At 34.2% G+C, this 71,325-nt stretch overlaps 7 protein-coding genes and 2 long non-coding RNA genes across 9 annotated transcripts; 7 read left to right on the forward strand and 2 right to left on the reverse strand.

The window, feature by feature from the left end:
- The first annotated feature begins 1,493 nt into the window (after nt 1–1,493).
- Nucleotides 1,494–2,588, forward strand: LOC145069546 (uncharacterized). Its single transcript, XR_013689552.1, has 2 exons — nt 1,494–1,655; nt 2,402–2,588. It is a non-coding gene; the product is annotated as an uncharacterized LOC145069546 (long non-coding RNA).
- Nucleotides 2,589–3,391: 803 nt separating this feature from the next.
- LOC145070509 (uncharacterized) lies at nt 3,392–5,258 on the reverse strand. The gene is made up of 5 exons (XM_079017447.1): nt 5,028–5,258; nt 4,396–4,634; nt 4,168–4,280; nt 3,959–4,099; nt 3,392–3,721 (listed from the first exon to the last, which is right to left on the reverse strand). The coding sequence occupies exons 1-5, from the start codon at nt 5,179–5,181 to the stop codon at nt 3,457–3,459; spliced, it is 912 nt and encodes a 303-aa protein (XP_078873573.1). The 5' UTR covers nt 5,182–5,258; the 3' UTR covers nt 3,392–3,456.
- Nucleotides 5,259–5,892: 634 nt separating this feature from the next.
- LOC145070910 (uncharacterized) lies at nt 5,893–7,993 on the reverse strand. Its single transcript, XM_079017862.1, has 5 exons — nt 7,705–7,993; nt 7,141–7,379; nt 6,777–6,889; nt 6,547–6,687; nt 5,893–6,315 (listed from the first exon to the last, which is right to left on the reverse strand). The coding sequence occupies exons 1-5, from the start codon at nt 7,862–7,864 to the stop codon at nt 6,039–6,041; spliced, it is 930 nt and encodes a 309-aa protein (XP_078873988.1). The 5' UTR covers nt 7,865–7,993; the 3' UTR covers nt 5,893–6,038.
- Nucleotides 7,994–13,542: 5,549 nt separating this feature from the next.
- On the forward strand, nt 13,543–15,648 carry LOC145069930 (uncharacterized). The gene is made up of 3 exons (XR_013689737.1): nt 13,543–13,981; nt 14,112–14,295; nt 14,786–15,648. It is a non-coding gene; the product is annotated as an uncharacterized LOC145069930 (long non-coding RNA).
- Nucleotides 15,649–40,764: 25,116 nt separating this feature from the next.
- SPY (Tetratricopeptide repeat (TPR)-like superfamily protein) lies at nt 40,765–46,865 on the forward strand. Its single transcript, XM_079012704.1, has 17 exons — nt 40,765–41,045; nt 41,314–41,792; nt 41,874–42,035; nt 42,134–42,309; nt 42,403–42,478; nt 42,556–42,684; nt 42,782–42,901; nt 43,000–43,068; nt 43,152–43,328; nt 43,396–43,460; nt 43,538–43,736; nt 43,816–44,010; nt 44,154–44,248; nt 44,891–45,026; nt 45,144–45,361; nt 45,446–45,573; nt 46,158–46,865. Exons 2-17 carry the CDS (start codon nt 41,385–41,387, stop codon nt 46,523–46,525), a joined length of 2,721 nt encoding a protein of 906 aa, XP_078868830.1. The 5' UTR covers nt 40,765–41,045; nt 41,314–41,384; the 3' UTR covers nt 46,526–46,865.
- A 4,194-nt stretch (nt 46,866–51,059) lies between these two features.
- Nucleotides 51,060–52,242, forward strand: G1 (transmembrane protein G1P-related 1). Its single transcript, XM_079017213.1, has one exon. The coding sequence runs from the start codon at nt 51,187–51,189 to the stop codon at nt 51,991–51,993; it is 807 nt and encodes a 268-aa protein (XP_078873339.1). The 5' UTR covers nt 51,060–51,186; the 3' UTR covers nt 51,994–52,242.
- Nucleotides 52,243–58,848: 6,606 nt separating this feature from the next.
- LOC145070297 (transcription termination factor MTERF15, mitochondrial-like) lies at nt 58,849–60,441 on the forward strand. The gene has a single exon (XM_079017234.1). It carries the CDS (start codon nt 59,025–59,027, stop codon nt 60,150–60,152), a length of 1,128 nt encoding a protein of 375 aa, XP_078873360.1. The 5' UTR covers nt 58,849–59,024; the 3' UTR covers nt 60,153–60,441.
- A 3,570-nt stretch (nt 60,442–64,011) lies between these two features.
- On the forward strand, nt 64,012–65,511 carry LOC145070717 (transcription termination factor MTERF15, mitochondrial-like). The gene has a single exon (XM_079017673.1). The coding sequence runs from the start codon at nt 64,177–64,179 to the stop codon at nt 65,302–65,304; it is 1,128 nt and encodes a 375-aa protein (XP_078873799.1). The 5' UTR covers nt 64,012–64,176; the 3' UTR covers nt 65,305–65,511.
- Nucleotides 65,512–69,123: 3,612 nt separating this feature from the next.
- LOC145071037 (transcription termination factor MTERF8, chloroplastic-like) lies at nt 69,124–70,628 on the forward strand. The gene has a single exon (XM_079017979.1). The coding sequence runs from the start codon at nt 69,233–69,235 to the stop codon at nt 70,367–70,369; it is 1,137 nt and encodes a 378-aa protein (XP_078874105.1). The 5' UTR covers nt 69,124–69,232; the 3' UTR covers nt 70,370–70,628.
- Nucleotides 70,629–71,325: the final 697 nt, after the last annotated feature.

Here is a 71,325-nt window from a genome sequence, read left to right on the forward strand (position 1 = left end):
TTATATGAGATTTTAATATAGTTGTTTATATGTATTTTCAATCTGTTGCATTTTCGTAAATTAAATCATACCTTCGATCACATATATATGACAAAAGGTATGTTAAGTTGTTCTAATCTCATATATGACAATCCATATTTATTTCAGTAGGAGTTGTAATTATCAACATTTGTAATACTTTTTTTTTACATTTGTTAAATGCCCTTTTCTGCCAGAAACCTCCTTATCGACAAATGACAATTACTCCATTCTAGATAGTTATTTTTTGTTATTACAACAAACAAAATTGACACATGAATCCGATTTTACAAAGAAGTTTAAATAAAGAAATCCAAAGTAATGATGAACTATATGTATGAACATGTATTAAGCGAGAAAGAAAAAATATGAAGTTTTCAATATGTAGCATCTTCTATTATTTAAACTTTTCCTATAAATGTGATTAAAGAACAAATAAATAATATTAAAATTAGTGTAACTAGTTTTTGACAAACTATAATTTAATAGTATAATTTAGGGTTACTCTTGATTTCTTAATTGATTTTTTAAGAGAAATCACATAAATAATCCAAACCTATTTTTATAATTAGATATTTCATATACAAAAAAGATTTTATATAGAAAAAATAAGATTTTTATGTGAAAATATGTTTTTTTTTGTATAAATATGAGTTTTAAAGAAAAAACATATTAGAACAAACTTTTGAGAAAAAAAGTTGTAAAGAAAACTAAAGTTAGGATGAATTCATAATAAAATTCTAAAATTTGGGCAAAAAGGGTAAATTTTGGACCAAATTTGTAAAAAATTTAAAATCTGGGCTAAAAGTGTAAATTTTGGACCAAATTTGTAATAAATTTTGAAATTTGAGCCGAAAATGTAATTTTTGAAAGTTTGATGACCTGTTGACCGAGTCAAAGGGTTAAATTGAATACGATTACCGGTATTTGGAACTTAATTGAATAAAAAAAATATATAAGGGCTAAATTGATTATGAGGTCAATATATAGAGACTTTATTGTAGTTTTCTCGCATAAATATATTATCTTAATACATAAACATTTGGGTTAACACATAATTATGATATAAAAACAACAAATAAAGAATAAATAAATAAACAAATAATTACATAAAAGAGCAGGACAAAAGTATAAAAAAGGAAAAATGACTAACAATTACCTAAAAAAATATTTTATTTTATAAAAGTTGAATATACGATTATGGAAGAGGTAAGACAAGGCTAAAAATGTTAGAATGCAAGACATAGGTACATATCTACGTCAAGAAGATGACGCGTATATCTTTTTATATACGTGGTCTTCTAAAAACAAACAGTTTGCGAGACCAAATGTTAACGACTTGGCTACACGGCGCAAGAGGTCAAGAAGATTTTTTTTTTTTTTTTTTTTTTTTTTGGTAAAAAAAGAACTTTTTAGAAAAAAAGAAAAGAAAAGAAAACAAAATAAAGTGAATTAGACTTTGGATGTAACGGAATGAAACTTGCCGTGTTGCCCCTTTCACTTCATACGCTCAAATTTCAGGCAACGAAAACTTCCATCGTTGCCCCCCACTCACACCGTCGTCTCCACCTCCCTCTTCCACCGTCGTCGTCCCTCCCTTCTCCACCGTCGTCGCCGGATCCCTTCGCATTTGAACGGTATGTTGACTGCTTCTGTTTCTATATTTTTCTGTTGTAATCGAGTATACTAAAATCAAAATTATATGGTGTTGTTTATGTGAAGTGCTTCTGAGATTCGAACATATGGTTGCGGCATTGCTCGTTTACCCGCTACTAAATATTTCTTGATTAATATTAAGTCATTGAGTTGTGTATCCATGTTGAAATCGATTTCATCCATCTTAAATCATTTTTCTAGTTTTGTTTATGGTGAAAATTGAAGCTTTTTTGTTTAATGTTAGGTATGTGATGTGTTTCAAATACCTTCTTCATGTTTATGGTTTGGATTCCCATCATGATCCTCATTCCTTTATCCCGAATCACTATGATTTTGTTGTATAGTCGTTAAATACTTATGTCCTTCCATTTGATTTGAGATTTGGATCAAATTATGTGCTACTTTCTCCTTTCGTTTGCCTTCTTCACCTTTTTTTTTAATCTTTTCCATTTTCTAATGTTATTGTTGAAATGATGCTGATTTTCTAGCGTTCTTGCTGAAATGTTGTTGATTTTCTGGTGTTCTTGTTGAAATTCCGTTGATTGATTGTCTCAAAATGTTTTATCTTTTACTAGCACATGAATTATTTGAGGAAATGCTTGAATGAAAAGCCTGGTGATCATTTTCTTTGATGCTTGTAGTAGCGGTGTTTTCAATATCACTTGTGAACCTGTTGCTAGTTACAGTGATGTACTAAAATATATCTTTTGCATTATCACTTGTACAGATGAATATTTAAAGACCAAAAGGGCTATGGATGTTATTGGAATCAGTCATGAATAGCATATTTTTTGCATTAATAGAAGCCTATATATTCATTGTTGTATACTTGTTCTGCTTTTAGATGTTTTTAGTAACATAATTATAGATGTTTTCTTTATATATAATAGTTTCTTATATTCTTTAAGAAGCTATATTTTGTCTACATATTGAATAGATTATAAAGATTATATTTTCATTATAAACTATGTTTTTAATTAAAACAAATATATAGTGTAATAGAGTTTGGTTGGTAGTGTAATGGGTGTGTAATGACATATTGATCCCAAGAAATGACTATGCTATTTTGCTGATTTTATGATGATTTGGTATGCTTGAATTTATCCTGAAAAATAGTTTAGAAGGGTAAATGGTCATTTGTATGGTGTGTATATTTTTTATAATTATTTAAGAAGTTTGTCCGGTTATTTTATAAAACCAAAATATTAAATTCAACCAAAAGTAATACTTAAGGGTAAAATAGTCATTTTTATATTCAACATAATAATTCAGAGGTTCTAACCAAACAACATGTTAAAAATTCAGGCACTCTTAAAAATTCAGACCTCTTAAAAATTCAGATCTTAATAGTTCAGATCCTGCCAAACAACCCCTAAGTATATTGCTATTATAGGTAAAAGTTAAAGTAGAATGTAAATATTAGTAAAATGAGTAAAGTATGTTGTTATTTCTTGTGATTTTTATCTTTTTGGTAATTGATTTTTTTTTTTGAGTTTCCATAAGAAGAAAAAGAGTAAACACGGGCTTTTTTTACTAGTTTATATAAAGAGAAAAATATTGCCAAAAGTTACATATGGATCAAGTCTAAAACTTTCTTCCTTGGGTGTTGCCACGGACCCGAAAGGAGGGGACTCAATTCTTGATCGGTTCAGGAATTATTATTATTTTTAATTGTTTATGCTTAGTATATTTTTCATATTTCATTTGTAATCATATATTTAAACAAAAAATATTACTAGTCAACATACTTGTATTTTTATATGTGTACATATTAAAGAAATTTTACAACTTGAAATGAACCAAAGAGGCTATTTTTGGGGTCATAATCTCCAATAGCCTCTCTGGTTGATCCTTGTAAATCCAATGTCCAGAATCGGAAACAACATAAACCAAGACTTTGCCTCTTGATTCATCACTTTCTCGGCTAGCAAGACTCTCGAGCCTCTCTACCACATCCTGAGTCCACGAGAGTTGGTTTTCAGTACGCACTATAGCTATCTCCATTCCCTTTGGAGTTTCCTCAAGCAATGACCAATAATCACTTTCTCTACAACATACAACCACCCAATCAAATTGTTACGCAAGTCAAAATGTTATATAATTCTACGAAAATTAAGACTTTTTTTTGTAGGCCGCGTATATGGAAAGGACAAGAATGCCCTCATCATCTTTATCAAGGAAGACAGACAATCTCAAAATTTATAGGTTTGGTCCATCATTTCATGATCTAGTCGTTGAGTGCATATTACAATTTACAAGGGTGAGGTGAAAAATTAGGGTTTACACGGCAGATTCGAACAGCTGTATAGCACCATCAATATCGAATGAAAATGTCATGTATTCTCCTGATTTCTTGAGGCTGTTGCTTATCCACTCTGATAAGAACTTTGGAAACCCAAGATCAATCATCTGATTCAACAACCACCTGAAAAAAAAAAAAAAGTAATTAAAATGTGAATCTTTAAAGATAAAAAGGCGAAATGATGTCTCTACTCTTGTGATGGGAAAAGCGACGGAAGTGTATGCAACTTTTGCAACGCATCCACCAGTTCTTGATATTGACTTTTATCTTCGGCTTTTCCAGGCCCAACATCTATTACCCATACCTGTTTGAAATCCGATTTCGGGTCAAAACAATCACATTGGTTTAGACCCAATATGAAAAGTAAAAACACACAACCAAATATCCAATAACTTGATTTTAAAATGTGATTTTTATACCTGTTTAGGCAATTGTGCTGAATCACCATAATCACCATTAGCACAACTTAAAGCATATTGCAAGGCCACCTTACCACCTAAAGAATGGCCGATAACAACATCTGGCCAATCCCAATCAAGAGATTTCACGAGATTTGCCAAATCTCTAGCAGCATTTGCAGTGTCATTAGGTGGTGCTAAACCTTCTCGATCAGTTGAGTTCCCATGACACCTCAAATCCACAAGAACCATCCTCCAATCTGCTTACAAATTCAATACGTCACCAAAGAATCTTAATAGACCATAAAAATAGAAATAACAATCTTTTCACTATGTTTTGGGAACCGATCGTTCCATTGAGTTACAGATGAACTATTTAGTAGTACAACTAAACTCCCAATTCTAAAGTGGTCCATAAAATAAAACCTAGAAATCAAAGTCCATATCCTAATCACAAGTGAAGCAATAAAAAGCATGATGATGGCAGTTAGGAACCGGGTCGGGAACTCACTTACAACTCACATGTGTAAGACATCCGATCCGTATCCTCTCTCAGTTGGATGTTGTGTTGCATTATGTACATGCATAGTGTTTTAGGTATTATGTGTGTGCGTGATATGCATTGGATTTAGAGAGAAGAAATTGGAATTAACCAGTAGAGAGAGAAGTAACGAGGGAGTTGGCGAAATCTGCAAAGTCATCTCCGCAACCCAATAAGCCGTGAATTAGAAAGGCCGTGAAACTGTAGGTTTTTTCACTTCCACCGGATGATGAATTGAAGATCTCTTTGAATGCGATAACCGACATTTTAATTGAACCAACAATTTGGGGGAGGAGAACGTTAATATTTTATCTTTGTGCCATGCTTGTTTTCCTTATCATCCATTTTGTGTGATGAGACACACATGTACATGTGGGTCACCAAAAATCTATCCAATCCCTAACTTAAGAAATATCCCAGTTATTAAATATTTTTTCTTTTACCGAAATGATGAAATAATGTAATATTTTGTCTAAATATAATCCCTTCCTTAGACATCTCATAGATGTTACTTTAATTTTAAATTAAAGAAAACGAATATTATTAGTATTCTATAAATTTGATCACGTATATTATAGGAAACGTTATGAATTATATCATATTATTATAACCAGTTATAACCAATATATATATATATATATATATATATATATATATATATATATATATATATATATATATATATACTTTTTTTGAATGGCAGGTTGATGGTTATATGTTAAAATTCATCAAGTTAGTCAATTCGTTTATACCGATGTTTGAACCGGAGGCCTTCTTTCTAAAAGGCTTCCTCTTCTACCAAATGGGCTAGTCCCATATTGGCATACTATTAAGGCAACCATTTTAAAGAAGTTTGAAAGATTAAAATTAATAATAATTATATATTTTATAAATAAGTAAAACAAATTTGAGATAAATATAATATACATAATAAATTAATAGCAATTTAGTTCAATATAATATCACAAGCAAGTAAGTAACAATTATAACATGTAAAATATTATTATACAAATTCAAACTAAAAGTATATACATTCATAGTTGAAAAACCAATTTGTACAAATGAACTTTAACATCAAGTCTGATGTTAATACAAAATATTCAGGTCGGACTAGCTAAAAAGTCTAGTCTAGCTGGTAACTTACAAGTTGAACCAGAGCGGCAATTTTTGGGGTCATAACCTCCAAGAGCCTCTTTGGTTCATCCTTGTAAATCCAGTGTCCGGAACGAGGAACAACATGAACCGAGACTTTGCCTCTTGATTCATCACTTTCCCGGCTAGCAAGACTCTCAAGCCTCTTGACCACATCCGGGTCCCACGTGACTCGGCTTTCACTACGCACTACACATATCTCTATTCCCTTTGGAGGCTCCTCTAGCAACGACCAATAATCACTAATCCTACAAAATACAACCACCATCAAAAATCAAAACTATCACCAAAACACATCTAAAACCAGGACAAGACAAAACAAAATATACTGTGTTTGGCATGCATTAGCTTTTTGTCCCACACAAAAAGGGTTGAACAAAATGGGGCAGGGGCTTAGTCGTATGTTCAAAAGAAAAGACGTGAATGCCCTTCTCGTCTTATAAGGGTAGAATTAGGTTATTGAAAAGTATAAGATTTACCTGGTGGATTCAAACATCTGTATAACACCATCAATATCGAAAGAAAATGTCATGTGTTCTCCAAATTTCTTGAGACTGCTACTTATCCACTCTGATAAGAACTTTGAGAATCCAAGATTCATCAAATGATCTACCAGCCACCTGAAATGTAATCTTTAACTTTAAGAAGATGAAAAAAAAAAAAGACAATTTTTCAGTTTATGATCAAATAAGGGAAATTAGGTCTCCACTCTTGTGACTGGATGGGAGTCGGAAGTGTCTGTAGTGTATGGAAAGCTTTCTCCATTTCTTCATAATGACTTTTATTCTTGACTTTTCCAGGTACAGAATCCAATGCCCACACCTAATTCAAATCAGCTCAAGGGTTAAAATAACCAGATTCATAAAAGATTGCTGTAAAAAACTGGTTATTGAGATAAATATACAGTTACATAACAAATCTTTAACTTCGAGAACCTGATTGACTAATTATCTTATTCATAATTATGATTATTCAAGTCTCATTAGACATTCATTTGTTGATTTTAAATTGTGATGAAATCGTATTTCATATAATTGACTAATAGTCAAACAGTTCTAATCATACGGTCATACCTGTTTAGGCAGCTGAGCTGAATCACCATAATCACCATTAGCACAACTTGAAGCAAATTGCAAGGCAATTTTGCCGCCAACAGAATGCCCAATGACAACATCTGGCCAAGCCGAATCAAGAGACTTAATGAGATTTGCTAAATCTCTAGCAGCATTTGGTGTGTCGTGAGGTGGGGATAAACCTTCTCGATCAACCGAGCTTCCATGGTTCCTCAAATCCACAACAACCATCCTCCAATCTGCTTATAAATTAGATATGTTACCAAGTAATCCTTAAAGAGTAACTATGATTTATTGCTTTACATATGTGATTGGTTAGTTGCAGGTGAACTATTCAGCAATATAACAAAATTCCCAATTCTGATTCCGTCCATAAGACATGGAAATCATAATCGCAAAGCAACAGAAAGTAGAAAGTGGAGATCACGATTATGCCTGTTTCTCACATCAGAAAACGAATAGCAAACCGAGTATCGTCAATCCTAGTCGATTCCAGATACTTATCCAGCTAGGTGTAATGTGTGTGTACAAAATGCATTAAATTTAGAGAGAAGAGAGTAGAACCAGTAGAGAGAGACGAAACGAGGGATTTAGCAAAATCTACAAAGTCGTCTCGACAACCCAGTAAGCCATGAATTAGCAAGGCAGTGAAAGTGTAGGGTTTTTCAATTTTATTGGATGATGATGAGGAATTGAAGATCTCTTCGAATGCAATAACCGACATTTTGAAGGATAAATTTTGGTTCTGGAGAACGTTAATCTCTGTGTGTTGCTAGTCATGCCTGTTTTCATAATCATCCCCACCACCGACCGTCCACGAGAGAACAACATATACATTTTAGTCTTATATTTTTGGAGGTCCTTCGTTCGTAATTTGCTGAAACTAACGATTAAAATTAGGTCTATCAAAATAAACCTAAGCCCCGTTCTACCCGATCGATTATTTTCGAATTCGGGTAGAACGGATAACGGGTATGAACATTCGGGTAATAAGTTAACCCGATAATAATATAAGTCGGGTTTTAGGTAATAATATTTATTTTTGGGTATACCCGAATTCGTTTTTTTAAATAATATCGAATATACAATGCATTCGCGTACGCACACTTCAAATAAAACAAAACCTTTTGTTTCCTTCTTATGAACGACGGCTCGACAGTCGTCGCAAACTTGCAAAGAGAATACGACGTTGAAGCTGAAGTCCTGAACCGTCATCACAATTCTCAGTTTCTCACTATCGCACGACATGACAATTCTCAGTTTCTCAGTTTACCCTTAACCCTCATCGACTCCTCCATTTGTATAGAATTGGGAGAAGTTGGTATGTCTAATTAGAGCTCAGATTGAATATGGAAATGAATATGGCAACGTGAAGATGCAAAACTTTTTTTGTTATGCTTAGACTTTTATGTTTTGAGCTGGGTTATGGCTTATGAATTTTACTTTTTTTTTGTTATGTTTAGACTTTTATGTTTAGAGTTAGGATACCACTTATGAATTTTACTCTTTTGTTATGTTTAGACTTTTTTTTGTTATGTTTACACTTTAATTATTTAGACTTTTTTTGTCGTGTTTAGACCTATTATTCCATGCTAATCATATTCATGTTTTTTTTATCAAAATTTGGAATTGAATTAAAAAAAAGTACATAAATATTATAATGATTTATATTGTTATTATATATGTACTTGTTAATTGTATAGAGTATTTTCCTACCTAATTTTTTATTAAACCACCCAACATTTAAAAAAAATATATCAATAAGTGTCATTTAAGAAATTTTCGGGTATACCCGATAATTACTCGACACGACCTCAAACCCGAAAACCCGAATTACAATATAGGTCAGGTATCGGGTATTATTTTCTTAAGGAAATACCCGTTCTACCCGAAACCCGATAATTACCCGTTCGACACCCCTAATTAAAACCTAAAAAACCAATAACTTCATTTTAGCCAATTATATCTATTGAGCTATAAAATCAAATTGTTAACTTTTTCAAAATTATAATTTATTTTAATAGATTTCTTCAAAATTTATATATAATGTATAAATGTATTTTTATGTATTTTTTAAGTATTTTAACTTATTTTACATATTTTTGTATTTATGTATTTTTTTAAAAAAATTATATAATTTTTTATGTATTTTAAATATATAAATGTATTTGTTTATGTATTTATATGGATTTTTAAGTACTTTCATGTATTTTGGTATATGTTTTCAAGTATTTATGTATTTTTTTTACATATTTATATGTATTTTTTAAGTACTTTTATGTATTGTGGTATATATTTTTTACGTATTTATGTATTGTAAGTTAACTATTAAACTTTGTACGTTAAGAAAAAAACATTTGAGTCCTTCAAACCCAACATATTTCAAAGACGATAATAACAATCAACGTCATTTTTGTAGGTAATTCTTCGTTTTTTTCTTGAATTCAATTTGTAAATGAACAAAGTTTACAAATATTTTTATTAACATCAAAGATTGTCGTAAACTTTATTCATCTACAAACTGAGTTCAAAAAATAAAATGAAGAACTTATCTACAAAAATGACATTGATTGCTAAAGATCGTCTTTGGAAAATGTTTGTTTTGAAGTACTTTAGTGCTTTTTTTCATTTATAAGGTCTAATAGTTAGTTTACGATGAAATTTAAAATAAAAATTACGTAAAAAAATACACCAAAATACATATACATATATATATATATATATATATATATATATATATATATATATATATATATATATATATATACACACACAGACGTTAAAAAAAATTATACATTTAAAATACATAAAAATATGTAAAAAAAACTATATAAAAAACGTAAAATTACATAAATATGTGAAAAATACATAAAAATACTTAAAATTTTATATAAATACATAAAAAATATGTTTACATATTTAAAATACTTAAAATACTTAAATACATGAAAATATGTTAAAATACTTAAAAAATACAAATAGAGACATAAAATATGTTTATGGGATAATGACTTAGGAGGGTAATAACGTTTTCTGTTTGTCCATTTTAGGTCTCTAACGTATTTTTTATGTGTATTACACCATTAAGGTTATTATAACCATTTACAAATAGTCCTTTTAACAGGAAGAAACCGGTAAAAGAGAATATTTCTAAATGGTTATAACAACCTTAATGGTGTAATACACACAAAAATACGTTAGAGACATAATATGGACAAACGGAAAACGTTATTAGCCTCCTAAGTCATTATCCCCGTATGAAACTATAAACCCCTATAGTAAATTTTTATTTTTTAAATAAGAAACTTGTAGGTCTTGGGGTTGGTAGTTTTGATATTTTTAACCCCGGTCTTCTTTATAAATGGAAGTGGTGGTTTCTTAATGACAATGGAGCTCTATGGGTTAAAATTTTCAAATTTTGTCATGGGGAAGGTGATGGTTTTTCGGACGATTCGAGAATAGGAACTGGAGGGGGTGTTTGGCAAAAGATTGTAGGATCCATTAATCACCTCCATGAGAATTGTTGTATTCCTTCTAATTCCATGTATAGAGTGGTGGGGGATGGGACTCAAATGAGGTTCTAAAAAGATGTTTGGTGCTTGGATATTCCTCTTAGGGAGCGGTTCGGGAGGCTCTTTGCTTTGGCCTTTAATCAAGATGCTCGAGTAAGTGAATAATGGGATTCGGGGGGATGTAATTTTCATTGGCATCGGGAGATTAGATGAGGGGCTGAATCGACCCAATTTGATTATCTTGTGGAGATATTAAATCCTATTCGCATAGGGGAAATGTCGGATAAGTGGTCTTGGGAGCTTGAATCATCAGGTATCTTTACTGTTAAGTCAACACAGAATTCGGTTAATGATATGACGTTTCCTATGGGTAGTATGCCTACTAGGTGGAACCGTTTTTTCCTTAATAAAATTAACATTTTTAATGGTGTGTGGTTTTGGATTGCATTTCGGTAAGAGCTAAACTGGTGGAAAGGGGGTGGTGATAGATTCCTTATTGTGTTCTGTGTGTCATAATTCTCAAGAAAGTGTGAAGCATTTGTTGCTACAGTTTTCGGTTGCTGGTCAGGTTTGGAGTCTGGTTGGGCATTGGCTTCATTCGGACCTTCCTGTGTTTTCATCTATCCGTGATGTGGTGGATTGGGTGAATTCTATACCAACAATTAATATGGAACGCCCGATTGTTGAGTCGATGTTCATGGTGGTCATATGAGTGCTTTGGACGTTTCGTAATTATTTACTTTTTAGTAGCAATAAACCTAGAAAATATAGGCTCTTTGATTTTGTTATGGATCTTTATTTTCGTTGGTTTTCGTTTCATAATTCTAAGGCTCGGGTTAAATGGATTATGTGGTTACAAAATCCAATCCGACCTTAATTTGTTATTCTCTCGAGCTCCTTGCTAGAGGTTGTTTTGCTAGAAGTTAATTGGATGATGTGGTTACAAAATCCAATACAATCCAATCCAAACATTTCTACTTTTTATTCCTTTTAATTTCAACAACTTTATATGAAATACACATATAAAAATAAATATTAAAAATCTTAAAAATATATATATTCGAAATACTAAGTACTAAAAATCTTAATAATGTTTCCTGTTTGTCCATTTTATGTCCCTACGTATTTTTTGTGCGTATTACACCATTAAGGTTATTCTAACCGTTTACAAATAGTCATTTTAACAGGAAGAAACCGGTAAAATGAATTATTTCTAAACGGTTATAATAACCTTAATGGTGCAATACACACAAAAAATACGTTAGGACCTAATACGAACAAACGGGAAACGTTATTACCCTCCTAAGTCATTATCCCTATGTTTATACATTCTATACAAATTTTGAAAAAAAAAATTGTATTAAAAGTCCTTCTTTTGGAAAAAAATAATAATGATTGTAACGACCAAAAACTTGAGCCAATTTAAAACATTTTATTTCATTCAAAAACCATTAAGTTCATACATCTTATTTTTAAAATAGTTTAAACATCAGAGTATCCCTCATAACCATATCACATGAATCATAAAACATGAGGAGCGGTACGATCACGCCTTCATCTTGCCACAATCTCCTGAAGTACCTGAAACAATACATTGAACTGTAAGCCCGAAAGCTTAGTGAGTTACCCCCAAAATACCAACCACATACAACCATAATCTTAACATATTGTATCACAATACAGAACAGCCATGCCTCTCAAGTCTGCAACGTGACTGGTATGCCCTCAACAGGCCTTCGGTTCACCTGGTCTACTCTCTGAGTCTACAGTATGCCTGGACCGCCTGCACCGAGCCTTCAGTCTATCTGGATCTATCCGAGCCTTCGATATGACTGGACCGCCATACGGGCCTACAATCTATTTGGACCGCTCGTAGGGTATGTTGGCCTTCAGCACAAAGTAGGACCGCCTCAACCCAACATCAAGCAAATAACCATGTGTACATATAACAGGAAATCACAAAATAGTCCATAGGAAAACAAATCGATCAATCAGATCGTAAAGCATAACATCATCCTTACCAGGATATTGACCTAACCGGTCACTAACATAGCATCATCCTATATATCAGGATACCGACCTAAATCAGGTCACTAACATAGCATCATCCTATATACCAGGATACCGACCTAAACCAAGTCACTAACATAGCATCATCCTAAATACCAGGATACCGACCTAAACGATGTCATTAACATAGCATCATCCTATATACCAGGATACCGACCTAAACCAGGTCACTAACATAATACTATCCTAATTACAAGGACGCCGATCTAACAGATCAATAAGCACATCAATAGTACAAGTACAGATATCAGGTATAACTATCTCACAGATCATCGATCATAGCAATCTCTCATGACCAAGGCATCGACCTAACCAGGTCACTGACATACCAATCCTAACGGATCACACGAGCATAACAGCATATTTGTAATGCCCTATTTTTCCGTCATATTTAATTATTTATTATCAATACCTTTTTATAAAAATGGGGTTTAGCGAATTATATGGTATTAGAAAACTAAGTGAAACAAATAATAAATGTTAACATACAAACTTAATAGATTTTGATATTTAACAATGATAGTAAATAAAGTAAAACAATAATTAGTAACTACAAGTTAAGCATATAAGTAGAGGGTTTAAATTGTAATTATGAAGAAATTAGTTTTAAGGAGTTATTTCCATCCAGGGTAGATTTTGTCATAAGGCTAAACCCTAGGGACCAATAACTGCCAGATTGTGGTTCTGCGTTTTCTTCCTCCCCTGCTACCCGATAGGATCTGGTACATCCTTCTCTTTTTCTATCGTGCGAAAAGTACGTCTCCTTGAAGGCAATTGGATGTTTAACCAAGAATTCTTATATATATTATTGTAATGAGAACTAGGGTTAGGAAGTGAGCCGCACAAAGAAATCGTATGAGGAAGGGTGAAGTTGCTATTGCCATGTTTCACCGTCGGCCTCATCTCTTGCCGAAAACAACCATAGAGAGAGTGAGAAATAGCAACGAGGGGCTCCATGCGAGGTGTTGATTTCAGGTATAAGGTCATCATTTCTAACCTGTTCGATTGGTTTTATCATCAAGTGTAGAAGGGATGTAATCACTAGTCTATGGCATCGTTCAGAACTCTCACTAGATCGTTACTTGAGAGAAAGTCGTGGGGATAGTTTAGTGAGAACAAGATCATTCTGTCAGCACCAGTTCTACGTGACACCATGAACCTGGTGGGGATGGGGATGCGCCTTCCAATGGATACGTCATCCTCCGACAATTTCATGGGACTCGATGAATCCCGTATGTCCTCCAGACCAGTAAGGGCAGGTAAGGCTCAGTTTATCCTTTGACCTCTTATCCCTCACCGGTGACTTCAATTAGAGAGAGACTAATTGATGAGTTTTGATTCCCTTTTCTTGGCGTAATGCTTTTCCGACGACTGTTTTGGGATATCCAGCAGCAACAGTAAGGAAGAAGACGAGGTACTAGTCTCCAATGGCCAAAATGAAGGCTTGGAAATCGACATCTTTCGGAGCATGGGTTTGTAGAACTCATAATTTGGTTGTGGAGTTGCATTTCCTGGTGAGCGAAGAATCCAACCACCGTCGAAGGATTTCTCTGGTGCGCCGCCTGGAAGCTAGGTACGCTAATTGAACTCATGTTGGGCTTTAATGGGTTGATGAGTATCATGGGCTAATGGGTTGATGCGTATCATGGGCTGGTGGCATGTAATTGACTATGCGAATTGGGCTTATTGAAGAACATAATTAATCTAACTGGGATTATAATCTATGGCTGTGAAATTTATTTGTAATTTAATGGAATGATAATTTGAAATATATGGATTGAATAGATGATTAAATGAAACACATTTATAGATGAGACTTGAATTAAGCTCTAGTAAAAGTATGTGGGCTCATATTATATCTAAATTGGATCGATAAATTATTTAACTATTTATTAGCTAATGGTCATATGAACTAAATGCACACGGGAATATTTGATGGGATTTGGAAGGGTAAATCGATCAAGGCGTTATTTATTAATAATGCAAATAAGTATGATACTAAGTGATATTAAGGAATATTTTTGAAGCATAAGTTAAGTATAAAATATGGATTTGGGTTGTAGGTGTTTAAGGAGCTGGACAGTCCATCTCAATCAGTTCAGTGGTTATTCGGTGATTTCTACTTCAGGTGAGTTACCTTCCAGTAGTAGTGGGTCTACGACCACAATGCCAGCCCACCAGTAGGAGTCGTATGTTAGATGATTGTCTTTGTGATATTCATCTAGGTTTGCTACTACTTAATATGTTTATGTGCTAGTATGCTATGATGTTATGTGATAGTAGTAGTAGTAGGGGTGAAATAGTCCCCGGTTACCGGTCCATAGGACCGAAAGGGTAAGTCTAGTACCCAACCATGCTAGCCAGATTATGATATGATATGATATTATGTGGTAGTAGTAGGGGGTGAAATAGTCCCCGGTTACCGGTCGACAGGACCGAAGAGTAGGCCAGCACCCAGATATGCTAGCCAGTATCCGGTTGAGAGGACCGAAGGGGAGGCCAGCACCCAGATATGCTAGCCAGTATCCGATCGAGAGGACCGAAGGGGTAGGTTAGGCACCCAGATATGCCTGACAATATATGTATGTTATGTGATCATGGTATGTGGTATGATGGGGGAACTCACTAAGCTCCGTGCTTACGATTTTCAGTTTTGGTTTCAGGTACTTCATGTCTAAAGGAAAGGAGTCGGCTTGATCGCAGCGCATCACACTATGGTTTTCCGCAAATGAGATCTTTGGGATTACACTTTGATATTGTTTTATGATAACATGTTTAATTATTTCTACTTTGGTTTTGACATGACATGAAATTACAAATGTTTTATTACACTGTTGGTTTTATAATGACGTATTTAAAAATGAAAATTTTGACCTGTATTTTTGGGATGTTACAAGTTGGTATCAGAGCCTTGGTTTGAGGGATTCGGGCTCGCTCTCGGATGTTCTGAACTCAAACTAAGGACTTGGTATGGAAATTTTCAAAAAGTAAAATCATTTTATAAAAAGAAGTTTGAAAAGAGAACAGAAGTTTGAAAAGAACAAGGTGTGTGATGCGTGCAATCAGTCAAGCTCAAGTAAGTTTTCCCCAAGATACCCATACATGTTATGATATGTTATGCTCTGATATGATTATGAGAACTACATGCTAGATTAGGGCTAAGGATCTAGGAGGATGCCTTATATGCCTATTATATGTGCTTGTAGACTTGCATGCTAGTACTGATCAGTTAGTGATAGGATAGCATGTTTAGGTTATGCCTGATTGTATGAGCCTTTGATTGCATGTACAAATTCCTGATTAGAGGATAGAATGATTTGATTGGAATATGATGGTTAGATTTTCCATTGTCTGAATGTTGCTTGCTTTGTGCTTTGTGGGACTCTTAGTAATGTGAGTTAGCTATTAAGTGAATATGCTAAGTCACATGTGGCACAGGATGGATAATCTCAGAGTGATAGATTTGACCCTATTGCGCAGCTCTCGTTTGAGTCTAACCGTTATAGGGATGAGTGTGTTACTTGAAGGATTATTTGATCTTTGTTGCATGTGGTTGTATTCATGAGGTAGCTAGTTGACATTACTGGGAATCTTTCAGCAGCTGAGGACTGGGTGAATTCGGGAACCTAGGGAAGCCTAGGATATATTTCAGTGAGTTAGTAGTGAGGCTCAGTTAGAATTGGGTGTACCAGTTGAGGAAGTGACTCGGAGGATTCGGGAGGATTGTTGAGGAAAGTATGGATAAGTGTGGAAGGTAGTATTGGGCCCGTACTATTGAAAGCACATGATCCATACTCGAATCAGTGAGAGTCTTGGAGAATCTGAGAAGCTTCATGGAAGACTTTGTGACCCAGTTTGGGGACAGAGGATGTTCCAGTCGCTGCATCTTAGCCAATGGCAAGTGAGTTAGTGAGTGTGGCAGGGTGTCAGACCCCGAGGGGTATGATTTCCATGAAGTTGCAGATGCGAGATCGATTTGGAGCACTTTGAGAAGAGAGGTTTGTGCTAGGTGCGTATAGTAAGGGTCCCGGGAAGAGACCCATGATTTCTGATCATCAGGTGAAAGGCCAGCAGGGCCGGAGTCAGTGCAGCACGTACAGGACAGTGCACAAGGGAGTTTGTCACTCCAAGGGTTTAGGCTACTTCAGGGTAGCAAGGTTGATCATGTCAGCAGAAGGTGATTAGTATTCCTCCAGATGTTGTGGGTATGTCATCTTCCATTGCTACTAGATGGATGTTGGGGATACGTATCACGTTGGAGTTATGAGTGAGTTTGGATAAGATAGATCTCGGGTCGGTTTCCTGCTATTGTTTGAGTTATCAAGAATCATATGTGCCATCCTTCATGCCGAAAGGTCCTTGACGAACCCACAGAGGGATGCATCTTGCGGAGCGGGTTCCGCGTGTACCATTATCATTCCTGATCTTTGTCGAGATCTGTGCAGGAGTATTGTTTAGAAGATCCTCTGTTAGGGTTAGAGTGATAGTTCTACAGTGAAGTCAGCGTTCAGGGGTTCTATCATTATTCAAGTATGGTCAGTAATTGTCTATGGATGAACTTTGGAGTTCAAGGCACTACCGTTTCTAGGACAGAGCTGGTGACATGAAAAGGGTAGTGTCAGTCGTGGGTGTTAGATGCATAAGTGGCTGGTCATCGCATGTTCAGGAGAATTGTATTTCCGCATGGGCTGTGTTCGGTTAGAGTTCAGTGGTATTGCAAGATTGGAAATGAGAACGAGGATTCGTCAACCAGAGTGAAGATTGAGACCTTCAATTGACAACATGATAGATGGATCGAGGTGTCAGACTGGATCAGATGTCAAGAGTACTCATCGAGATTTTCGAGGATGTGAGATCTTAAGGTTTAATCGGTGATTAAACACTATCATTGGCAGGCACAGGTTGTCATCAGTGGGATATTAGAAAGCGAGAAGGATTGAAAATCCTCCAAATTTTGCGTACGGTGAAGACTTAGTCGAATTTAAGTGGGGGATAGACTTTTTATAAAGTTCTCCAAATGTGAGTTCTGGTTGCGCGGGGTGCAATCTCTTGGGCACCTTGTCAACCAGAAGGGATTCTAGTTGATCCGACCAAGATAGAGGTCGTGATGCAGTGGGAGATTCCGAGGTCTCCATCTGAGATTCGGAGTTTCTTGGGTCTAGCAGGTTACTACCGGAGATTTACATGGGTCTTCTCCGAGATTGCGGTTCCTTTGACCCGACTGACCAAGAAGTCGGTGGCTTTTCGTTGAGGGCCTGAATAGCAGGCAGCCTTCAATAATCTCAGACAGCAGTTGTGCGAGGCACTGATTCTCACCCTGCAAGAGGGTGTGGATGATTTCATGGTTTACTGTGACGCTTTGATCACGGGCATGGGTACGGTACTGATACAGTGGGGTCACATGACAGCAGGTTTCGGGAACCATGTCAGAGTTTCGGTTAGGACTCTAGTTCAATGATGTGTTAGGTCGAGTGCGTGCCCGACCTGGTATGGAAAGTGTTGTAAGACTACGGGGGTAGCCGTAGCATTCACTAGTAGTCAGATGGTATGGAAAGTGTTGTAAGACTACGAGGGTAGCCGTAACATTCACTAGTAGTAAGATGGTATGGAAAGTGTTGTAAGACTACGGGGGTAGCCGTAGCATTCAATAGTAGTCAGATAGTATGGAAAGTGTTGTAAGACTGCGGGGGTAGCTGTAGCATTTACTAGCGGTCAGATAATGATAAAGTGTTGTGAGACTGTGAGTGTAGCTGCAGCATTCACTAGGTTAGTAGATAGTGTGAGCGCGCTGTTAGGACGCAGAAGGAACAGTAGTACCCACCAGCTTGGGTGTAGCAGTAAGGATAAGGAAACCCACGGATTGGATTTCGGAATTACCCAGATGGATTATATCTGGTTGGGCCAGTGATAGGACTGTAGGAGCGCCACTACAGTTGTGAGATCAGAGAAGCAACGGACTGCTTCAGGACATGCAAGATAAGGCTACCATTGGTCAGGTAGCAATCACTTTCAGCCTTGGATTTGAAGATGACAGGATTCGACGTATGGACCCGATCGGTTATATCAGAAAGTAGTAGAGTCACAATGTCATTATAACTAGTGGCAACTAGTTCCAGAGAAGGATTTCGTTTAGAAGTCGTGTGAGGCGACTAAGTAGTGAGTCATTTGGCTCCGCAGCCAGGTGTAAACCCAGTATTTCATAGGATTGGCAAGCGAATTGAGACCCAGGAGGTCTCGGTAGCCTTTGGTAAGCAGCTATGTAGCAGCGTATACTGCTTCAAGCAGTTCAGTATTCGGGCAGTTTTAGTGTTTGGGCAGTATTAGTATTTGTGTTTCAGGTTGCAAGTACTCATGGAATAGCTGGTTTATTAGGGAGTGACAAGTCACTCACAACAGGAGTATCTAAGCCTTGGCCAGGTACAAGTGATCTGCAGAGATAATTAGGTCTGTGAACCTGTTTTATAGTGATAACCTAAAGCTATCATAAGTTGAGTAGCATGTTGATGGATGAACGGACTGGATTCAATGATAATGATTTAGTATAAGTGGTATGTCGGGGAATCAGACCATCTCGAGATAGTAGATTCAGATGAAGTAGATGTGAACCTGTTGCGAAGAATTCGTACATATGAGGATATTATGGCTTTACGAAGATTGGTCACAGCTACCCTGGGAAGGCTAGGGTGAGCCCAAGACGGTGATCATGTTACTAGAAGTTGTCTGGCATATAAAAAATAGTAAGGAATGATTCCGAGGATGAAATCTAATTTAAGTGGGGGGAGAATTGTAATGCCCTATTTTACCGTCATATTTAATTATTTATTATCAATACCTTTTTATAAAAATGGGGTTTAGCGAATTATATGGTATTAGAAAGCTAAGTGAAATAAATATTAAATGTTAACATACAAACTTAATAGATTTTGATATTTAACAATGATAGTAAAAAAGTAAAAAAATAATTAGTAAGTACAAGTTAAGCATATAAGTAGAGGGTTTAAATTGTAATTATGAAGAAATTAGTTTTAAGGAGTTATTTCCATCCAGGATAGATTTTGTCATAAGGCTAAACCCTAGGGACCATAACTGCCAGATTGTGGTTCTGCGTTTTCTTCCTCCCCTGCTACCCGACAGGATTTGGTACATCCTTCTCTTTTTCTATCGTGCGAGAAGCACGTCTCCTTGAAGGCAATTGGATGTTTAACCAAAAATTCTTATATATATTATTGTAATGAGAGCTAGGTTTAGGAAGTGAGCCGCACAAAGAAATCGTATGAGGAAGGGTGAAGCTACCATTGCCATGTTTCACCGTCGGTCTCAACTCCTGCCAAAAACAACCATATAGAGAGTGAGAAATAGCAATGAGGGGCTCCATGCGAGGTGTTGATTTTAGGTATAAGGTCATCATTTCTGACCTGTTCGATTGGTTTTATCATCAAATGTAGAAGGGATGTAATCACTAGTCTATGGCATCATTCAGAACTCTCACTGGATCGTTACTTGAGAGAAAGCTGTAGGGATAGTTTAGTGAGAACGAGATCATTCTGTCAGCACCAGTTCTACGCGACACCATGAACCTGGTGGGGATGGGGATGCGCCTTCCAGTGGATACGTCATCCTCTGACAATTTCATGGGACTCGATGAATCCCGTATGTCCTCCAAACCAGTAAGGGCAGGTAAGGCTCAGTTTATCCTTTGACCTCTGATGTGTGTGAAACGAACTAGTTTTAATCCTACTAACTTAAACACAAAGACGAACACACAAAAGGCAGTGTACCTATCAATTAGCAGTTTAGTTCAGGTAAGTAGGGTATCGAACACAGGGAACGGTAAACAATTAAAAGAAATGCTAATATTATCTAAATAAAACAAGTAATAGAAAGGGGGTTTCTCTAGTTTTGCAAGACTAGAAACTTAAACAATTAACTAAAACTTAAACTAAGAAACTAAGAGCTAAGCAAATAAAAATCAACTAAATTCAACAATAAAGAGGACTTATGTTTAGGTTCGACTCATTTGTTCTAATGGATGATTTCAATGTATCAGATTAATTCTTCATTGGCTACCGACTAAGATGATTAGTTTCACGTTCGTTATTACTAATCCTTAGGAAACAAATTAACTCAAGCAGTGGCCAGTTGTCTAAATTAACGGATTTTCTAGTTATTGATTCGGGTTAAATAAGACTTTTAATGGTTAATTAAATTGGCCCTTCAATTAACCTCTTGCTGATGTTCATCAAACAAGCTCACACATGAATTTACCTATTTTTCTTTTTAATTCTAGTTTCATGTTCATTAATCCTAGACATATGATAAAGTGGTCACATAAACATATGAGGTTAACAACTAAGAGATGTTCATGCAGCTCAATTATCTTCCTACTAACAGAAAAATAGTTATCATTCACACATAAGGTTCTTTAACAAGCTAGAATCAACAAAATCACCAATATTAAATCAATCCTACCATAAATCAAACCATAATCACAAAATCATCTATTCTAAACAGAAGTTATGAGTTTTTAGCTCATATCTACAACAAATAACAAACTAAAAACATAATCTAATGATTGAAACATGGTTTATGCAAAAGATTAAGATAAAAGTAGTGTGTTATTGTCTTTGATCTTCTTCCAAGTTGATATCTAGGTTGAAATCTTGAAAACCACAGCTTCTAAGAACCCTTCTGGCCTCCAAAAATCGTCCTAAACTTCCCTCATTCGTTAGGGTTCGAATTAGAAGCGTTTCTATATATATTATGAAAACAGGGGATACTCGGCGAGTCCAGTGACCTACTCGCCGAGTCCATCACTTAAAATCCCGTGTACGGCAAGGCAAAGTCAAGAATCGCAAAACTTCTGACCAACTCGGCGAGGTGATGGCCTACTCGCCGAGTCCATTTGGAATCAGCATTTTCTCAAAACATGAAAGTCGTCCGAAATTGTGTCTAGTTTTCAGAATATTTTGAATCTCATCAATCGGAGTTACGTTTCATGAGATATGACCAAAACACTGACGAGGGGTCAAGCTGTCCAGCAACATCCTTCTTTCTTCAAAATCCAAGATCCAAGCTTCCAATCGCTAGTTCCGCTTCCTTTTCCATCCGAGCATGTCATTGTTGCTGCAAAATGAAATTATAAACTAATTAAGCACCTTTTGTTCATTAAATGAGATAAAATCAACATAAAGTATTAAGATAATGCATGAATTTTATAACTAAATAAACCCATATCAAAATACCCCACACTTGACTTTTGCTTGCCCCCAAGCAAAACTGAATTTTAACACATTAGAATCACATAAGACAACTCCAATCGAACCCAGCCATTATGCCAAGACCGCAACGCATGCATTTGTGTCTAAAATTTTCCTAATAACCTCCCATACTCCAAATACTCACAATCCTCATAAACATTCGCCCACTTTTTTCGAACAATGCTCATTTTATGCATCCCTCCGAATCCATCCTCAGAAAACCTCTTAACCTCAAGGTATTTTTGGTTGAGCAACCCAAGCATACATAATCTAGACAATTACAATTTATGATACCACATTGGAGCTTTTTTTTGAATTCTTCATTTCCTTGATAATTTGATCTTTGATTTCTTAGAATTCACCACCTTATTGTTTGATTTTTGGTATCTTCAATTTTTGAATTTCTTCAGAATTTTCGATCTTCTAATTTCATACTTAACTTTGATGCTCCAAAAATTCTTCAAAATTTTCTTGTAATTCTCTTTTTTTTACATGTACCTCACTTTTTTTTCACTCAAAACCCTACATGTTTAAGCAGGGGCGCTCAACTTCAACCTTTATTGGTTAACGATAATAATTTTCCTGGATACATTTCTGGTACACGATGCTAAACATACTGCATCCCTCAAACTAAGCGAGGTCGTGCTTTTATCCCGTGATTTCACTAGAATAAGGAAGCCACAAATGCACTAGAACGTATATATGCTCAACTAAACATTTGGGTTTTCATAGAAACATCAAATATAATACTAGCATGATCCCTAATTGCTTTACCAAAATTTTCTAAATTAGCTCTAGCAATTTTAATGCAAAAGTTTCAAAATTAACTAAAATTTCAAGATTTTCGAAATTTAACTAAAATTTTAAATAATTTAACCAACCCCCTACCCCACACTTAATTTATGCAATGTCCCCATTGCATATTATGCATGATAAAGAACAATAAAATAAAGAGAGAATTGGAACAAACTCCCCTGGGATAGTAGTGCGAAGTTGATATTTCGTCTTTAAGCTCCATCTTCAATTGACTTTAGACATGGGAACAGCTTATCCATGTCTTGGGTGTCAAAATCTCGTGTGGTACAGTCTTTATAAAAGCTCCAAATATAAGGGAAAAACTCTTGGAAATGCTCGGAAAATGATCTTCAAAGAATAGAACCAATGCCCATATCAAATGTCATCAAATCTTCAGCTGAAAAGTAAGAAGAATGAGCGACTCGTTGAGTAAGTATGTAGACTCGCCGAGTTGAAGCTTAAATGGCAGAAGAATCGTGAATTTTCACATGGACTCGGCGAGTATACCGCTGTGTGACAAAAAAAAATTATTTTGCCCAAGTTCGTCTCTGATGTATGGGGGTTATATAAACCAATAATTTCCCTCATTTTTCTTCAGGGAATAAACACTCTATAATCCTTCTATCAGTTGGACTCATAACTTGACTCAAAACTTCATTTCCTCTCTCGCCTAGACTCGATTTCTCACTTCGTTAGCCTTGACTCTAGACCCTCACATGCAATCCTAAGCTTCAAACTGAAAAGATCAAAACAACACACAAGTAATAGAAATAGGAAAATAAACATCAAAATTAAATTCCTAAATTACCCTAATAAACTAGAAGTTTAAAAAGAAAAAGAAAAGCAAACTCTAATGACGGGTTGCCTCCCGCAAGCGCTTCTTTTTGTGCGAGTCTTTAGCTGGACTCTCAACTTAATAAACTTCCAATAAAATCAATGCTAATCCATCCGTTGCATTAAATATTTTCTTTGGACCAAATTGTAAAATCTGGCTCTTTGATTCAAAAATTGGCCAAACAAGCTTGAATTCATGAAACCCAACAATCTTGACAAGGGTTGGAACTGGTTGGATACTAATCAGAAATGGACTGCGCTTCAGAACTTTCTCCAAAGTTGGAATCGTCACCCCATGCTTCGAAACACAAATTGAAAATACAGGGGGCCATGTCGTGGTAATGGTCAAACTACAGCTTGGTTCCTGCAATTCAGCTTGTTCTTGTTCTTCGTCTGACCTCTCTGCTAGCAATCTTTCCAACTCCTCCAAGTCTCTTTCTGGATTAAATTCTTCATCTTGTAACTCAGATGTCCCTTCTGTGTTGGGCAAGATATTATCTAACCATCTTCCAAATTTCTTCAAATCTTCATCTAAGTCATACTCCTCATCCTCTTGCTCAATTTCCTGTACTACATCCTCAAGAAAAGCATCAAAAGCAACAAGATTTGGAAAATACATAATAAATAAAAATTAAACTATAAAAAAAATTAATCAATAAAATAAAAACGATAACAATTAGCAAATAAAATTAAATATTTGAACCGTCCCTAGCAACGGCGCCAAAAACTTGATGTGTGTGAAACGAACTAGTTTTAATCCTACTAACTTAAACACAAAGACGAACACACGAAAGGCAGTGTACCTATCAATTAGCAGTTTAGTTCAGGTAAGTAGGGTATCGAACACAGGGAACGGTAAACAATTAAAAGAAATGCTAATATTATCTAAATAAAACTAGTAATAGAAAGGGGGTTTCTCTAGTTTTGCAAGACTAGAAACTTAAACAATTAACTAAAACTTAAACTAAGAAACTAAGAGCTAAGCAAATAAAAATCAACTAAATTCAATAATAAAGAGGACTTCTGTTTATGTTCGACTCATTTGTTCCCATGGATGATTTCAATGTATCAGATTAATTCTTCATTGGCTACCGACTAAGATGATTAGTTTCACGTTCGTTATTACTAATCCTTAGGAAACAAATTAACTCAAGCAGTGGCCAGTTGTCTAAATTAACGGATTTTATAGTTATTGATTCGGGTTAAATAAGACTTGTAATGGTTAATTAAATTGGCCCTTCAATTAACCTCTTGCTGATGTTCATCAAACAAGCTCACACATGAATTTACCTATTTTTCTTATTAATTCTAGTTTCATGTTCATTAATCCTAGACATATGATAAAGTGGTCATATAAACATATGAGGTTAACAACTAAGAGATGTTCATGCAGCTCAATTATCTTCCTACTAACAGAAAAATAGTTATCATTCACACATAAGGTTCTTTAACAAGCTAGAATCAACAAAATCACCAATATTAAATCAATCCTACCATAAATCAAACCATAATCACAAAATCATCTATTCTAAACAGAAGTTATGAGTTTTTAGCTCATATCTACAACAAATAAGAAACTAAAAACATAATCTAATGATTGAAACATGGTTTATGCAAAAGATTAAGATAAAAGTAGTGTGTTATTGCCTTTGATCTTCTTCCAAGTTGATATCTAGGTTGAAATCTTGAAAACCACAACTTCTAAGAACCCTTCTGGCCTCCAAAAATCATCCTAAACTTCCCTCATTCGTTAGGGTTCGAATTAGAAGCGTTTCTATATATATATATATATATATATATATATATATATATATATATATATATATATATATTATGAAAACAGGGGCTACTCGGCGAGTCTAGTGACCTACTCGCCGATTCCATCACTTAAAATCCTGTGTACAGCAAGGCAAAGTCAAGAATCGCGAAACTTCTGACCAACTCGGCGAGTTGATGGCCTACTCGCCGAGTCCATCACTTAAAATCCCGTGTACAACAAGGCAAAGTCAAGAATCGCGAAACTTCTGACCAACTCGGCGAGTTGATGGCCTACTCGCCGAGTCCATTTGGAATCAGCATTTTCTCAAAACATGAAAGTCGTCCGAAATTGTGTCTAGTTTTCAGAACATTTTGAATCTCATAAATTGGAGTTACGGTTCATGAGATATGTCCAAAACATTGACGAGGGGTCAAGCTGTCCAGCAACATCCTTCTTTCTTCAAAATCCAAGATCCAAGCTTCCAATCGCTAGTTCCGCTTCCTTTTCCATCCGAGCATGTCATTGTTGCTGAAAAAATGAAATTATAAACTAATTAAGCACCTCTTGTTCATTAAATGAGATAAAATCAACATAAAGTATTAAGATAATGCATGAATTTTATAACTAAATAAGCCCATATCAACCTCTTATCCCTCACCGGTGACTTCAATTAGAGAGAGACTAATTGATGATTTTGATTCCCTTTTCTTGGCGTAATGCTTTTCCGGTGACTGTTTTTGGACATCCAACAACAACAGTAAGGAAGAAGACGAGGTACTAGTCTCCAATGGCCAGAATGAAGGCCTGGAAATCGGCATCTGTCGGAGCATGGGTTTGTAGAACTCATAATTTGGTTGTGGAGTTGCTTTTCCCGGTGAGCGAAAAATCCAACCACCATCGAAGGATTTCTCTGGTGCGCCACCTGGAAGCTAGGTACGCTAATTGAACTCATGTTGGGCTTTAATGGGTTGATGAGTTTCATGGGCTAATGGGTTGATGCGTATCATGGGCTGGTGGCATGTAATTGACTATGCGAATTGGGCATATTGAAGAACATAATTAATCTAACTGGGATTATAATCTATGGCTGTGAAATTTATTTGTAATTTAATGGAATGATAATTTGAAATATATAGATTGAATAAATGATTAAATGAAACACGTTTATAGATGAGACTTGAATTAAGCTCTTGCAAAAGTATGTGGGCTCATATTATATCTAAACTGGATCGATAAATTATTTAACTATTTATTAGCTAATGGTCATATGAATTAAATGCACACGAGAATATTTGATGGGATTTGGAAGGGTAAATCGATCAAGGCGTTATTTATTAATAATGCAAATAAGTATGATACTAAGTAATATTAAGGAATATTTTTAAAGCATAAGCTAAGTATAAAATATGGATTTGGGTTGTAGGTGTTTAAGGAGCTGGACAGTCCATCTCAATTAGTTCAGTGGTTATTCGGTGATTTCTACTTCAGGTGAGTTACCTTCCAGTAGTGGTGGGTCTACGGCCACAATGCCATCCCACCAGTAGGAGTCGTATGTTAGATGATTGTTTTTATGATATTCATCTAGGTTTGCTACTACTTAATATGTTTATGTGCTAGTATGCTATGATGTTATGTGATAGTAGTAGTAGGGGTGAAATAGTCCCCGGTTACCGGTCCATAGGACCGAAGGGTAAGTCTAGTACCCAACCACGCTAGCCAGATTATGATATATGTGATATGATATTATGTGGTAGTAGTAGGGGGTGAAATAGTCCCCGGTTACCGGTCGACAGGACCGAAGAGTAGGCCAGCACCCAGATATGCTAGCTAGTATCCGGTCGAGAGGACCGAAAGGGAGGCCAACACCCAGATATGCTAGCCAGTATCCGGTTGAGAGGACCAAAGGGGAGGCCAGCACCCAGATATGCTAACCAGTATCCGGTCGAGATGACCGAAGGGGTAGGTTGGGCACCCAGATATGCCTGACAATATATGTATGTTATGTGATTATGGTATGCGATATGATGGGGGAACTCACTAGGCTCCGTGCTTACGGTTTTCAGTTTTGGTTTCAGGTACTTCGTGTCTAAAGGAAAGGAGTCGGCTTGATCGCAGCGCATCACACTATGGTTTTCCGCAAATGAGATCTTTGGGATTACACTTTGATATTGTTTTAGGATAACATGTTTAATTATTTCTACTTTGGTTTTGACATGACATGATATTACAAATGTTTTATTACACTGTTGGTTTTATAATGACGTATTTAAAAATGAAATTTTTGGCCTGTATTTTTGGGAAGTTACAATATTGTCTATTCTGATACCAATCTAACAGATCATAACCACATGTAACATACTATAACCAAGATAACAACTAAAAGGGTCGGCCTTGGTGCCTTAGACCCTATTGATATAGTGAGGATAACTCACCTGAAATTGCTGACTGAAAAGATAAGACCAGGATGCTCCGACCTCCGACACGATCGCGACCACTGCACACTACCAAAGAGCCAATTCCATAAATACCAATATTACCAAAGTACCTTGGAAGTCAAACTGGTCAACTCTTGGTCAAGGTCAAAGTCCTGAGTCAAAGTCAACCTTCCTGGTTGACTCTACTCGCCGAGCCACCCCGTCGACTCGCCGAGTTCCCTTACCCAGAAAACTCTCATGACACAACTTAGCTCGCCGAGTCACCCCAAGACTCGTCGAGTCCAACGATCGCTGAGTCCCATCTTGTCCAACTCACTGAGTCGCCAACCGACTCACTAATCCAAGGTTTTAACCAAAAAAGGTTGGGGTTCTGCGACCTGACTCGTCGAGTCCAAGAACAGACTCGCCGAGTCCAAGGCAATCTTCAACAGACTCGCCGAGTTGTTCTTCCAACTCGTCGAGTCCATGCACGTGTTCATACAACTCGTCGAGTACACCCATGTGACTCGCCGAGTCTTTCCAATTCTCAATCCATTCAGAGGCTTTTCGAGCCATGCTGAGGCTTCAATCCGTAGGTCCACCCTTCTACAATCTATCCCTCACATAAAGTTGCAAACTTTACGTGAAACCAAAGAGATATAGGCCCAAAACACACTAGGGCTTGGGTTTTAGACAAAATGGCTTCACCAACAATTCAATAACTGATGCTTTATGATTTTCTGGACCAATACAAGTCTAGATCTGAAGTAGCAACCTCAGATCTGGACTCCAAACCCGAAGTGGATCTCAATCATACCAAAATGGCCCCAAATCTCATTCAAGAATAAATCTAGAAACAACAAAGGAAAGGTAACATCTCATTACCTCCCAGATGTGCCCAAAACTGCAATAGATTCTGGATCTACACTACTTTCTTGATGCAAACCCTTTTTGATCTTCAAGTTTATTCCACTAGAACACCTCTTCAAAGTTTCAATCTCCCTCCAATGGCCTTATACACACGAGCTAGGGTTTACTGGATCTCAAAGGGGGCTAAGGGAGCTGAGGGGAGGACATTAAGTCCTTTAAATAGGGTGCAAACCCTAAGATTAGGGTTTTTCTCATCCCAAAACCAACTCGTCGAGTCCAGCTTCCGACTCGGCGAGTTGGTCACTTAATTTGCGACCCAAACCCGCTCCGACTCGGCGAGTAAGCGTACCTACTCGTCGAGTCCCTTTTTCGAAATTACACTTTAAACTCTTAAATCGTACTTCTGAAAACCGGGATGTTACAATGATTTAGTCTTATGACTTTCTGAACATGTTAGAATAGGCTAAAGTGAAGAAATTTGTTGGTTTCTTGAGTTTTTCTAGTCAATTTTTTTAGGGGACTTGATTCTTATTTTTTCCAAAATAATGAAACTTTTTTTGGAGATTTTGTTTCATTCATTTGTCTCCTGAAATCAATTTTTAGGGGTTGTTTGGGATTTTTTTTTTTTTTTTTATTTTAAATAGTTTTTGGATAAAAATGTTTATTGATTTATGATGATGATAAAAAAAAAATTAAATGTTTGGATTAATGTTTTTTATTGCAAAGGATAATAAGTCAATAAGTTAAAAAAATATTTAACTTCAATTCTTATTGTTGTAACTCTTGTGGTTAAGAAGCTAAAAGGAATTTAAAAACCAAGTTTTATATGTTTATTTAAAATCTCTCTTTTTGAGCTAATGAAAAAACTATTTTGAAAAGTGATTTTTAGTTTGTTATATTTCTTTTGACTTAGTAACTTAAAAATCCATAACTTGTTTTGTGTAACGTCCCGAAAATACATGATAAATTTTCATTTTTAATACAATAATTCATATAACAAATTGTTCTAAAAACCATTTAGGATAAAAATAGTATATAAACATCAGCGTAAAAATTATTAATGCGGAATAAACTTTGGGGGATGTTTTTCCCTTTCGAACCGGAAGTACCTGAATGTAACACACCGACTCCCAAGTATAAATTTTAAAATTTTATATTCATTATTAGAGACCTACTCAATGAGTTGGCTGCCCCAACTCGTCGTGTAGAAACGGTTATGGCCGGCCGAGTGGTTTATGGAACCTACTCGACGAGTTGGAGGACCCTAACTCGACGGGTAGAAGTTGTGCATGAAAACCCTAATTTTTAGGGTTTGCACCCTATTTAAAGGACCTTAAGTCATTTCCCCAAGCCACCCTTACCACTTTTTACGTCTATGAGCAAACCCTAATCGATCTAACCCTATTTTGCATGTGTGTGAGGCTAAAAGTGTGTGTTTGGTGCATTTCTTGAAGATGCTTGAAGATTTAGAGGCTTGGAACGAGTGAAAGCTCGTAGATCCAGAATCTACATTGTGGTTGCATCCAATTGAAGGTAAAAAGTCATTACCTTGGCTTTCCATTTCTTATATCTCTTCTTATGTTAGTAAATGGGAATTTTGGTGTAAAAATGGAGTCGCTTTCGGATTTGAGCTTGTCACAAGGGCATGGTTTCAAAGCCTTAAGCGTTATAAATCTTTGGCCCTCCTCCATGTGCAATACCTCTTCCTAAGGCTAGTATTGAGTGTTTTAGCTTCATGGAGCCTTGCATGCACGTAAAGTTTGCAACTTTACGTGGTAACTGCACCCTAGTAGGCTAGATCTATAGTTTAGAGCCTTGGTTTCACTTAAAAGCGTTTGAATGAGAAAAGGATTGAAGGAACTCGACGAGTTGCATAGCCAAATCGAAGAGTTGGATGAGGGTTTCCCGATTTCTGGATTATGCATGAACTCGGCGAGTTGGTTAGGGTTTTCCCGACATTTTGGACACAACATGGACTCGACGAGTTGTCTGGAAACTTGGCGAGTCAACTGAGGTTTTCACGATTCCTTGAGTTCTGAAGGAACTCGACGAGTTTGGTCAACATGGACTGTTGGCCTTGATCGTTGACTTTGACTTTGACTAAGGGTTGAACGGTGGGACTTTTGAAGGTATCTTGGTAATTTGGGGTTTTGATGGACTTGGTCCTATAGTGGTTATAGGTGGTGGAGTTCGTGGCTATGATTTAGGAGTTTGATTTTATCACTACATATCGACATTGTGAGGTGAGTTATCCACACTATACTAACATGGTAGAAGGCACCAATGCGGGGCCTTCTTTTCGGATTGGTATATGGGTTTATTGCATGAAGATATACTTAGTGACCTGTTAGGTTGGTATCCTGTTATATAGGATGATGCTATGTTAGTGACTTGTTAGGTCGGTATCCTGGTATATAGGATGATGCTATGTTAGTGATCTGTTAGATCGGTCTGACTGTTTGTATATGCTAGCATTTGATATGATTTATATGTTGATTGTGTGGTTGGGGATGGGTTGAGGCGGTCTCTACTTTTTGCTCTAGGACAACATACCCAGGGCGACCCGGATAGACTGTAGACCCGGTAAGGGCGTACTAGTCAAACCGGAGGCCCGACGAGCGGTCCAGATAGGCTGAAGGCCCGCGAGGCGATCCAGACGTGTTGATGACTCGAAGAGCGGTCCAAATAGGATGATGGCCCTAAGAGGCGGTCTAGTTAGGCTGATGGCTCGGTATGCATGTTGTTTATTTGCCATGATATGGTTATGTTGTATGACGTTGTTATTTTGGGGGGAACTCACTACGCTTCAGGCTTACAATTTTGGATTTTGTTTCAGATACTTTAGATGATCGCGGGAAGGTGAAGGCGTGATCGTGCATCTACTCATATTTTATGATTTTGATTTCTGGGATACTCTGATATGAAACTATTTTGAAAACATTTTGTAATAATTAATGGTTTTGAATGCTTGAAAAGTTTTAAATTTTCTTGAATTTTATGGATGTTACAAGTTAGTATCAAAGTCTTGGTTTGAGTGAATTAGAGGAACACTCGTGTGAATCTAGTCTCAAACCAAGGAAAAGATTTTCAAAATGATTTTCAAATGGTTTTCAAAATACTAAAGGAGGTCGCAAAGAATACGATCAACCGGAGCCTGTAAGTAGACCCCAAAATACCATACAGATATTTGATATTATGATATGTTAGAATAGCATGCTAGTGATAGGCTAGGGATCTTCATGAATTGCATGATAGAATTGTCTGTGTATATGATGCCTGATAGCCTAGCGTTTTCCTTATATGAAATTGACATCATTATTGTAGTTGCTTAGTGTATGCATCACGGTGGTATATAACTAATATCTTATGACCTGAGAATGTTTGGTTTGGCCTTATTTACCGTTCTTGTTTGATGAAGGGATTAGGGTAGGATCAAATATTCAGGTGTCTATAGGGTCCAATGTTATGTATGAGTAGCATACACTAGTGTTGCAGAGTTGGTAGAAGCTTCATGGATGAGTTGTGCGGGGTCAGTCGACCAGTTACGAGATATTTAGCCTTCCTCTAGGAGTGAGGATTGAGCGCTCGCCATGCATATGTATATTGTTAGGGTTTTGTGATGATACTTGAGACAAATATAAGTAGGCGTGGAAGGTAATATGAGCCCGTACTACTGAAAGCACAAGACCCATACGCGTAGCAGGGAAGTCACAACCCCTAGGGTTTTAGTTTGGAGTTGGTTCCTCGTTATTATATGGAATGTCTGATATCTTCCTGGTATATTTTTAGCATGGTGACTACGAGGCGGTTTGTGACCGGATCCGGATCGGGATCAGGAAAGGGCAGTCAGGGTAGACTAGCAGTGCCCGAGACTATTGGTTAGACGAGGCAAGATGAGTTGGATGCCAGGATTCTGGAGATCCTGCAGGATGACGTTGCTACACTATTCCGGACACAGTTGCCGGAGATGTTTGGGTCTATCAAAACCGCTATGGTGGGAGCAGACAGACTTTTCAGTACTGGGACTTCGATAACACGAATCCTATGGCTTTTGATGGTATTTAGGACCCGATTGTAGCCATGAGGTGGCTGTCTGACGTGGACGGATGCTTCTTCACATGCTCATGTCCTGCTGACCAGAAGGTCAGATGTGCTATGAACATGCTGAGGTCTGAAGCAAAGGACTGGTGGAGGTTGATGATTGGGTTATATACAGATGATCAAAGAGTTGCGGTTCCTTGGGATCAGTTCAGGGAGAAGTTTCGCGCTCGTTGCATGAGTTTTTGGATTTAAGGCATGTTACGGAGTCGGTGATGGAGATCACCCGTATGTTTCACTGAGAGGGCGATGTTTTGCCCGGAGTTTGCTTCCGAGCATGCTCATATGACATGTTATATGAGCATGCTCAAGACCGACATCCATCAGTTTGTTGCTACCCAACGTTGTGATGCACTGTTGGAGTTACAGGAGGCCGCTAGGCGGCGTGAGCTGGAGATTGAGTTACAGTTGCGGGAACAGAGGCAGGACCCAACGCAGTCACAGCCTGCGCCGAATCGGCCCAAGACCGTTGATTCTAGGTCTACCCGTTATATGTATTGTTGATTCTTTTATTTTTGTTAGCTTTACTTAATTAAGGAACCACATGGTTTTTGTTCTAGATTCACCATTGTATAAGATATTGCTATGCTGTAGTAATCAGTAGATCTGTCTGTTTGTCTGTTGACTGGCTATATGATTATCTGTTGTTAGGTGTATATTATTTGTTATATATATGTCGACATGGTATGGTCGGACTAATATTGTACTGCTTTGTGCTGTCGGTCAACATACTGGGGCATTCCAACCGGGAGGTTGTGGGCCGGGGGTAATCTAACCAGGAGGTTTTGGACCCGTTATGTATTGGGCAAGCCAACCGTAAGGTTGTGGGTCGAGGCATTCCAATTGTAAGCTTGTGAGCCAGGAGGTTGTGGACACGTTATTTGTTTGGTTATGTGTTTGTGTGGTGGTACTTTATGGGAACTCACTAAGCTTTGGCTTACAGTTCCAGTTGATTGTTTCAGGTGCTTTAGACGACCGTGGCAAGGCGAAAACATGATCGTGCACATCCTTCAGATTTATGTTATTTGGAATTTGGGATACTCTGCTTATTGAAATACACATTTGGTACAATGGATTTGTAAATAATCATGGTTATTGGGGTGTTTTTGAAAAGTTAAAATTTACAGTGATTTTTGAGATGTTACACATATTGTGCGACAACTAAAGTTATTAACAACCCAAGCTGCTTGACAACCATGCTGCCTTAGACAAATCAAGTTGTTAAGGTAATCTTGTCTTGTACAACTTGAATGGTAGTTTTTTGCAAACAACTCGAGTTGTCCGAAGGTTATTTCACAATTGTTTAGTAAGTACTAAAACCCACTATATTATCAATTTCCTATTGTTTTGGATAATATGAGTATTTATACTTATAATTCAGCATTTTGGAACTATATTAAAATACGAAACATTCCTATATTCTCTGGTATGTTGATTTTTTTTTCATGGATAAATTTAAGTGCCCTTGGTGGATTATATCGAATTTGATTATTGTGAAACCTATATATATATATATGGTCAAAATATTAGTTATGGGAATCAACCTATAAATAAATCATGTATCTAACAATATTTTGATTTCAATCCGTCTTATTCTCCCTTATTCTAACATGGTTTTGTAGTTTCTGAATTATTTTGGTCATTGGTTGAGCTCAACAAAACTTTAAAAAGTGAATGTTTTTGTTTAATAACTAACTTGAGTCGGTGAAGCAAGAACATGTATCATATGCCTTCTAAAACTCACTTAGGCGCTTACCAGACGAGGATTTGGTGCATGTGTGTATCATATATATGTTGGAGAGCATATGTAACACCCGTGACTCGAGGTGATGATAATTATTTAATTTCTCTATAATTAATGGTGGGACTATGATTTTACTATTGGATTGTTAAGTTGGGCCTCAGTCAGTGGGCCGCTTGTTTATTGGGCTACCAGGAGACGTACGTTGGGCGTAAGCTTGGCGTACGCGGGACGTAGTACAACATTGGATTCAAGGGACCAATATGTGTACGCGCAACGTACTAAGGAGTACGCACAACGTATGTGTGCAGACTCAAAACCCTAATTTTTAGGGTTTAAGCCATATAAATACCACATTATGTCCCCAACCCTAGCCTCCTTACCAACCTCTCAACCTCAGAAACCCTAGAAACCTTTCATTCCTCATCTTTGTGTGTTTTTGGCCATGTGAAGCTCATTGTGGTGTTTTGAAGCTTAGAAGGAGAAATAAGAACTTGACGAAGAAGACCTTGAGTAGCTTCAGCTAAAGGATCTGAGACAACATCACCATTTAGCACTCATTTGAGGTAAAAAGCTCACAACTTGCCTCATGAATGCTTAGATTTATGATAATGGTGTTTTGGGTCCTTTTTGGTCCCAATAATGGATTTTTATGGTCCAAATCCGTTTCTAGGCTTAGTGTTGCCACCCTTAGTGCTATATGAGTCACAAGAACATAAAAGTTTCAATCTTGAAGGTCCTTTTGTGTCCATACATGATTTCTAGTCATTTCCATGGAAGATAATTGTCATATTTCAAGTTTGGGTCCATTTGGTTGGTTGCAAGCCACCAAGCAATCGACTTTATGGATTAAGACACTTTAGTGGACTTATATTTGTGTTTGGAGCTTAAGGTCTTAAGGGAATAAGACCTCTTAGAGTTTATGGATTAACAGGGTAGTACGATAGGCGTACAAGCCCGTACGTGCAGGCGTGCAGCGTACAAGCCATGCAGCCTGTACGCTTAGTGTACATAGGAGTACACCCCGCATACTCACTGGATTCAGATTCTTCGTCGTTTGGGCCTCGGTTTGGGCCAATCTTTGGATTTATTAGTTATTGGGCCTTAGCGGGCCATAAAAAGTCAGTTATTGGGATAAGGACATGTTTGGGCTTAAGGAAAGACACATTTGAGGAGTTTGGCCCAATTTAGAAAATTGGGCCATAAATGGGCTTGGAAAGGTTATATAGAATTGGACCATGGATGTTATGGAATTGTGCCTAGGTTATGGCCCACATTAGATCAGGGGTAGAGTGGTCATTTTACCCTAAGAAGGATTATTGGATTTTGATTAAGTGTTATTGTGATAATGACAGTCAGGGAGTCGTTGGAGCAGCCGTTAGAGATTCCTTACCGTGAGATTCAGCATTCAGCTTTGCGAGGTGAGTTTCCTCCTATATGAATGGGTCGAAGGCACCAATGTCAGCCCGTATATGTATGCTAGTATGTTTTGGACCAAGGTCTGATGCGGGGCAGTGCCCAATGAATGTTTGTATGCTTGATGTCTTTGTGATTCTTGCATGTGTCTATTTTCTATGTTCCAGACTTCGGTCCGATGTCGCGCAAAGCCTGGGGAATGTTTGTATGCTTCTAGATTTCGGTCCGATGCCAGGCGAGGCTCGAGGAATCTTTATATGTTTACGTGATGTGATTATTTATGTGTATTTATTGACATGTTTATATGTATACCGGACTTTGCTCGATGTCGGGCGGGGCCCGATGTCGAATTTTGGTCCGATGCTGGGAAGGGTTCGATGCCGGACATTGTCCAATGCCGGGCGGGGCCCGATGAAGCGGACAAGCCCCATGATATGTTATTATGTGATTATGTGTATGGTATGTGGTAGTTTGGGAAGACTCACTAAGCTTCGTGTTTATAGTTTTCAGTTTTGGTTTAAGGTACTTCCGGTAGCAAGGGGAAGAGCTCGGGATGACTGCATTCCACACACCACAATGTTTTAGCATGAGATGTTTTACTCTGATATAGTGACATGTGTTTTGATATGATGTTTTGAGATAATATGACTTATGTTTTGATGGGATGTTTTTGATAACTATGGTTTATTTAATGGTTTAAAAACAAATTTTTTTTGGTCATGATTTTTGGGATGTTCCAGCGTATTATATAGGAAAGAGTCTTGCCATCCCAACAACGATTAAACACTTATCCTGGTATATGATATTGATGCCTTTTGACAAATATCATGCCATTTATCACTTTAATGTCATTTCTTGGTGTCATAAGGAACTAACGACTTAATTTGAAAAAAACCGATGGCTATATTTTGGAGGCACTAAGAAATTTCAAAAGTACAACTACCCTCATGGGTTTTATATATACAATCAAGATACATTTAATTTTATTTTGAAGTTTTATTTTAGCATAATTATATAAGTGAACATTATGATTTTTTATTGATCGATCTGGAAATGCAAAACATTACATATTGTTATGTCAAACATTACATATTGTTAGAGTATTGCGAGTTGAAACCCTAATGTGACGCCACAGTCCATTACATGGATGAGACATAGAACAATATACAAGACAAATTACATGCTTATCATGAATGTAAAGAATGTACCATTCTCATATACATTTGCTTTTTTGTATTCTCATATACATGTGCTTACTACATAATTAAGCAAGTCATTAGCCATCTAGATGTTGCAACCCATATGAGCAGGTTGTTGACACATCGACTTCCAATATGTTTTAAATTGAGAGGATATCAATACCTCCTTCATTGTATATATAGTAATTGTTACTTACACTGTCGCCGTATCATTGTCATACTTCATTTCACAACTAAATGATAAAACTCAAGAAGTTGAGGAAACAAAACAATGGATCTCGTTTTTCATATCTTTCTTGACGTGTTTGAAAAAATGGGGTGTCAAAGTGTGTTTTTGCCTTTTTGGTGTTTTGTGCATGATTTGTGTTAGTGATTTGTAATTGGATTTTGGATGTTTAAATGAGGGGTAAATGACACAAAAAACACACATTTTACATAGAAATTCGATATTGACACTGTGTTTTTTTTTGTGTCAATTTTGACACTATGTTTTCCAATTTGTTACAATTCTGACCACTTGACCGGTTAACCTGACATGATGACGTGTCAAAATTGATTTTTTTTCACAAAAAACACTAAGTTTTCATTTTTTTTCGATTTTGTCACTAAGTTTAATTTTTTATTTCAATTTTGACACTATGTTTTTTTTGTTCCAATCGAACATCATTTATCAAATTTTGTTCAGTTTTGTCTATTTTCCATTTGAAACCGTATAAATATATTTTTTTTATTACATTTTAAACCGTATAACATATTTTTTTCTCGTTTAAAAACCACATTTTTATTTAAATACAAGGTGTTTTTTTTTTCTTACATTCAAAGTATTAGTTATATCATGAGAATCAAACTAACCATAAGCTTCTAATAAGATGTAAAAATTTGATGGGTTGCAAACTTGATATCCGAGTTTTGATCGACTACACGCCTTCAAACCCCAAACACATTTTAAAGTTGCATATTTAATATAAAGTACAATTTTTATATAAATAATACATATTTGTACATAAAAATATGGTTTGAGTGTAAAAAAATGTATTTATAAAAAACTATGGTTTTTAAATGAAAAAAAAAACATATTTATACGGTTTAAATGTATTAAAAAAATATTTATACGGTTTCAAATAGAAAATTGTCAACATTGAACAAAATTAGAAAAAATGATGTTCGATTTGGAACAAAAAAACATAGTGTCAAAGTTGAAAGAAAAAATTAAACTTAGTGTTTTTTGTGAGAAAAAAAATTCAATTTTGACACGTCAGCATATCATGTCAGCATGCCACGTCATCAAAACTGACACGTCATCATGCCACGTCAGCATGCAACCTGGTTAACCGATCAAGTGGTTAGAATTGTAACAAATTGAAAAACACAGTGTCAAAATTGACACAAAAAAACACGGTGTCAAAATCGAATTTTTGTGTAAAAAAATGTTTTTTGTGTCATTTACCCTTTAAATGAGTGTTGTAGGGTATAAACAACAATAAAAACAAAAACTTGAACGGGTTAAATTTAACCACATGACTAAAACCATAACAATACGGAATCATAAGGATGATAATCAACAAAATCGAAACTTAACTGTGAATTTCATTGTATTATATGGACCATTTTTGTAATTTACTCAACATTTTATGAAATAAAAAAGGTTATTTGCGTTGATAAATATTGTCACATATGGATTTGACCTCTCAACACCAATTCTTCGTCTTGTATCATTTATTTATTGTGATGGTTAAGACCATCGTAAAGTCGTAATTTGTTTTCGTGGTGGATTTATACCAGTGGAAATAGTCTTCCAAATTAACACATACTCTCCTATAATAAAATAAAAAAGTAGTTTTTTTTGGCTCAACTCTTTCGTAGCACGGTAGCTCATGGATTCCGACTTTGAGACACCTTTTCACTATATGTTCTTAGTTAGCCCACAATGCGTTATTATATCAAAATTCCATAAATAAATATCGCTTCCATATTTATAATATCATCATATAAATATGGTTTATAATCCGTCAGAACCACAGTTATAAAAATAATTAAACTTTCATATCAAAAAATCAAAATTATTAATTTTATTATTTAAGAAATATTTTTTTAGTTATATAAAATTATAACCATTGATTTAAATAAATACGTGAAATTATATCATCTTATAATATGTATTAATTTTATTTTATTTTCAATCTAATGCTATTAATTTAATATAATTAAAGTGAGAAAATTTAAAATAAATAATCAATTATTAGTTTAATGTAATTAAAGTGATAAATTTAAAATTTGAAATTTGAAATGGATAATTAATAAGTTGACGGGTGGATGACAAGTGATATATAATATATAACTAGTTTATAACCCGTGGGAACCATGGTTACAAAATAAATTCAATTTTCATAGTAAAAATTCATAAATTATTTATCAATTACTTTAAACAAATCATTAATTATGAGATATACCAAAAATTTAAAGTTATTATAACTTCAAATTTAACGTATAATTAGAAAAAGTAAATTTGGATTTTAAAATGTTGCCTAATATATCTCTTTTACATGTGGTATGATATTAATGAAAAATTGTATTAGAGTGACACATGTCAAATAGAGATTAAAAACTATTCATTTATTATAATATGGAGATGGAGATATTAATGAAATGTTTTAATTGTATGATACTTATCAATAGGAGATTAAATATATTTTTTTTTTATTATAATAGAAATAAGAAGATATTTATTGTTGGAAAGGAGTCTTTGTTCTCCAAGTCAACCGCACATGGGGTATATTAATACAAAATAGTGAAATATTGAATTCAATACAAACCAAAATTTGCCTCTTTAATGCTTTATACGTAGTTAAGTCAAAATGGCTAGGAATGGCAACGGGGCTGGGTTCGGGGCGGGGCGGCATATCCCATATCTGAACCTGATATTTATATTTGTCCCCGAGCCCGACCCGAAACCCGACAGGTTTCTTATCGGGGTGCCCCGTCGGGGCTAAAATATCCCCGAACCCGACCCGAAACCCGATATAGACCCAAAAATGGTGGCAGAAAAAATTAGGAAAACTACAATAAAACAATTGAGAAATTAAAACCTTACAAATGCTTAAAATACAAATAAGTTCTTAACATAAGTGAACCAAATAGAAATTAGTAAAGTCTAATATCGTAACTAAATTTATCACAATAGTGAGAAATTGAGAATACGTGATGGGATTGAAGGTTAGAGTCTTCGGGTGGCTGAAATGGGTAAGAGGGATGAAATCTCATATATATATATAATTTTTCGGGTCGGGACGGGTCGGGACATGCATACCCCACTCCCTGACCCGAACCCGAACTAAAAACTCGATAATGACCCGAAACCCGACCCGAAACCCAATAAGAGTGACCCGTCCCGCCCCAAAATCTTCGGGGTTCGGGTTTTCCAGTCGGGTTCGGGTTTTTTGCCATCCCTAAAAATGGCCATATATCTTTAAAAAGTAAGTCATGTGCTTTGCACGTGAGCCATAACAATTCTTGTTGGATGGAAGAGAGCCAAAAGAAAGGTACAGGGACTGAAAATGTCCATATGTCAAAAGTTGAGAGGCTATTTTGTAGTTTATTGAAACATATAGTAATAATATTACTATTTTTTTTTTTGATTATTTATTATTCGGGCCAGGGTTGCAGTGGAACGCGGGCAAAATCATAGACGAACAGGGTTAACAATTGACTATACACGATTATTGCTGTTTCCTCTTTCTGCTGCCTGCCACTGCTTGATTGCCCAACACCACCGCCGCGGTGGCGCTCCGTTGCTCGCCAACAGTCATCCTACCACCGTGTCGGTGTCAGCGGTGGCAAATAACTTTTCATCATCTTCGTTTTTCTGCCGTCACACACACAAAAGAAACCCTTCTTAAGCCCCTCACCTCTCTGTGTGGTATATCTTCCGGAAGCAATACAGGTAAGCATCGCAAACGCTCTTACACTTCAAACCTCCGGTTCGAATGCGTGTTTACATAATTTGTCTTGCGCATTTTTGTTGTGGAGTTGTTTTCGTAATTATTAGATTGTGCGTATGAAAACGTATTATGTTCTTTTAGGTTTTTTAATAATTCAATTTCCATTACTCGGGGAAAGTCTAAATCCATGATCCCTAATGCACGAGGCTGGGGTTTCGAGGTTTATATGTGATTGGTAGTTTTGATGTATCTCCCATGTGCTTGTATTAGGGTTTTAAGGCGGATCAACTACGTGTATATGTTGCAATTGGTTCATGAATCAGAGCTTGTAGCTGTTTAGAATGGCATTGACAGAGGGCGTTGGTGGAGGGAAAGAGAAGGGTCTAACTGAAGATAATGGTTTCTTGAAAGCAACAGAACCGTCCTTAAGTGTCACCGATTCTACATCAACCACTAGTCCAATAGAAATGAGATATGAAGGGAAGGACGCACTTGGTTATGCCAATGTTCTTCGTTCCAGAAACAAATTTGTGGAAGCTCTTGTTATATATGAAAGTATACTAGAGAAAGATAAAACCAATGTTGAGGCTCATATTGGAAAAGGAATCTGCTTACAGATGCAAAATATGGGAAGACTGTCTTTTGAGAGCTTTTCAGAAGCTGTCAGGTTAGACCCACAAAATGCATGTGCACTCACTCATTGTGGTATCTTGTATAAAGATGAAGGTCGATTAGTGGAGGCTGCTGAGGTATGTTTGTACATTATGAATCATACTTGTATTTATCTTTCCTATAGTTATCTTTTATAAGTTTGCTATTCACTCATGCAGTCATATCGTAAGGCTTTGGAGGCAGATTCATCATATAAACCAGCAGCAGAATGTTTGTCAATCGTACTAACAGATATTGGAACAAGTTTAAAGCTTGCTGGCAACACACAAGATGGAATTCAGAAGTATTATGATGCTATCAAGATTGATCCTCACTATGCTGTAATTTCATTTCATGTTCTTTATACTTCTTTACAGGTGTCTTTCCATCTAATCTATTCTCAATGTTAATCTTGTTGGTTTTTTTTTTCTTATGGCAGCCTGCATATTACAATCTAGGAGTTGTGTATTCTGAAATGATGCAATATGATACAGCACTTAATTGCTATGAAAAGGCTGCTTTAGAGAGGCCGATGTATGCTGAAGCATATTGTAACATGGGGGTCATTTATAAAAACCGTGGAGATCTGGAGTCAGCTATTGCTTGTTATGAGAGGTTATAAATGTCTTTTTTATCATTTTCCAATGGGGTTAGTAACCATTGTTCTATTTTGCTAATTGTTTATATGGTTTTCATGTATTTTCTCAGGTGTCTGGCTGTGTCACCGAATTTTGAGATTGCGAAGAATAACATGGCAATTGCTTTAACAGACCTAGGCACTAAGGTAGTAACAATTTCATGGTTATTTCTAATCCTTCCATTCTTGTTTTTTCAGTTATTTTACTTATATAATCTTTTTAGGTCAAATTGGAGGGAGACATTAACCAAGGTGTGGCGTATTACAAAAGAGCTTTGTATTATAATTGGCATTATGCGGATGCCATGTACAATCTTGGTGTTGCTTATGGAGAAATGCTGAAGTTTGAAATGGTATCATTGAATTTTAAACCACTTTCTTTATCTTTTATTTAAAATATAAAAGAAATACATTCAGTAGAAATTGTATTAAGATCCCATTTCTGTGCAGGCAATTGTATTTTATGAACTTGCTTTCCACTTCAATCCCCATTGTGCTGAGGCATGCAATAATCTTGGAGTTATATATAAAGATAGAGACAATCTTGATAAAGCAGTGGAGTGTTATCAGGTAATTAAATTTTCTTTTTACACTTCTCAGATGTCAAATACAATAATACATGTTGGTTTAATTTTAATAGATTATATATTTTTTTTATCCTCTTGAAGTTGGCTCTATCAATCAAGCCCAATTTCTCCCAGTCTTTGAACAACCTTGGAGTAGTCTACACAGTTCAGGTAAATATAATCTCTCAGCATCTAACAATATTTAATATTCTTCTCTTTTTAATCGTTTTTATATTTTAATAATATTAATTCAGGGTAAAATGGATGCTGCTGCTAGCATGATAGAAAAAGCAATTGTGGCAAATCCCACGTATGCTGAAGCTTACAATAACTTAGGGGTTCTTTACAGAGATGCTGGAAGTATATCTTTGGCCATTGAAGCATATGAACAGTGCCTTAAAATAGACCCAGATTCTCGTAATGCGGGCCAGGTATTATTTTAAGCCTTTGGATGTTTAGTTGACTTTACGTTGACCATTTGTTGACTGTTTGTTGCAGAATCGATTACTTGCAATGAACTACATTAATGAAGGAACAGATGAAAAGCTATTTGAAGCCCACAGGTTCTTGTAACTCCAATTCTAACCCATTTCATGTCAAGGGCATTTTTGTAAATTTTTTTTTGTCTATATGGTTGTAGGGACTGGGGGCGGAGGTTCATGAGATTATATTCTCAATATACAACATGGGACAATCCAAAAGATCCAGAAAGACCACTTGTTATTGGATACGTGTCTCCTGATTATTTTACACACTCAGTATCTTATTTCATTGAAGCGCCTCTTATTTATCATGACTATGCTAATTATAAGGTGGTTGTTTACTCAGCGGTTGTTAAGGTACGTATGTGTTTATCTATGTGAAATATACCAGCTTTTATTTATAAATTTTATGTTTATATTTGTTGTACATGTGCAGGCTGATGCAAAAACGATGAAATTCAGAGACAGGGTTTTGAAAAGAGGTGGTGCATGGAGGGATATTTATGGAATTGATGAAAAGAAAGTTGCAAGTTTGGTTCGTGAAGATAAAGTTGATATTTTGGTGGAGCTTACTGGTCATACTGCTAATAATAAACTAGGAATGATGGCTTGCAGGCCTGCACCTCTTCAGGTACGCTTATTATCTAGTTGACAAAATCATGGAGATTAATATTATATTCTTGATAACATATTAGGAAAGTCTATCATATATTGTTAATGAAAAGTGGAGTAAAATATGTATAGTGATGATTATTGGCTTCATTTACTGAATAGGTGACTTGGATTGGGTACCCAAATACCACTGGCTTGCCTACTATTGACTACCGAATCACTGACGCCTTAGCTGATCCTCCTGATACAAAACAAAAGTATGTTTTTAGTTAGTGTTTGGTATGATGGAATTAGAGAAGGAATGGAATGGTTTATTCCACTGGAATGAAAAAAAAACCTTTTGTTTTTCCCAATGGAATGCAGTGGACCATTCCTTAAGGAATACAATTCCTTGCATTTTGTTAATCTTTATATTTTAGTGGGGGTTATTTATTTATTTATTTCTGGTCCATCATGGAATGAGAATTTGCAATATAGCACAACTTTTATTTATGTTATTTTAATGAATAAAATTTCATAGTTTTAATTAAATTACAATTTTATTTTTTTCTAAAATAACTAAAAAGTATAATTTTTTGTTACTCTTTAGTGAGCTTTTACTATGTTTAATTATTTAAAAGTTGATTCGTTATGATTAAAATAATTTAGAAAGTAGAATTGAAATTATACACTGTATTTACTTAACCTATAGAATATTAAAAATTTATGTGAAAATTCATTCCATTCCTACTGGCCAGCAAAACAGGATCACGGAATGTAACTACTCATTCCATTCCATCGAACCAAACAAACCATCTGTATTCTTTTATATTCTAATGATCCGACATACAAGTTTTATTATAAATAATAAAGTAAAGTATATGCAAGTATTTTATATTTGTATGTATTATTATTGGCAGGCATGTTGAGGACCTGGTTCGGTTACCAGACTGTTTTCTTTGTTACACACCATCTCCCGAGGCGGGTCCCGCATCACCAGCACCTGCTCTTTCAAACGGTTTTGTTACATTTGGTAGTTTCAACAATTTAGCAAAGGTATTATAATTATAATATAAAAACATCCGTATGTATGTCTTGTTGTTTTCATTCATTAATTAATAACAAAGCAAGCAAGCAAGCATTGAGTTTGATTTGATTTGATTGATGTATCAGATAACTCCGAAAGTGCTTCAAGTTTGGGCGAAGATTTTATGTGCAGTTCCAAACTCTCGGCTTATTGTCAAGTGCAAACCTTTCTGCTGTGATAGTGTAAGACAGAGATTCCTGGCTACATTGGAGCAATTAGGTTTGGAATCTTTACGTGTTGATCTTTTGCCTTTGATTCTGCTAAATCATGATCATATGCAAGCCTATTCTCTTATGGACATCAGGTCAATCTTTAAATCTTCCTTCTTGTTCATATCTTCAATTCAAATGGTTGCAGAAAAAAAGATATTTAATTTTTTTGTATGCAGCTTGGATACTTTTCCATATGCTGGAACTACAACCACATGTGAATCTCTTTACATGGGAGTGCCATGTGTCACCATGGGTGGGTCAGTACACGCGCATAATGTTGGTGTCAGTCTTTTAAATGCAGTTGGTAAGACCTCTTCAATCTTTTATTTTTCCACTTCACATTTATTTCCCTGTGATTGTCGGAATGGAAATATGGAATGAACAAGGTAATAAATAATTATATTACGTTAAATAAATTGTAGATAAATATATTTCTTGTCATCTGAAAAAAGTGTACTTATCACTTGAATAAAAAAATTAAATAGATTATAGATGTGATATAGAGTCTATTATAAGCTAATTTTATTCAATTTTGGTTTCAACAAGTTTTGGTAACATTTTTGTTCTCTGTTCCAAGTAAAATGACCATTCTTAGTCCTTGCGTATCAGTGACTATTGCAATTTTGGTCTTGAAAATAGTAATTTTACTTGGAACATGGACCAAAATTGCAAGAGTACGATTTTTAGGACCAAAACTGAAAACAACAGCTATACTCAGGGATCAAAAATGTGATTTACTCTATAATATACTATTCCATTCCAGAATGAAAAAAGATTCACATTAGGAGTACTCCATTCCATTCCTTTTCGATTATGGCCTACCTAAGTAAGCTAAGACTAAGAGTTGATTTATTTATTAGTAAATTTGATTTTACTTTGTAATTCCAGGCTTAAAACACCTTGTTGCAAAAAACGAAGAAGAATATATCCGGTCAGCACTGGAATTAGCTTCAAACATCACCGCACTCTCAAACCTGAGAATGGACCTCCGGAATCTCATGGCCAATTCCCCTCTCTGCAACGGATCCAAATTCATCACCGGATTGGAATCTGCTTACCGGGACATGTGGCGAGGCTACTGTAACGGAAACGTTCCATCTTTAAAACGAATAGAAGCTTTCCAAAAACAGAAAGAGGACCCGTTTGGGTCCATCAAGGAAAACGGGTTCAACTTGGCTCCACCACGTTTGCTGAGTGGTGAAGAAAACGGGAGTAAGTCAAAGCAGTCGTCTTCAAGTTCAGGTCAGTCAACATAGGTTTACTACAGAGTTAAGTTTTTATACACTGAAGAAGAATACACGATCTTCATCTTTATAATAGTAGAGTGTAAGAAAGCCTTTTGTATTATTATTATTATTACTATTACTATTTTATGTTGAGAGGCAAGAGCTTTTCTGCTAAAAAAAAGGCCTCTTGAGGATGTTGTTGATGGGAATGGAAGTGTTGCCATTTACTTAGAAGGAGAGGGAGATATGTAGAAAATTAGAACAGTGATGAAGTTGGAACTGGGTCTGTGTCTGTGTTGTGTTGTGTTTCTGGTGAAAATCATATGGATATAAAGCTTGTAAAAAAATTCATTCTCTTCTCTTGGTTTCACTTTCGTTTAGTTTGTACCTAGGCACAAAACAAATGGCTTTACACCTAGCGTGTGCATTTGGACCGTTTTTCTGGTTCTTGGACGTGTACAACATTCATTGCGTTCAACCGGTCGGGTCCATTATTTATTACGTATAGTACAATTCCCGCTCCAATACTTGGAACTGCCAAATTGACAATCCAAGAACCGAAATCCGGCCCAAATACATAAAATTGGTACCGGTCCATCTAACCAAATTCTCACCCCTAATAACATCCCCGTTAACTAATTTTCTCTTTCTAATTGCTAATATATTTATTACATTAGTTTGTTGTTAAATATTTGTGCCTTTAAAAAATGTATTTTTTACTATCCTATTTTATATGCAGTTGAAGTTGTTTTTGTTGGAAGGGTAAAATGATAATTTTTTCATTCAAAATATCCGTTCAACAACTTTACCAAGTATCCACATGAATGATTCAAGCTTCATAATGGTTCATGCATCATAAAATCTAAATGGTTCAACACTAAATCATTGAGTTTCTAACCTAGCGATATTAGGTGTTACCCTTCTTACTTGCGGTCGATGTATAAGTCCCGTTTTGGACATAAGTGAAATTAGGAGTAGTTTATGGGTAAATTAGATTTGCTGTTTTAAAAAAACTACTTATCCAATCTTTTGGGTCATTACTAAGACTGTTTATTCGTATTCAGATTAGTTCATTGTATTCCATAATTGTTCTTTGTATTCTGGAAAACAAAAATCATTCTGAAATTACTAGTAGGTTACTATTGTTAACCTAACTACTTATCTAATATTTTGGGTCGCTATTAAGACTAAATAACTACCTATCTAAGACACTTTGTATCGATTAATACGAAATTCCTGATATTTGCATTCCCAACATATTATTCATGTTTCAGATTTAGGGTGCTCAGTTAAACTAGAAAAAATCAATAAGTAGATGTAAATGAACTGTAAAACTTCAAACTCATTGGAATCAAATGTCATTTCTTCTTTCCATACTTAATCTGAAATATAAAGATATTTCAGCTTATATTCTAGAATCTCATATGTAGTGAACATTCATTCCGAAACACTATACAAAATGGGTTGGTCGCCTGGGCTGGATAACTTACTCTGTAATGGACCATTCCAAAGTAGATAGTCATTTTACAAAAATGATAATCAAGTGGTTAATTTCTTATACTTACCCATAGCATTTTGTTAATTTACTCAATTTCTCTAACTATATTATTCTTAACAGTATAATAGATATTTATCAATTATAAATAATTAAATTAGTTATATCTTTTAGTATTAATTAACTTACAGATTATTATTTAAATGTTTATCAATTATATATACATATAAATTCAGAGACCCTCTTATGACAGTATCCGACCCGGGCCGGGTCCTGTTCTCGGCCGGATTTCCTTCAATATAACTCCCGCCACTCCACTGTCTATCTACTCTTGTTGTCCCTTACATCACCCTCTTCTGCTTCATCTGCTTCGAATCATTATCAATAAATGTCTTTTAAACACATAAATTATTTGGTGCGTCGTTGTAGACCATTTTTTAGTTTCCAAGTTCACTTTCAACCACTCATTCAAGTATTTTTATTTTACATATGTTAAGAATAACAATTATTTCAATTTATTCAATAACTAAGAATATTAATAATTCAAATTTATTCAATACCAATTTATCAAAAACTGTATTCACAAGCATTAAGCATGTCCCTAATGCTTTTAATTTATTTCTTGGAGCATTTCACAAATCCAACTTAATTCCAACATGCATTTAACAGTTTTAGATTCAATTTCAAGAGTCAATCTTCATAAAGTGTATGTAACTAAATCCCTTAAAATTAATTCTTGACTTAGGTTTAGAGAAATACCTTAAGAATCTAACTAAACCGGATAAGAGGAAGGCTTTAATGGTATAACATTGTACAAATCTAATCACCATAAGCAAATACGTCTACCACTGCCACCTTAGGGGTGACCATAACTGACGCCTCTAGTAGTGCTTCCATCCTCTGTCACCAACAAAAACATCGAGTTGGAGTTGGAGTTGCTGTTGCGTCTTCTCTTCTCTCAATCTCAATCTCAATCTCAACATTGTCTTCCATCTCTAAATCTTTATCTTTGTTTTTTGTTTTGTATGATCTTATCGCACATGAAGAGATTAACTCTCTGTTCTTTAGTTTCTTTTAAAAGGAATGAAAGGAAAAAGAAAAAGTAGTTCTTGAGTTTTTTTAAGAAGGAGAAGAAAAGGATAAACATTTTTGTCTTGGAACCTATCCCTCCAAATGTAAGAGAGACCAAAGAATGCCTTCTACTCTTCTTTGATATGGTTTTGAGCGCACAAAACTTACTCATTTTTTCAAACTTTTTTTTTATTTTTATTTTTTTTTTTTATTTTAATCTTTTAACCAACAAATATCCTTGGAAATAGATTTATTGTATTTCTTTTTCTTTTTTCTTTTAAAACCCAAAAATACTCCTACTATACATAAAAATGTAATTTTATTTTCCCCCTTTCCTTAAAATCCAAGAATAATACCATATATAAATAACATTTTTTTTTTTTAATTTTTTCTTTCAATTATACTTTTATTAAGTAAGGATTAGGGTTTTTTAACGCAACCAAATTTTTGTTGTCTTTATCTTGAGACCAACAATAATTAATACGAAAATTGATAACAATATCAAGGCCCCATATAATTCTTTTCAAGTTTTGCATATTCATTCAAATAATTGGTAAGCATAATCGACTTTGATCTATGAAATGAAGCAAAATGTATTAAAATCAAGGTTGAAAAATGTTGATGATCAATGTTTCTTGTTGACTGATACAAAGTCGGAGTTGATCAAAGATGTGTATTTTCTGCTAAAGTTAAATCACTTGAAGCCTTTTTGAGTGAGGCTAATCTTGATAAGGTGGCTCGTAAGAAGGATATCAACATTAAGACGAAGCTTATTATGGATATAGTCAAACAACTCGACACATAACATGAGCGTGGGGTAAATTTAGTGGCATTTTATGATTATAGTAAGATGTACTTTTATACCAAATGATAGATTACAATTCACTAACCCAAAGTGATTAAGAGAGAGTGATAGTGAGACAATGAGAGAAAGATAGGAGATTAGGGTGGGTGGGGTTCTTTGAAAATAATAATACAAAATCATTTAAAAAAATAAAATTACAATATATCAAAAAGACAAAACTTAGGTAAATTGGTCTTTTTACAAACATCTTTATATTTTAATAAAATAATAGGCCTCATAATTAATGCATATATTAGGCCTCATAATTAATACATATATTATTTTTCTTTTGTCATGTGTCACCATATTATGTCTCATAATTAATGGATGCTACTTATCAACCAATTGATTTTCATTTTAAATTTTAAATTTTAAATTTTAAATTTCCCACTCTAATTACATTAAATTAATAACATTAGAATAAAAATTAATACAAATTATAAAATGATATAATTTTATATATTTATTTAAATCAATGATTATAATTTTATATAACTAAAAAGAATCTCTTAATTAATAATTTATTAAAAATAAGTGATTAATAATTTTGAGTTTTTACTATTAACGTTTAATTAATTTTGTAACGGTGGTTCTCACGGATTATAAACTAGTTTAACAGTATATTTGTGATAATATTTTAGAAATGGACCAACCTTCAAGAATAATGCACCTAGATGATAATCGTGGAAGAAAAAAAGACTTGGAATGAAATTGTCTGATCGAAACCACAAGGACATTTTATGTAATTTAGTGTTTTTCTTTTTCTTTTTAATCTTTATTTTATGATATTTTTTGAACCTACAAATACAAATATTATAATCTACTCCTAAAATAACATCTAATACTAAAAAGGAAAGAGCAACTCCTCGAACGTTTGTCTTTACTTTATGATTTAATAAAAAAAAACCAGCTTATGGGGTGTTTGGCTTAGCTTTTGAAAGCCAAAAGTCCTTTTTGAAAAAGAAAAAAAAACAAAAGATGTTTGGCAAACTTACTTTTAAAAGTTACTTTTGAAGTTTTACATAAAGAAAATGAACTTTTTGAAAAAGTCAGAAAATCCTGGCTTTTTGTAACATTTTCAAAATAGACTTTTGGATTTGAAAAGCGGAGCAAACACCTTCGACTTCGAGTACCCCTTAGAGTGAACCTAATAAGACCATTCTTTAGTTATATGAAAATACGCGGTAGAGGAAGTGTTGGATCTGTTATCGGCTGGGGGAGTAATTCCATCTCTCTCGATCTGATTCTAAAACCCTAGAAACTCCTACGCAATTTCAATCAATGGCTTCTCGGCTTAGCTGCAGATTCGTGTCTCGTCTTCTTCGCAATACCAACCCTAATATTCACCATTCAAATCCCCGTACAATCTTTACTACAATTCCCAATTCTCCATATCCACCTCTGATCTCACCTCTCTTCGAATCTAAACTTTCACCATCCGATCACCTCCGCTTGCTGTCCTCCGCCTCCCGTTTCTTTTCTACCGCCCGGCGCCACCCAACTCGCCCAACCAAAATAGACATCGGTGCCCGTGCTCGCCAAATGCAAAACCGGCGACTCTGGACCTACGCCATAACCTTCAGCTGCATCGCTGGATTCATCATCATCGTACTGAACCAATTCGAGGACCAATTAGTCTTCTACGTTACACCCACCGATGCTTTATCTAAATACGCAGAAAACCCTAACAAAAACAAGTTCCGTCTCGGTGGATTAGTCCTAGAAGGCAGCGTAGCTCATCCAGCGGCGTCCCATGAGATCGAGTTTGTTATTACCGATCTGATTACTGACATGTTGGTCAGATACGAGGGGCAAGTGCCTGATTTGTTTAGAGAAGGTCATTCGGTTGTTGTTGAAGGTTTTGTGAAGCCAATTACAGAGCAAATCAAGAAGGAAGCCACAGAAAAGAGTGTATCTGGAAAGGCGAGAAGCGTTGAGTGTTATTTTTCTGCTAGTGAGGTGTTGGCGAAGCACGATGAGAAGTATATGCCTGCTGAGGTAGCTAATGCTATTGAGAAGAACAAGAAGAAGCTTGCCGAAGAAGCTACAAATCAGATTGAGGGACAAGAGGCAATTCCAACCTCATAGATTGATTCATCATTGGGTATGTGTCACTAATTCCGACATTTTTGCAAATTTATACAATTATACTGCAATTGAAGTATATTAATGAGGTTAAATTGTTAGTCACAACAAAGAGACGGGTACATGAGGATTTTTGAAGTAATTGTTGTAGATTTGATGATATTTACTGCTATTGTTTTGGGAATGGTATGTCTGCCATTGGATTTTGATAAAGCTGTTGAATAAGAAACATTCTTGAAAGTGTTTGATCTATATGCTAAGTTTAGTTAATTTTCAAACAAAATGGCATTTGGGAAACTTAGCTAGCTGATGAATTATGATCCATATTACACAGTTTGGAAGTTGAACATATAAGAGTTCTGATAAGCTTTTGAATAAGAAAATAACATTCTTGAACTTATTTGATGGAAGACTGGTATGTTGGGGATGAATGCTATGTTTGGCTTGCAAATTGATGAATACTTAATTTTCAAAAATGGTGTTCTGAGGACTTAGTCGGCTGATGAACATTGATTCATGATATGTTTTTTTTAGTGATAAGGTAAAGCTTGAAGATAAGCTTTGTACTCTATAATATCTGGTTCCTTCATATTTCCCTAAAAGCTATTGCAAAGTTGTTGTCGTTTTGAATAACTACGAATATAAAAGATTATGTAAATGATATAACAAAGAATTGCAATCACTCATTCAATCAATCAACAATGAAGGAAAGTTCTTCAAGGAGGAATCCAAGTAAACAGACATTATAGATGCCAAATCTCATGTTACATATTTTGTAAAATAAATGAAATTTTGGATAATATTGCGGCACTAAAACTTTTGGTAAGTCAAGAAGGGTTATTTACCTTTTTTATTTAATTTCATTTCATTTTTAACTCCGTTAAACTCATAACAAATGTCATTGACTCGAAAATGAAAAAAAAATGGGAAAGAATTGGTAGGGAGAAGAGAATGAGAAACTTAATAGAAAATTAAAGTTGGTCATTCTAAAAAAAATTACACAAATAAATATGGTAAAAATGTTCACTTTTTTTTTTTCCTAATTTTATTATATTTAAATACTGCAAAACCAGATATGTATCATTTTTTTTTATCAAGATCTGTGTATATTTTTGGTCCTAGATTTTACTCTATTTCTACAACTTTGGTCCCAAAACATTTTTTCTTTGCAATTTTGGTCTTTAATTTTGTGAATTTTGTAACATTCATCTACTTTTTGTTATTTAAAAACTAAAAGATGATTTTTAAAGCATTTATGTGTATTAGGCATAAAGGAAGTGTATTTTAGTCCTTAAGTTTGTGTAATGGAATTGCTTCAAAAGGTTGTATGTTAAGCTAAGCTAAAACAAGCTTATAAACATTAATAAATGATGTATTTATGTCAAAATAAATATTAAAAGAGTAGAAATGATAACTTTTTAATTTGTTTCTTTACTAATTCAACTATTTTATGGTATACTAATTAATAGTAACAATTCAAATTGCCAAATAAACGATAAGTTAATAAACAAATTTTAAAAATTTATGAAATATTCATCAAATCTACAATATAAAACTTAATCAAACTAGAATAATATGTCGAAGAAATTTTCGATTAATATCCATGACAAAGAAAAACACCAACTATAATCGAACCGAAAAACTGAACTAATTTTCTTTAACCAAACTGCAAAAAATCCAAAAAAAAAAAACAATTTAATTAGCCTGAAAATCATTATGTTTTTTTTTTATCCAAAGTGTGGTTTTATTATTATTATTATTATTATTATTATTATTATTATTATTTTTTTTTTTTTTTATAAAATGGGAGACCGTAAGGTCAGGCGCACTACCTCCTAATAAACCCTTTAAAGTACTTGTAAACCCTAATTCACAATTTTTAAACATTGAACAACAACCTTACCCTAAACTATAAACGTTAAACCCAAAACATACTTGAATATTAAAAAATATTTAAATTGATTAGCATAATTTTTACCACAACGTATTTTATTTTTCGTAACCCAAACCAAAAACACACTTTAATTTTTTATCCCGAAAAGATACTTATGTCAATTAAGTCCCGATCAGCATGTTTCATTTTGGTTTGGTATACATTAAAGAAATTGTTGAATTGATATTAATGTTTGGTCTTATTATTCCAAAATCGCTAATTGAAACTAATGTTTGGTGATACTTCCTAATATATTATGTCTTATTTTTAATATGACATGTTACTTAAAACAAAATAATCGTTGAATTGAAAGTAATTATTGTCTCCCGAATAGAAACTAATTGTCGAATCATAAATGTTTCGGAATAAATAATTTCCGAAATAAACTATTAGCACCCGTCGTTTACCGCGGATAAACGTCTATATTTATTTATTATTTTAGAGTGTAGTTAATAGATTTATTTTCTTCAACTTTTGATGTCTCCAGATTTTCAATTTTTTTAACCTTTTTATCAACATTTTTTTTATTGTTTTTAAACTTATTTACTTACGTGATTCACGTTTTCTTTAGATTTGTATACGACTTTTTATTTTCATTTTTTCACTTTTTTTTTATTTTAAATTTTCTTACTTACTTTTTTAAAATTCTCTTTAATTTTGTTTATAACGTTTCAAAATTTGTATTTATGTTTGTTCAAGTTTGTTTTTTATATTTATTTCACAAAAATTATTTATAATGTTTTTTACAAAATAACATTTCTAAGTTGTAAAAAAGATTTTTTTTTCAACCGATTTCATATTAACCTATATAATTCAATTTATTATTTATTTACTGTTTACTAGAACTCCATTTTTTGTTAAATCTGAAATGTTTTTATGGTATAACTATTTATAGATTTCGATTAGCATATTTGAAGAAAAGGGTTGGCTAAATAGACACCCCATTTGGCTAATTAGACAACCCATAATGATTATATAATGATTATCTACTTTATTAAACTTTTTTAAATGATATTTTATAATAGCTATTAACAAGAATATTTTTTTAATCTTATACTGTTATGCTTTTTTTAACAAACATTTTCGTTTTTTTATAGTAACAATTTTTTGCTTTTTAACTTATTAATTTCCTTTACAAAAATAAAAGATTATTACAATTAAAATAATAATGTATTATTTATAAAATCATGAAAGTTCATGTTTTTAATAATTAAATATTGTTTTGTTTACCTTTTACACCTCATTTAAAAAAAACACCATTATTTTATCCTTACGTCATGATACATATTATGATTTAGTTTATACCCATTTTATATATTATTTTAAGAAATTTTTAATATGTCATCGTGACAATTCAAAATTTTCATATTTCTTTTATATAAACTGGATAAGTAATTATTTTTAAATTAATTTATATTATATAAATAATTGCTTTTGTTTATAAAAATTAAATAATACATATAAGAAAAAAGCGATTGAAAATAAAGCATACTTGATTACAAACATTTTTAGTTTATATATAAAAAACTGATGGTAAAATAAATTCATCAAAAAAGATTTTTTTTTTTATTAAAAAACATGCTAAGAAAAAATGACGTAATTTTTTTCCGATAAATGACAAAAACGATTAAACACTTAAAACTAACCACTTTTTCTTTCTTTCAAACTAATGAAATTACTTATTGATTTTTTTTATTGGATAATATTTGTTTTATTTGAATGAATATTTATTTAAAAAATATGTGTACATATACATGAAAAAATGGTCCCCGTGGATATATGTACGATCAATGCATTTTCTATTAATAATATTATTAGTTATCATTTAAATATGACAAAATTTCACAATTGGTCCATGTGGTTTACAGAATATCGCATTTTGAGGACTTCCTAGCAAAAAGTCACGCGACTGGTCCTTGTGGTTTGTAAAATTACATGAAAGGTCCTCCTGCCGTTAAATCTAACTTTTCAGCAGTTAGATTTTAATGGAAAAGACTATTTTACCCTTGTACCAATATTGCAATACACTACAAACCTTAAGAACCATTCGTGTAATTTTATAAATTTAAAATTTTATGTATATATAAATTATAAATATAAATTTCGTATATATATATATAAATTTTATATATATATGTCTCTCTCTCTCTCTCTCTCTCTCTCTATATATATATATATATATATATATATATATATATATATATATATATATATATATATATTTTCAATAACATGATAATTTTTTTTAATCTTTTTGACATTTTATTTTCAATTTTTATTTTAAAATTTTAGTTATTTATGGTTTTTTAAGAATTTTATTTATTTTGATTCAAATAAATAAACTTAAGTTCGATAAACCATATCAAAATCTTTTTTTTCTTACTTATGAAATGAAACGTTAATGTTTTTTTTTGTTGTTATGGTTTATTTATTTAATAATTTATTTTTACTTTGAAGTTCTATAGTTAATATCGTTATCAACTTTACGTTTTCATTTATCATTATCATTATTTCAGCTTTTGTTTTTTTTTTTAATATATACTTAGTTATTTATTATTCTTCTATTGTTTTTATTTATTTTGATTCAAGTAATGAAAAATAGAAAAACAAAAAAAAATCAAAACCCAAATTTGTAAAATACTCTAATATATTAATACATTTTACACTTTTCATATTTTTTTTTGGTGTTTTTCGCATTTTTTTTTTTATAAATTTTGGTTATTTATGGTTTTCGTAACTTTTTTTTATTTTGATTTGTGTAATTAAAAAAGTTATGCTTATTTTCTTTATTTATATTTTTAAATATAACTATTTTATTTATGTGAATCAAAATAAAAAGCTACAAAAACCATAAATATCCAAAATTATAAAGAAACCAAAAAAAATCAAACACCAAAATTGTAAAATACTCTAATATATTTTACACTATTTGGAAAAGATCAAAATAAAGTTATCAAGTTGATGAAAAATAAAACGGAACAACGAAAAAAATAAAAAAAAATGAAATAATTAAAAAATAAAATTAGGAAATAATTAAAAAATAATATGAAAAAATAATACTAGAAAATTTAAAAAAAATACGAAAAAACCAAAAAAAGATGAAAATGTAAGATGTATTAATATATTAGAGTATATTAGAATTTGGTGTTTGACTTTTTGTTTTTTGTTTTTCTATTTTTCATTACTTGAATCAACATAAATAAAACAAATAGAAGAATAATAAATAATTAAAATTATAAAAAAATAGAAAACAAAAGGTCAAATAATGATAATAATAAATGCAAACATAAAGTTGCTAACGATATTAATTATGGAGCATAAAAAAAACATCAACAGTTACGACATAAAATTAAAAAAATAAATAAATAAATAAATAAATAAATAAATAAATAAATAACACTTCAATTCGCAAATAAGAAAAATTAAAGGAAAAATAATTCCGGTATGGTTTATCGAATTTAAGTTTATTTACTTGATTCAAAATAAATAAAAATATAACAAAATACCATAAATATCTAAAACTATAAAATAAAAATAAAAAACAAAATCTCCAAAAGATAAAAAGAAATTATCAAATTATTGAACTTATATATATATATATATATATATATATATATATATATATATATATATATATATATATATATAATTTGTATTTATAATTTATATAAATACAAAATACGAACTTTATAATTTATATATATACATAAAATTTCAAATTTATAAAATTACACGAATGGTCCTTGAGGTTTGTAGTGTAATGCAATATTGGTACAAGGGCAAAATAGTCTTTTCCATTAAAATCTAACAGCTGAAAAGTTACATTTAACGACATGAGGACCTTTCATATAATTTTACAAACCACAGGACTAGTCGCGTGACTTTTTGCTTGGAAGTCCTCAAAGTGCGATATTTTGTAAACCATAGGGACCAATTGTGAAATTTTGTCTTTAAATATTTATTTTTTTTTTGTTTTTATTTCTTGGATTATAAATATATTAAAATATAGAAAGCAATGGTTATAAATAAGAGAAGACGATGTATTATTATTTGGTTAAAACAAATAAAAATTAATTGAGAAGTAAATATATTAATAATAATGTTATTACAATAAGTAATATTTAAATAATAATAATAATAATAATAGTATAATAATAATATTAAAAAATAGAAAAAATAATGATTGCTCATTTTTTAAATAATTGTTTTTCCGGAAAACAATGTAGTATAGAGGACTAAAAAAGGTTGATTTTGAATAGAGGTGTCTATAGGGGTGCTTATGAGTCGGTTTAGTTCGGATAATATGGAATTGTGAACCGTGAAGATAGAACGGGTATCTCACTTGCGGTGGCGGAGGTAGCTAGTAACAGGGATGAACATAATAATCGAAAAACCGAACCAAAACCAAATTAACTGATATAACTGAACCATTTTAAAAACCATTGGTTCGGTTTCTAATTTTTGTTAACCGATAATTAGCGGTTTGATTATGTTTTTATAGGTTAACCGAATCATTATTAACCGAACCGCAAACTTTATATTTTAATATATAAAAATTATATAAAATAATATATTAAAACTTATTTAATACCCATTAAATTTTCAAAAATAATTCATTAATCCTTACTTATCGGGAGATGAATGAACAATCAAACCATCAAAGGTGATCACGTAGATACACACAATCTTTCAATCATACATTGAAGAAAGTGTCCGGTTTAAAAATTAGTATAATACCAACCGTTATTGGATTATATTTTCTTTTTTATTTTCGATTCGATCGGTTCAATCGGCTGGTTATTAATACATTAAAAATACATATAAGAAGAATAATGTGTTATACTGTAAAATCATTATCCCATAATCTTTTTAGGTTATATGAAAATTATAAAAATAGGAAGTTCAGGGGATTTAAAAGTGAAGTTGAAAAACCCTTCTTCTAGTAGAGATGTTCATTAACCAGGCGTTTTGTTTTAGGGTTCTTCAAGTGAAAATCGATTTTACAGATTTTAGCACAAAATCCGAAACCTCAAATCGCATACAGGTCGTACCCTAAATCCACAGGTCAGGGATTTCATTATCCTTACGATTTCTATCCACAATGTTGAATCTCGCCCGCAGAAACTTAACATTTTCTTTGTTGAAAACAACATCGGTTCATAGACTGTTTCCTCGCTCATCATCTTCGTCACCAGCAGCATCAGATAGCTCGTTCAGAGTTTCTTACCTCATAGACTCATGCGGATTCCCTCCAGACAAGGCAATTTCAGCTTCCAAATACTTAAAGTTCAAAACCCCAGATCGAGCAGACTCCGTGATAGCACTTCTCAAGAATCAGGGGTTTACAGAAACCCAAATTTCTCAATTACTCCGAAAGAACCCTACGGCTCTCACATGTCATCCCGAAAAAAATCTTTTGCCTAAATTCGAGTTCTTAGCTTCTATAGGACTTTCGGAATCTGATATTATTAAGTTATTAAATGGAATACCCAACTTACTAGGTAAAAACTTGAAGAATTACATAGAACCTACCTATAGTTCACTTAGAAATCTGCTTCAATGCAAGGATAGAACACTTCGTGCAATCAGAAAGTGTGCCTTGGTCTTGGATGCGGATTTTCAAGCAAATATGATTCCAAATACGCAAATGCTGCATGATGTTGGGGTGCCTGGGTCCAAAATATTCCATCTATTGAATTACCAGCCTAGAAATTTTTTAGCTACTACAGAGCAGTTCAAAAAGGTGGTGGAGGAAATAGTGGAGATGGGTTTTGATCCTTTGAAAACAGCTTTCGTGTTAGGGATTCATACACTTATGTCAATGAGCAAGTCGACTAGGGAGAAGAAGATGGAGATTTATGAGAAATGGGGTTGGTCTAAAGCCCAGATCTTGGTAGCCTTTAGGAGTAGTCCAGTGTGTTTGATGATGTCGGAGGAGAAAATTGATAAAGTGATGGAGTTTCTTGTTAGCAAGATGGGGTTTGAGACATCACTCATTGCAAAGAATTCTGTTCTTGTTTCATTGAGTATGGAGAAAAGGATTATTCCGAGATGTTTGGTTTACCAATATTGTTTGGACAATGGATTGATGAATGATAAAAATTACTGTGGTATTGGTTGGTGGTTGAAAGGTACTGAGAATGCATTCATCGAGAGATTGAAAAGATATGAGCCAGAAGCTTCAAATGCTCTCAAATTCTATCAGGAAAAGTTGGATCATGCCAATTAAAGATTGTAATATGTTCTTTGAATTATTTATTCTCTTTCTTGCTATTGGAGTTATGGTGTGCATAAGTTTTAAGATGCCTCTTCTTGAGATTGTTGGTGTAAGTCGCAACCTGTAGCTCTTAAAAGCAAGCCTCAAACAAAGCAAGGCTATCCTCAAAAATTGATTTTACAGTTTGTGGAGTATATCATCTTCAACGAATTTGAAAGGTGTAAAGGTGTGGACTTAATTTGTTGTTGTCAACTACACATGTTAAGGATTACTGTGTATGCATGAGCAAATTATTTATTCAGATGCAGGCCAGCCCATTGCAATCTTTCCAGTTATATATATATATATATATATATATATATATATATATATATATATATATATATATATATATATATATATATATATATCGGGGGAAGCTTGATTTAGCATCACCAATAGCTGTGAAGTTGATGATTATGATTATGTATGGATTGCAAATGTTCAGTGAAAACTAAAAAAACCAGAGTCTTGTTTGATTGATTGACGACTTATAAATGCACATAAGAAGATATGGCCTTATTATTGGATGTCAATACCATGAAGGGTGTAAAGTAATCATGTTTTTCATTTTTATCATAATCACCTATTATTTTTGAGAAATATTCAGAAAAGTCTCAAAATTTTGTAAAAATTAACGATTAAGTTCCATTTTTGTTTTCGAATAAAAAAAATTCAAGAAACCGGTTAGTTTATTAACTTTATCCCATTTGTTCCAGGTAATCATCTATGTGCCATGCCAAGTTGGAAGGATGTTGACATGACAGCTGAAGTGTCATTTAATGTCAGACCAATACATTACCTTTAAAAAAATCAGTTTTTGTGGGAGAAAAGAGGAGGTGTTCAAACTCAGGACCTCACATTCATAAAACAGCCCCTTACCATTTAGGCTAGAACGTCTAACAATTTATCATTAACACTTAGATATAATGTTAGTTAGCTCATTTCCTTATCCATATAAAAAGGGTTTTTAATTGGGAAGTGATTCGTACACAACATTTTATTGTCATACACAACAATTCATGCATTATATAATTGTACAATCCAACATTTTAAAGCATCAATTGTTTTGTATAGAGAAAAAATGTTGTGTACGGATCAACCTATCAACTTCCTTTTTAATTAAGAGAAAAGAGACAAAAGGGGACTCAAATCAAGACCTCCCTCTCCCAAAACAAACCCTTAACCAACCGGGTTCCAGTGGCACTAGTTGTAAGACATTGGAGGGTTTTCATGACATCTTTATATGTTGTATGCATGACTTATGTGGTTTATGTAGTTTTTATAGCTAATATGGATTATGTGATTATGTGGATTGTATGGGGTATGTTCTGGGGAACTCACTAAGCATTAGCTTACAGTTTGTTGGATTGTTTCAGGTACTTCTGAACCTAAGGGCAAGGACAAGACTTGATGGTGCGACATGCACTCTCTCAGACGTTTTTATGGGACACTCTGATATTTGAAATAAAAATGTTGATGTTATGAATTTGAAAACGATTGTACTTGAGATTTTGTGGTTTATTAGGAAATGTTTTAATTATTTAAAAATGAAAAATTTCTTTTGAAAATTTGGGTTGTTACATTTTGTCGTCAATACGTGAACCACACTGAAAACTTTTTATCGACATAAGCTACAATAATCTTGACTGACACTTTTTTTATCGCAGATGAATGAATTGTTCAATCGCAGGTGAGAGCAACACAAAAATATCAAATGTCAACACAAACCTTTTGTCGAGCATCTTAAATCAGGAGGTCTTCGATTTCTCCTGATGATATCTTGCTTCTGTCGCAAGATTTTGATGGGCTATGATACTAATTCAAATCATAAAACACAAAACAAAGTGGAATAACTCTCCAAATTTTATTAAAAAAATATCACTCAAAACTCAAATTGATTAAATCTGATACATAACTTTTATTCTATGAATGTATTTATAGGCCTAGACTACCAAACTTGTAGAATAAGACTAGGAAACAACTTTCCTTGTATAGGACCAAACCAACTTGCTTGAGCCCTACTCAATTGGTCTTCCTTGTGTCCTCATCGACTTAGGAATTCTAACATAAACCACTCACAACCATCTCACTGGACCAATCCCGAGGAAAATCACAATACTCAAGTTCCTCACGATTTTAAATCTATCTTGAAATGTCTTAAACGGGTTTTTTCCGGAGTCTCTCGAAAACCTCTCTAGTACGCTTAATATGTGCCGCAATCAATTATCGGTGAGATTTCGGTGTTATCTAGGTTGCTTAAGGTAATGGTTAGTCTATGACATTGGATGAGAATCCATTCCTGTGTGGGTTTTGTCCGCCATATACCCCCACAGACTCAGGTTCTTCAATCAGTTTACCAGGCAAAACCAATGACGTTTAATTAATTGTTGGATAATGTTTTTATTTATGTAGGTTGACCGAAAAAAATAAAGGTTTGTGATCCTTAAGACCTTAACTGATTGCATCAATTAAGATGGTTGGAAGGGAAAAAGGTAGACACGAAGAGGTTAAGGATGATGTTAAGAATGATCATAGCAAAAAGGCATAAGATCAACTTGTTTCCTGTGATTTTGTAGTTATGGGCAATTTGGTCATTTTTTTTATTCTTTTTCAGTTTTAACTACTTTAATATAGAAAAAATGATTATGAAATATTAAAAAAACAGATTTAGGTGTATATGGTATTTTAAACGATTAAAAGGATAAAGTTGATATTTTTATTTTATATTGGAGAAATATAATATTTTAAAAATTAATAAGGACTACAAAATTCACTCTTACATTTTTACTTAAATTCGAGTAGACCGGAAAATGGGGCGGGTTTGGAACGAATCAGCATTGATCCAAACCCATTAAACAATTGTCAAATGTTGATCCAAACCCGTTCCGTAACCCGCGGGGTTTTAAGTAATTAAACATATATCCTTATCCACCGGATCAATGAATTTTCAACCTTTTACCCGACTCATTTACAATATTAAGATTAGACAATAACTATGCATTACAACAAATATAACATGAATCACTAAAATTAGACAACATTCATTCCGAAACAAACTTCAATTATAATTGGATAAATAATGTTTCCAAAACAAAAAGATGTCTACCATTGCAAACATGTATGAAAAAATGTAGACATCAAAATGCATCTTTAATAAACTTAAAGTTCAACCTATCCACTCACTCACACATCACCATGAAAAAAAAAAATACCTATATATTAAATTATTCGAAGTAAAATTTTAAGTGACTTCTATAGTTAAAACAATGTTTTTTTTTTGTTTCTTTGACGGTAGTCAATCTTGTGTAGTTACCAACGCATCCATGGCTTCACATATTTATTTTTATTAGGAGTTGACTAGATTTCAGCTATTTTGATCAGAGAAGTGGAAATGAAACAATAGAACTTCTTCAATCTTATACAAAACATCTACGGGTGATAAATATATAATATATAAATAATAGATATATATTTTAAAATTTTAAACGGGACGGGTCATAAACGGATCAGATCGATAGTGTTCCATACCCTTAATAAAATGGTTAACGGGTACGGGTCATTAACGAGTAAACAAATAATAATCCAAACATTAATTTTGCACTAGTTTCGAGTAGATCATGGTCAAACCCCTTCCATTGTTAGGTTTGGATTCAAGTCTCATCGTAAACATAAGTAGATTTAAGGTGTAGTTTAAGAGCAGGTTAGATTGTCGTTTCAAAAAAAAAAATTTGCTTTGAGAGAGGATGTTTTTTTTTCTAAAGGCAATTTTTTTTTTTTTTTTCGAAAGTCAGTTTTTCTTCTTGTATCAAAAATTCAAAAATCATCTTTTACATTTTACATAGCCTCTCAAAAATAAATAAGCCAAACAATAAATTAGGGTTCTTCAACTGGAAACCGATCAGAGGGAAGAACAATCTCCACAAGCTTTAATCGCATACAAGTAACCTAAATCCACAGGTCAGTGATTCCTCCATCGTCACGATTTCTACTCGCAATGTTCAATCTCATCAGCAGAAACTTATCCTTTTCTGCGTTCAAAGCAACGCCGGTTCATATACTGTTTCCTCGCTCATTATGTTCGTCAACAGCTGCATCAGATAACTCATTCACAGTTTCTTACCTGATTGACTCATGCGGATTCCCTCCCGACAAGGCGATTTCAGCATCCAAATTCTTGAAGTTCAAAACCCCAGATAGAGCAGACTCTGTGATAGCATTTTTCAAGAATCAAGGGTTCACAGAAACCCAAATCTCTAATTTGGTTCGAAAGTTCCCTACGGCTCTCCACTATCATCCCGAGAAAAACCTTTTGCCGAAATTTGAGTTCTTAGGCTCTATAGGTCTTTCGCATTCTGATATTTTTAAGTTATTTACTGGAAGACCCAACTTACTAGGTAGAAGCTTGAAGAATCATATAGAACCTACATATAATATACTTAGAGATTTGCTTCAATCCAACAATAGAACAGCTATTGCAATCAGGAGGTGTGCCTGGGTCTTGGATTTGAATTTCCATGCAAATATGTTTGCAAATATGCAAATACTGCTTGATGTTGGTGTACCTGGATCAAAGATGTTGTATCTGTTAACTCACCAGCCTAGAGATTTTTTAGCTCCTACAGACCAGTTCAAAAAGGCAGTGGAGGAAGTAGTGGAGATGAGTTTTGATCCTTCGAAAATAACTTTTGTGTTAGCAGTTCATGCACTTAGGTCAATGAGCAAGTCCACTTGGGAAAAGAAGATGGAGACTTATGAGAAATGGGGTTGGTCTAAAGCCCAGATCTTGCTAGCTTTTAGGATTAATCCATGGTGTATGATGATGTCTGAGGAGAAAATTGATAAAGTGATGGAGTTTCTTGTTAATAAGATGGGGTTTGAGACATCCATTGTCTCAAAGAACTTTGCAATCTTTTCATTGAGTATGGAGAAAAGGATTATTCCAAGAAGTATGGTTTACCAATATTGTTTGGACAATGGATTGTTGAAGGATAAAAAAATTTGTGGTTTCAGTTGGTGGTTGCAGTGTTCGGATAATATATTCATCAAGAGATTGGAAAGATATGAGAAAGAAGCTCCAGGTGTTTTGAAGTTATATCAGGAAAAGTTAGATCATTGTAATTGAAGATGGTAATATGTTCCAACATAACATATAGAAGCTTCAGTAGTTGGATACTACCATTATCCATGTGCATGATTTAGATAATATAGATAATGAATAGAATGTATTCTTTTGATTCTCTTCTTCTTTTTAATGGATAAGTTTGTATCAAATGGTTCCTAATTCCGCCTTTGGGCCATTGAATAACTTATAGTATTTTTCTATTCTAAATTGGCATATATATATATATAAGAGTTCCAAGTAGCATCGCATTGCTAGTTCAGACTAAGATTATAAAACCTTCAGAATAGTTGAATCTTTCATAGGAAAAGTTGTCATCTCTATCTTCAATCACCCAACCCCTCTGGTATACGATCTCAGCCCCTTGCATTTCATCATCCGTATCATAGTTAAGTGTCGTAAAAAATAACAAAAAGTAGATTGTTAGTTAAGTGTTCTAAAAAATCACAAAGTAAGTTACAAGAAAATACTATCAAAAGTTTTCAAGAGACACACCATTAAGGTTAGTGTTGGACAGTATAGATGCAAAGAAATATGCTTTAAATGAGACTGAAAGGACTAAATTCATAAGGAGTTACGGTTATGAGATTTTAAGGTCTAATCCAAATTTTGAGATTAAAGGGGTCGTAAATCATTTTGAAGTATAAACCATTAGATCCCATTACAAAACCACAAAACTAATATTATAGTTTAACAACACTTTAACTAAATAATAGGATAAATTGCACAAAATACATTATATTTTCAATTTTTCACACACACACAAAAAAAAATTGAATTATGTTGTTTTTTTGTTACAATTTAGTTACTAAGTTTCTAATTTTTGCAATGTTGAATACTTAACTAGTCAACCAAACGATGACATAACATTATTTGGTTATGTGGTATTGATGTAACATGGTTACATGCCAAAATTAAATAAAAAGCGGCACAAAAGACATTAAGTTCTTACTTTTTTCAATTTCAATATTAAGTTTTCACTTTCTTTTTTTTTAATTTTGACAATTTTTTTTTTGTTAAGAATTGAATATCATTTTTCAGTATCATCCATTGTTGACATTTAAAATAGTATGCATAATTTTTTTTCTATATTTTTTAATTTCAATACAAGTTTTCTATATTTAAACCGTAGTTATATGTAAAAATGTCTATTATTATATAATAATTGTATTTTTCATTAAATACAAAATTTCGAATTATAGACTTTGCATAAAACCCAAAATAAGTTTTCTTGGATTATCCGAAAAATGGTTTCATGTTAGTCCATAGTTGAAATTACCGATTTTGGAAAATGTTTTTATACTCAGTCCTTGAAATATCCAAGTTATAATTTATATTCCATAATACGCTATCTAACATAAAATACAAATAAAATAAAATAAATCAACTAGACAATTTTCACAAGATACAAAATGTGAGATTACATATAATAATAATAATAATAATAATAATAATAATAATAATAATAATAATTTTCACGTCGTTATTCGTACCCGCAACCCCGAAAAAACATGTCAAATCCATAAATCTTGGGACGCAACAGTTTCTAATACCAACGAAGACGTTCCATGTTGACCACTTGCGTACTGGACTTTCCACGCCACGTGACAATTTCTCTGGTTCCAGTGTGTGCAATCAATGCTTCTTAGCATACCCGGAAAACCATGTCTGTCTTAACGCGACGCATATAGTTGTTGTATATGATTCAACCTAGGTTTGCGCAAATAAATGTCATCGAAGGTTTCGACAACACCCCTTGTCAATCTATACAAACTTTCTCTTGCAGTTCTCTCAGACATTCTCATATAATCGTCAATCGAACCAGGCGACTCTCCCATTGCCATAAGCTTAATTGCAGCAACACATTTCTGCAACCCTGTGAATCATCGTTTACCTCTAACATCATATCTCATTTGAAAAATTCATACCTAAACGCATATTTAATATGTAAAAGCTATATTTGAAAAAAGCAATGTATTTAAATAATGTAAAAGCTATATTTGAAAGAAACAATACCTGTTTTCCAATGCGTTGACTATATGAACAAAAACATTTTTCCGCAAACGAAACATTCTGTTGAAATCACGTGGCTGGTAGACACAATCATTCGTAAAATAATCGCGAACTAAACGTATGTGCCCTTCTTCGCGATATCTGTTTAACACCGCACGCCTGGTTAATAAAGGAGCTGAATTTGGTTGTAGTAGCACGTTCGTGCAATACTCGTACATCATAGAGACAAACATATCATCGTCATCAGTATCTTCGATTTTTTTTGTATTGTTTTGAAAGTATATGAAATAGAGAGAAAGTGGTGATTAAATTTATATGAAATAGAGAGAAAAGTGATGATTTTATAGGTAAATATTTTTTTAAAGAATATTACTGTTTGTCAATGGTAAAATAAATAAATTGAAAAAATCGAAACGCGTTATCGTCCCTTACAATCATAATGAAGCACCACATAATGACTGGGGGCGGTGTTCCCGTGGTAACGCCGTGGATATAGTGCCACATATGCAATAAGGCTGCTCCATGGGCATGAGAGCAAAGTTAAAAAGTAAATGTCAATAAATTAGGGGTTTTGTTTTTGGGTTCTTCAAGTGAAAACCGATTAGAGAAAATTACACAGATGGCCCCTGTGGTTAGGGTTTACTTGCACGCTTGGTCCCTAGAAAGATTTTTTTAGCTAGGACCGTCCCTAAAACTTTAATTTGTTATCCGCTCAGTCCCTCTATTAACTTCTTCGTTTGTTTAGCTGTTAGCATCCCCCACATCAGGGGCATTTTTGTCCTTTCATCTTTGGATGGGCTTAAATGTAAATTTCTTCACCCCATAAGTCGTGATCTGCTAAACTCCACCGGACCCCTCCCTTTTCCCTCTTTAGTCCGTTCAAGAAAGGTACTTCCCTTTCCGATTTCCCCTCCTTCGAGTTGCTTTTGGCGATAGGACTAGTGAACCAGGACAAGCTCGCCGGCAATCGAATGCCTCTCTTCCTCCCTTCACATTATCTATTGTTGGATCATAAAAAAGGGGGAAACGACGAGGAGTCTGCCTCCACCCCTCGCCACCGCGGTTGGCGACAGCAGCTACCTGCTGCTTCCATTTTTTGACTGGTGTCGTCGATCAGTCACCACCAGATCCTCCCGATTGCTATTTTCTTCGTTCATATTCTGCCCTCGTCGTTGTTTCATCCGTTCGTCCCGATCGGAGCAGCACCCCTGAAGTTGCGATCTGCTAAACTCCACCGGACCCCTCCCCTTTCCCTCTTCATTCCGTTCAGGCAAGGTACTTCCCTCTCCGATTTTCCCCTCCTTCGAGTTGCCGTCGGCGACATGACTAGTGAACCAGAAGAAGCTCGTCGGAGATCGACTGCCACTCTTCCTCCCTTCGCATTACCTGTTGTCAGATCAGAAAAAAAGGGGGAAACAACGAGGAGTCTGCCTCCACCCCTCGCTACCTCGGTCGGTGACAACAGCCACCCGTTGCTTCCATTTTTTGACCTGTGTTGTCGATCAGTCACCACCGGATCCTCCCGATTGCTACTTTCTTCGTTCATCTTTTTCCCTTATCGTTGTTTCATCCGATCGTCCCCAATCAAAATCACCAATGAAGAAATTCACATTTAAGCTCATCCAAAGATGAAAGGACAAAATTGCCCCTGATGTGGGTGATGCTAACAACTAAACAATCGGAGAAGTTAACAGAGGGATTGGACGGGTAACAAATTAAAGTTTTAGGGACGGTCTTGAGTTAAAAAATCTTTCTACATACCAAGCCTTTGCAAGGAACCCCTAACCACAGGGACCATCCGTGCAATTTTCTCAGCCGATTAAAGAGAAAAACCAAAATCCTAAGCTTTAATCGCATACATGCCGTGCCCTAAATCAGCAGGTCAGTGATTCCTCCACCATTACGATTTCTACTCACAATGTTCAATCTCATCGGCAGAAACTTGACATTTTGTGTGTCCAAAACAACATCGTTTCATAGACTGTTTCCTCGGTTGTCATCTTCGTCACCAGCAGCAGCATCAGATAACTCATTCGCAGTTTCTTACCTCATAGACTTATGCGGATTCCCTCCAGACAAGGCGATTTCAGCTTCCAAATATTTGAAGTTCAAAACGCCAGATCGAGCAGACTCCGTGATAGCATTTTTCAAGGATCAGGGGTTCACAGAAACGCAGATTTCTTACATGGTTGGAAAGTTCCCCCTGGCCCTCGCATGTCATCCCGAGAAAAACCTTTTGCCCAAATTTGAGTTTTTAAATTCTATAGGACTTTCGGATTCTGATATTATTAAGTTATTTACTGCAAGACCCAGCTTCCTAAGTAGAAGCTTGAAGCATCATGTAGAACCTACCGTTAGTTTCCTTAGAAATTTGTTTCAGTCCAACGATAGATTACTGATTGCAATCAGGAGGTGTGCCCTGATCTGGAATTCGAATTTCAAAGCAGATGTGATTCCAAACATGCAAATACTGTGCGATGTTGGTGTGCCCAGATTGCAGATGTTGAATCTATTAACTTATTATCCTAGAGATTTTTTAGTTACTACAGACCAGTTCAAAAAGGCTGTGGATGATGTTGTGGAGATGGGGTTTGATCCTTTGATCTCAAGTTTTATGGTAGCTGTTCATGCAGTTAGGTCAATGAGCAAGTCCACTTGGGAGAAGAAGATGGAGACATATGAGAATTGGGGTTTGTCTAAAACCCAGATCTTACTAGCCTTTAGGATTAATCCATGGTGTATGAAAGCATCCAAGGAGAAAATTGATAAAGTGATGGATTATCTTGTTAATAAGATGGGGTTTGAGACAACTGTTATTGTAAAGAATCCTGGTGTCATTTCAATGAGTTTGGAGAAGAGGATTATTCCAAGATGTTTGGTTTACAAATATTGTTTGGACAATGGACTGATGAAAGATAAAAATTGTTGTGGTTTCGGTTGGTGGTTGCAATGTTCGGAGGAAAAATTCATCAAGAGATTAGAAAGATATGAGAAAGAAGCTCCAGGTGTTTTGAAATTCTATCTGGAAAAGTTGAGTCATGCGGATAGAAGATGAAATTCTATGTGTATTCGGAAAAAGAAAATTAAAATTTTTATTTTGTATTCTTTTAACATCTATTTGTCCAACCATTTACCTGATTTTTTTTATAACTCCTGCTTAAAGTTGTATTGGCAAATGAAAGGGTCCTGTCACAAAGTGACTTTGGGTCATTTTTTGTTGTAATGTAGATGCATGTATGTTGTTTGTTTTGGTATGCTCCTTATTCGTTTATGGATGTAATGGATAGCTTATGGGTTTTGTATGTTTTGTCAAATCCTTGTAGCCAAGTGTGTTCAAATCCATCCATGGTTATCCAAAAAAACGTCGAGACAATGACATGAATGAGGACATAACAGAATAATTAATTATCAATTTTTAGTAATCACTCAATCTGATGTTATCTTCTTCTTCAAAGCAGTTTCCCCCACTTTCCTTTGGCCTAGCTAGTGATTAAACACAATATTTTGGTTTACCAATTATTGATAAGCAACAAATGGTGTGTTTAAGTAACATTAGCCGATGCTTCTTTGATTCACAATTCCTCATAATCTTCCACCTCCAACCATTGCACCCATGTCTTCGATACCAGACGATGGCGAGAGGATTAAAGAAAGTATGGTCATACTTTATGAAGAACAAGAACAAAATTAAGAACAATCCATGTTCCTTAATTCATTTCAATCTCAATAATGGGAAAAAAAAACTCTTAACAATATGTATAATAGTTATAAAACTACTCCTAATTGATTATGGATTTATTCACATTTAGGAGATAAATCCTAAATAATGAAACAAATACTAACAATAATTAACTCACCTTTATTTTCCTATCAAAGAAATGCAAAACCTTGTCTTTACAATCTGGGATGAACCAAATTCAAAATGAATAATGGATAAAAGACTTAAACTAAATTAAAAGGACCAAATTCAAAATTAATAATAGGCGAGGTGGTACTTTCACCGTATGTAGG

The sequence above is a fragment of the Lactuca serriola genome, chromosome 8 (genome assembly GCF_051521515.1).
Source record: "Lactuca serriola cultivar US96UC23 chromosome 8, Lser_US96UC23_V15, whole genome shotgun sequence".
Taxonomy (NCBI): Eukaryota; Viridiplantae; Streptophyta; class Magnoliopsida; order Asterales; family Asteraceae; genus Lactuca; species Lactuca serriola.

Excerpts from the sequence above, each read along its gene's own strand:
- LOC145070297 (XM_079017234.1), top strand. The coding sequence starts at position 59,025 with ATGTTGAATCTCGCCCGCAGAAACTTAACATTTTCTTTGTTGAAAACA.
- G1 (XM_079017213.1), top strand. The coding sequence starts at position 51,187 with ATGGCTTCTCGGCTTAGCTGCAGATTCGTGTCTCGTCTTCTTCGCAAT.
- SPY (XM_079012704.1), top strand. The coding sequence starts at position 41,385 with ATGGCATTGACAGAGGGCGTTGGTGGAGGGAAAGAGAAGGGTCTAACT. Across the intron at positions 43,461-43,537 it reads AAGCTATTTGAAGCCCACAG|GGACTGGGGGCGGAGGTTCA; the intron begins GTTCTTGTAACT and ends ATATGGTTGTAG. Across the intron at positions 45,027-45,143 it reads GTTTCAACAATTTAGCAAAG|ATAACTCCGAAAGTGCTTCA; the intron begins GTATTATAATTA and ends TTGATGTATCAG.
- LOC145070910 (XM_079017862.1), bottom strand. The coding sequence starts at position 7,864 with ATGTCGGTTATTGCATTCGAAGAGATCTTCAATTCCTCATCATCATCC. Across the intron at positions 6,890-7,140 it reads CAGCTCAGCTGCCTAAACAG|GTGTGGGCATTGGATTCTGT; the intron begins GTATGACCGTAT and ends GATTTGAATTAG. Across the intron at positions 6,316-6,546 it reads CAGATGTTTGAATCCACCAG|GATTAGTGATTATTGGTCGT; the intron begins GTAAATCTTATA and ends TGTATTTTGTAG.
- LOC145070509 (XM_079017447.1), bottom strand. The coding sequence starts at position 5,181 with ATGTCGGTTATCGCATTCAAAGAGATCTTCAATTCATCATCCGGTGGA. Across the intron at positions 4,281-4,395 it reads CAGCACAATTGCCTAAACAG|GTATGGGTAATAGATGTTGG; the intron begins GTATAAAAATCA and ends GATTTCAAACAG. Across the intron at positions 3,722-3,958 it reads CAGCTGTTCGAATCTGCCGT|AGAAAGTGATTATTGGTCAT; the intron begins GTAAACCCTAAT and ends TGTATGTTGTAG.
- LOC145070717 (XM_079017673.1), top strand. The coding sequence starts at position 64,177 with ATGTTCAATCTCATCAGCAGAAACTTATCCTTTTCTGCGTTCAAAGCA.
- LOC145071037 (XM_079017979.1), top strand. The coding sequence starts at position 69,233 with ATGTTCAATCTCATCGGCAGAAACTTGACATTTTGTGTGTCCAAAACA.